Source organism: Nicotiana tomentosiformis, chromosome 12 (genome assembly GCF_000390325.3).
Source record: "Nicotiana tomentosiformis chromosome 12, ASM39032v3, whole genome shotgun sequence".
In the NCBI taxonomy this organism is placed as follows: domain Eukaryota; kingdom Viridiplantae; phylum Streptophyta; class Magnoliopsida; order Solanales; family Solanaceae; genus Nicotiana; species Nicotiana tomentosiformis.
Genome location: NC_090823.1, coordinates 133494315 through 133561083, shown reverse-complemented (window position 1 = coordinate 133561083; position 66769 = coordinate 133494315). Strand labels below are relative to the sequence as shown.

General features: G+C 36.2%; 3 protein-coding genes across 5 annotated transcripts; 1 reads left to right on the top strand and 2 right to left on the bottom strand.

The window, feature by feature from the left end:
- Nucleotides 1-12783: 12783 nt before the first annotated feature.
- On the top strand, nucleotides 12784-19193 carry LOC104105945 (ubiquitin-like-specific protease ESD4). Of its 2 annotated transcripts, none has more exons than XM_009614382.4 (9): nucleotides 12784-13842; nucleotides 13927-14006; nucleotides 14106-14196; nucleotides 14334-14432; nucleotides 16371-16463; nucleotides 16544-16663; nucleotides 16902-17005; nucleotides 17192-17264; nucleotides 18777-19193. In XM_009614382.4, exons 1-9 carry the CDS (start codon nucleotides 13015-13017, stop codon nucleotides 18837-18839), a joined length of 1551 nt encoding a protein of 516 aa, XP_009612677.1. In that variant the 5' UTR covers nucleotides 12784-13014; the 3' UTR covers nucleotides 18840-19193. The 2 variants fall into 2 exon arrangements, with proteins under 2 accessions (XP_009612677.1, XP_009612674.1); XM_009614379.4 differs by having other exon boundaries at nucleotides 12785-13842; nucleotides 14103-14196.
- Nucleotides 19194-20857: 1664 nt separating this feature from the next.
- LOC104105944 (kinesin-like protein KIN-13A) lies at nucleotides 20858-29462 on the bottom strand. 2 transcript variants are annotated; one of them, XM_009614378.4, is made up of 14 exons: nucleotides 29422-29462; nucleotides 29015-29112; nucleotides 28648-28890; nucleotides 27568-27789; nucleotides 26437-26616; nucleotides 25491-25595; nucleotides 25236-25313; nucleotides 24989-25070; nucleotides 24370-24532; nucleotides 23604-23933; nucleotides 22825-23043; nucleotides 22160-22742; nucleotides 21980-22045; nucleotides 20858-21223 (listed from the first exon to the last, which is right to left on the bottom strand). In XM_009614378.4, the coding sequence occupies exons 3-14, from the start codon at nucleotides 28834-28836 to the stop codon at nucleotides 21041-21043; spliced, it is 2400 nt and encodes a 799-aa protein (XP_009612673.1). In that variant the 5' UTR covers nucleotides 28837-28890; nucleotides 29015-29112; nucleotides 29422-29462; the 3' UTR covers nucleotides 20858-21040. The 2 variants fall into 2 exon arrangements, with proteins under 2 accessions (XP_009612673.1, XP_009612672.1); XM_009614377.4 differs by lacking the exon at nucleotides 29422-29462 and adding an exon at nucleotides 29261-29398.
- A 2978-nt stretch (nucleotides 29463-32440) lies between these two features.
- LOC138903435 (uncharacterized) lies at nucleotides 32441-38611 on the bottom strand. Its single transcript, XM_070191406.1, has 2 exons — nucleotides 38199-38611; nucleotides 32441-32483 (listed from the first exon to the last, which is right to left on the bottom strand). Exons 1-2 carry the CDS (start codon nucleotides 38609-38611, stop codon nucleotides 32441-32443), a joined length of 456 nt encoding a protein of 151 aa, XP_070047507.1.
- Between the last annotated feature and the right edge of the window lie 28158 nt (nucleotides 38612-66769).

The window sequence follows — 66769 nt, the reverse complement described above, 5'->3', positions numbered from 1 at the left end:
TTGTAACTAATTTTCATTTTTACACTTAACTAAACCTTGTTTCCATTAGACACTTTAATTATATTCAAAGTGTGCCTAGTGAACAAGTTTTCACTAGCCAGTTAGGAAAATATAGCGTGTGAAGTTCACACGCGATGACGTGGAATATATGACAAATGAAAAATGCCATGTGGCTTTTTTAGTTAAAATTAATCAAAAGTCAACAAAAAGATTAGAAAAAGGAAAAAAAACTCATGGTATTCTTCCCAACTGCCTCGCCTTTTCCCCCAAATGCAGCAGCCCCATAGTCAATTATGATCACTATTCTTTTGTTCTCCGTCCAACACCAACCAGCCGTCTTTCTCCATTGACCCATTCTAAACACCACCACCTAAAATTCTTATCAAACATTTCCGTTCTCTTCAAGGTTCCATGTTCCTTTTTGAGCTTTAAGATTTGGGATTTCTGAAATCATTTCTTAAAGTTTCTTAATTCTGATTTTTGGGATTTATGAGGGTTCTTGTTGAAATGGATTACAGTTGAGATTGTGGTTGAGTTGTGATTTTCTGATTTGAGAAATCATTCTCAAGTTCTCGTTTCGTTTGATTTCCGATCGCCGTCGCCATCTCTGTTTATTACGACTCTGAAACAATTTTTTGTGATCGGCAATCTAGCGTAGCCTTTGATTTAAATCTTAAAGATGGTATGCATCTCTACTTAAAAATTCTTCTTCTGTTTGGTTTGCCGCCGGAGACGGCATGATATATATATATATATAGAACCCTTCTTCAGTTAGACAAGGTGGGGAGTTCTTGGAAGGAGGTAGCCGAGGGTCTATCGGAAATAACATTCTCTACCCAAACCTGGGATAAGGTCTGCGTACACACCATTCTCACCATATCCCACTAATGAAATTATATTGTGTTGTTGTTGTAACCCTTACTCTTTCTCTTGATGTGAAGAGTAACTATAAAAATAACTTGAGAAGAAAGACAAATATTTACATAGGAGAAGAAACTAATCTGTGAAGAAGAAGGACAATAGCCAGGTGGCTGCTGTATCATGCCGATCTTGGTGAGGAAACTGCAGGCAGGTGGATAGAAAAATTCAACATGGGAAAAAAAGAAAAAATATAATTTTTATCAACTCACGCGCCTAATGAAAGTGACCAACACTTATTTTACCTTGTCACTATGTTGTGTTTAGTACACACACTTTGAACGTAGTTGAAGTGCCTAATAGGAATAAAGCTAAAATTGATGACAACTTTAACAGGTTGCTTATGTATTTGGACTTTTTTTTTATTAAATAAAAACATGGCAACCTCCTAACAATGCCGTTGTTGACTAGATTTTAATGACAACAACGTTCTCTTTTTGAACGAACTTCAGACATTGATCTAGCTATAAGAACACAATACATACATCGCGCACACACGTCAGAACTAACTACAGTTTGTTTGGATTGTTGTTACATGTCGTTTAATAATGTATCGTATTGTATTGTATTGTATTATTTTATAAATACAATATTTGGATATGTTGTAACGTTTGTCGTCGTTTATCATGTCATGTACCAACAATATGAAAAATAAACTTGCTACATTACTAAGAAAAGATAGGATACAGAGTAGAATTATTATATAAAAAAGTAGGGTAAAAGATAAAATATGATTATTTAATAATAAGCAAGGACATATGTAAGAAAAAAGCAAGGTATAACGGCGCTGTCACACCATACGTCGTTCCATAAAGTGACATTTTTCGTCATTACGTTACGATGGACGATACAATAAAATTTAAGTAACAGTCAAAATAAATATTGTATTTAAAGTAACAATACGATACCATACAATATGTAATAACCATGTAAACAAGTTGTTAGAACCATACCGTAGACAAAAGCCTAGTATTTAAGTAAAGAAAAGTTGAGATACCAAACAGTCAAACACCGTTGACACTCCAAAATTTAGCTATTCTAAAGAACAATGCCATGACCAGCAGGAGGATTGAGCAGCCCAATATAGAGGATATGACTTCTTTGCTTCCTTAATAAATTGAAAAACAAGATTCTGAATTGGCATTTTGCTACCAATTAGTTCATGTTTTAACCCTAATCATTCAACCAATTTCAACAACTTATTTTCCTCTGATATCACTTCATACAACGTACGTAAATAGATCCCAAGTGATATAATTGTTGCCTTACCAACAATATCAAATGCAAAAGGAGAACTCCATCCTATTAAAGAAATAAATGCTCCAATATTAATGAAAATTATCAATACTTTCATCGATGCTGACAACATCTTCGTTGCTCTACTGAATTCCTCAAGCGTTATATTATAAAGCTCTTTGGGTAATATATAGATCGAGAAGCATTCTATGAAATAATGTGAATTTATCGCACGTATTCGTCTCAGATTTAAACTGGCGAAATACATAAAACGCCTCTTTAAGTTGTCCCCGCCGATCGTTTGAACACCTCAACTGAGGCCTTTTTCATTTAAACGTTTCACATGACTAAAAAGTGAACTCAATAAACACCCGACCTCACCAGCCCCCGTCGCGTGTATTACACCTCCAGATCTGCGCGTGTGTAAGTAATCCCAACGATAATGTAGCGGAATTTTTGTGAAATTCCAAAAAAAAAAACTTAATGAAGTCCCTAATTTAAATTCCCAAACCCAACCCTAAAAATTTATTTCACTTCTCTCACCTCTCCAGCCACATATATCTTCTTCCTCCCTAGCAAAGCAGCAAAATTTCTTTTCTTCTCTCTCTCTACTTCTTCTATTTCAATGGAATTTGTTGTTAATTGCAAATGTGGCCAAATTTCTCCTTTAAAACTTTCGTGGTCACCATTTAATCCGGGTAGAAGATTTTATGGCTCTAGATTTGGGAAAACTGCCGATGGTGGATGCGATTTTTTTCGTTGGTATGATGTTAAATTGTCCTAACACTATTCCAAAGTCATGTATGGATTATTAAAGAGGGTAAAAAATCATGAAGAAGAAAAGTCGAAGTTGATGAAGAAACAGGGGATTTTGGTGTGGTTGCTTGTAATTGTAATTGAGGGAATCTTCTATTATTTAAGTGTATAGTATATGTATATGGGCATGTAACCCTATTTATTTTACTGCAATGTTGTTTTTGATTTATGGCCAATATTTCCTATTCAATGTAGTTAAAATTTACAATGTGTATGATGAAGTTTTCAATGATCAAATGTGTTTTAGTTTCTGTAAGAAAACTAGACTACTGAAGCAAAGGTGGACTAATCCGATCTCATAATAGCAAAAAACTATACTGCCAATATCATAATAGCAAAGGTTGAATAATCTGAAAAATTGAACTAACAAAAGCAGGTTTATATACATCCCATGCAAAAGTAAGGTTCATACATATGACCAAATGACCAACATAAGTAGGTTCAAAATACTTCACAAAATATGGTTCATGCACATGACCGACAAAATACAAGAAACTTCTTCATAAATTTGATTTTGACAAGAGTCAACTGGTGTGGATGAAGTAGAGGTTTCGACTTTCATCTTTTTGTTGGAAACTACAACATCCCTTTGCTTTTGAAGTTGATTCCCTTTCTACTTGAGACCATTTGATCTAAATTCAAGATCTACATTAGTTTGTGCAGCCTTCATCAAGTTTGCACCGGTTGAAATAAGTCTTTCAACTTGGCCTACCAGGCTACAAAATACACTTAGTCAGTAATGAATCATGCAGAAGCATAATGATAGAAAATACAGTTAACTAATATTGAATAATACTTCTCACACTCACATTAAGGATACTAGTTCCTGTTTGTGTGTCTGTGTACAAACCAAAACCAGAATTTCTGGTTCTTTTCTTTCCAACAGAAGCAGCAAGTGTTTTGGCAGTAGCAGAAATAGATGCACCAGATGTAACAGAAGCACCAACTGATCTTCCACCTCTTCCCCTACCATATCCTCCACATCTTCCCCTACCACCACTTCCTACAGTTCCTCTATCTCTTACTGATGGTGTGTTCCTTCTTATCTTTGATGTTTCAGCACACATGGAAGATGGGGCCCTTGAAGTTTGGGTTGTGGTAGTTGATGTACCTGCAGCTTGGGTTGTATTACTTTGACTACCAACTTGTGTGCTTGATTGTGTTGTTCCATTTGACCTTCTCGATTGTGTGCTTGTTTGTCCCTAGTATATGATTGCTAAGTCATTAATCAAGTACTATGAAAACAATGAAAATAAATTGAATTGGAAGTGATAAAACTTACCCTTAAACTGCATACTAACTTGTTATGACCAACTTGATGGCAAATTGAACATGACATCTTAGCACCCTTCTTTGACAGTTTTTCCCACTTCTTTGGTTCATCCTTGTCCTTTCTTCTGTATTTTTTTGGCTTACCAGGCATTGGTTTAACTCCAGGAGGCTCAATTGATGGATTGGCAGACTCAGTCCACATTTGCATGCTTGGAATTGGCTGAATATAGTATTGGTAAGTAGCCAGGAAAGTGTCTTTCTTATACCAGTGCTCAACATAGTCTTCTGCTACCTTCCCAAGCTTATAAAAGGCACATATTGCATGTTGACATAGTATACCTCTTAACTGCCATAATCTGCAGCTGCATTCGCTTTTTTGTATATCAACAGTGTGTCTATACATGCCTTCATTCACTGCAAATCCAGTGTCAGCATTCCACTGTACTTTCAACTTCCTTCCTATTTTCTTGTTTTTCTCTAAAACTAGTCTTGTCATAGGTGATATATCAGAATCCCATGTTTCAACAAACTTGATCATATCAACTTGCCTACTCATCATCTTGTGCCTAATTTCTTCAAACATAGTGATGACAGATTTATGCCTAGGACTTAATATCCAAGAATTAAATATTTCACACATGTTATTTTCTACAATATCACATCTAACCTTCTTATTGAAATATGCCCTACACCAGTATTCTTTATCATAGGACAGTAAACTTTCACAAATACCAGTTCCTAATTCATCCAATTTTTTCATTTTTTCTCTTAACTTTACCTGAAAAGGAGCCTTAGCACATCTCCAAAACTGCTTCCTTCTCTCCTTCTCCCTTCCAAGATTTTTGCCAGTTTGCCTAAATGTGTCTTGCACACATTCTTCTTTCAGCAAGAGGTAGCAAATCAACAACAACAAATGACATTCCCTAATAACAACAACATCAACATGCAATATTAGTGAGATACAACATCAAGTGATCTGGCGATAATAATGATAAAAAACAAACAACATAATAAATGGATTGCAGTACCTTTTGCATGTCAGTCATGACTGTTAAATCTTCACCATTCCTCAACTCTAAGTCTATTTTGAGATAGTTGATGAACCAACTCCATGAATGTGTAGTCTCTTGATCTACCAAAGCCCAAGCAATGGAATACATCTGATTATTTTTATTTTTCCCAACATCCACTAATAATTCACCTATGCAAGCTCCCTTTAGGAAACAACCATCAAAATCTATGATTCTTCTACAACCTGCCATCCATCCCTTCTTCATAGCCTCAAAGCATACATAAAAATATTTAAACAGATGTTTCCCAGGAACTGTTTATGTATCAGTTCTCACCCAACATGAACTTCCAGGATTGGTGGACTTAATCATGTCAGCATAGTCCAACAACCTTGAAAATTTAAGGTACTAGTCACCCATAAACTGACTAATTACCTTCATCTTGGCTCTATATACAAGTGATCTTCCTACATTCAAACCCCATTTAACCCTTATAACCTTTTACAACTCATGCACTGTAATGTTTGGAGTTGGAATGATTCTATCTTGGAGCTTTCTTGCAATGTACTTGGTTGTGCAAAGTTTGTTCTTGTTCTTTGTTGGGCACTTATGGACAGGTATATAAGTTTTCACAGTGAAGTTCATTGAATCCTTATCCTTACTAGAAAATATTTGTCACTTTCACTTTTCATGCTTACACTTAACTCTTACTCTATCTTTCTCATTAGGTCTAAGCTTTAAAGACATTTTATATTGAATAGCATAGTTAGCAATAACTTTCCTAAAATCTTCTGCATTATCAAAGATCATGCCCAACTCAAACAGAGGAATTTTAGCATCCAAGTCATACTTGATCTTTTGACTTCTTCTTCTAGGAGGAAGATCAACACCAGGTTCAGCAAGTGGGTCTACACTCCCAACATCTGAGCCGTCCAAATACTCTTCATCCCCACCTAGCTTTCCAATATATTTATCCTTCTTTTTTATCCCTATATCTTCAAACCCCTTATCAATTCCAGCCTTACCAAGAATTACCTCTTCTATAAAAATAAGTTTTTTCCTCTGTTTCCTCTTACTTTGTGATCCAGCATCATTCACATACTTTTTCTGCACGTTTCCCTTTACTTCCCTAGCAGCATTCCTCACACATCTTAACTCATCATCTATCTCGCTGTCATCTTCTTCTGGAATATCTTCAAGGTCATCTTCACCAAAATTTTCATCTTCAGACAGATTTGTATCTGTTTTATTTGTGTTGTCATGCTCTGCAGCTGCACTCTCATCAACATTTATATCCTCATCTGAAAATGTAGCCCTAGTTTGTTCTGCATTTACAACACTACCCTCAGTAGTATTTACTTCTATATCCTCAACCACACTTATACCAATACCCTCATCAACATTTACTCCAATACCCTCATCAACATTTACATTAATACCATTATCAGTATTTACTTGAATACTCTTATCACCATTTACACCAATGCCCTCATCAGCATTTACACCAATGCCCTCACCAACATGTACACTAACCCCTGGACCACTACCCTCAGTAGTATTTACTTCTATATCCTCAACCACACTTATACCAATACCCTCATCAACATTTACTCCAATACCCTCATCAACATTTACATTAATACCATCATCAATATTTACTTGAATACTCTCATCACCATTTACACCAATGCCCTCATCAGCATTTACACCAATGCCCTCACCAATATGTACACTAACCCCTGGACCACTACCCTCAGTAGTATTTACTTCTATATCCTCCACCACACTTATACCAATACCCTCATCAACATTTACTCCAATACCCTCATCAACATTTACATTAATACCATCATCAATATTTACTTGAATACTCTCATCACCATTTACACCAATGCCCTCATCAGCATTTACACCAATGCCCTCACCAACATGTACACTAACCCATAACATCGAAACCACGAATCGCACCACGATTCAAGCCTAATGAACTTCCAACTTCCAACTTCCAAAACTCACACCGAATCACATCAAACCAACTCGGAATAATCTTAAATTTTGCATATAAGTCACAAATGACATAACAATCTTATTCCAACTCCTGGGACCAATATCCGAACCCGATATCAACAAAGTCAACTCTCGATCAGACCTATAAGCCTTCAAAACCTTCAGCTTTCCAACTTTCGCCAAAAATACCAACCCAACCTACGGACCTCTAAATCCAAATCCGGACACATGTCAAAGTCAAAAATCACAGTACCAAGCTATTGGAATCATCAAAATACCATTAATATAATAGTATAATGTTGAATGAAGAACACAAGATATTATTTTGATATATTGTAGAACTGTATACTTTATTGGTATAATTATATGTCATATTGATATCATATGGTAGTTGGAATATATTTTGGTTATTTTAGTTGCATTTTTAAGTGAATTCTATTCTGAAATAATTTATATGACAATGTTTTGTTGTGTTGGATTTTCTTGTACATATGGATAATTTTTATGTATTATGTAATAGTTTTTATAGTTATATGCAGTTGTTGGAACGACCTCGTACAACTATATACCATATTAGTATAGTTATATACTATATTGGTATCATATGCTAGTTGATTCATTTTTTTGTTGTATTAGATGCATTTAATTGGTATACTATTTGATTTTCTTTTAATAATAATAATATAGTACAATATCTTGAAATATTCTATTATATTAATATGTGGTACACTATTTTTTTATTTTTCTCTTTATGCATGTGTGTTATGTAATAGTAGTATATTCATATAGTTGGCAGAAATTAACAAGTAACCACTGTATACCATGTTGGTATAGTTATATGCCATATTGGTATCATATGGTTGTTTGAATATTTTTTTGGTTGTTTTAGCTGCATTTTTAAGTAAATTCTATTCTGAAATTATTTATATGAACATGATTTGCAGTGCTAAAATTATTTTGTGCTGATGGACATAGATTATGTGTATTATGTAATACTTTTATAGTTACATGCAATTGTTGGAACGACCCCATATAACTATAGACCCTGTTAGTATACGAAATTGGCAAGTTGCTTTGCGAATATTTAGCTTGCAATGCGAGCATGCAATTTTCTCGTGCTTTTATTGCAACCTTTAATGTTTTGGTACAGTAGTATAGTTGCAGATAGTTGTAGCAATATTCTAGAGCAATCATATACTCTGTTGACATATATATACCATATTGGTATCATATGGTACTACAAGTCTTTTTTGCTACTTATACTTTATTGTATTTTCTAATATTTTATTATTATTTCTATTCTAATTAGTATATATAGAGATTTGGCGGCCGTAGATTATATTTTTTTGCTCCGAAACTAGATGTGTTACCGCTAATGGTAGAGTGTGTACTGATATTTGTAGGGAGGGAGATCAAGGTTTGCATGACAATCACGTGATGATTCTTAGAATCTGATTATGTAATTTTTGATTCTCAACAGCAGTCAGTGTGATATTCAGTGAATCAGATCAAGTGACAATTGATATTATTTTAGTTTAATAACTGAATTTAAAAAATGAGAAAAAAGACAAAATGTATATTATACTAGTTATATTTTTAAAAAAAGGTGAACAAATATTTATTATATCAGTTATTTTTTATTATTGTATAAAAATAAGAATAATAAAAAATAGTGAAAACAATAAATGAAATTAGATTATGAAGAGAAAAAGAATATAAAAAAAAAGAAGTTAAATGAAATTAGAAAAGGAAGAAGAAATAAAGAAAAAAGGAGTTAAATGGAATTAGAAAAGGAACAAGAAATAAAGAAAAAAAATAAAAATAAAAATAATAAAGAAGGAGTCAAAATTGAGTGTGAAATAAGTTATGGTAAAAATAATAATAATACGATTTGGGAAAAAATAAATGAATAAAAAAAGAGAAAAAAGAAAAAAATAAGAAGAAAACTAGAAAAAAGAAAAGGAGAAAAGAAAGGGAAAAAGGCAAAAAGAAAAGAAGCAAAGAAATTAAAAACAAAATTGGAGAAAAAAGAGAAAATTCCCCACAAACTACTATGGATAGAAAATGTAATTAGTTTGATGGGTAGGGAAAGGTAAATAGTTTTATTTTTATGGGTAACTGTGTCATTCTCCCGAAAAAAATATCATTTTCTATTATTGGCATTATTATTATTATCATTCCTTTGGCCAACAAATTAAATTCACGAGATTTGTTTTATACTATTAGTTTAAGTGAAAACAACAATTCCGTTTTTGACTACTATATATATTGGAAAAACAAGAAGATGCTGCCTAAAGCAGTTTTCTAAAGTTTTTACCAAATTTCAATTCGAAAATTTTAAAAAGAAATCTTGAGATAAAGTCATTTAAAGAGGTAGACCAATGAAGGGTGTGGTACGGTATAAATTCCTTCGACCTTAATTAGAGGTAGGTATCAGGTTTTGCTTAGCAGTACTATTTTGAATCTTGATGTTTTATATTGTATACAAGAAACACTTGTATATTTTTCCTGATTTTTATATTGTTTGATACTATATATTAATCAATGATGCATCAATATCAAATTACTTGGTATTATTGGGAGGGGGCAGCAGGTAATGGAAAATATTCTCGCACCCGAGCATACAATACAACAAGTACAACAATAACAATAAAAACAACAATAACATACTCAATGTAATTTAAGTGGGGAATGGGGAGAATAGTGCGTACCCATACCTTATTCCTATCTTATGAAGGTAGAAAAGTTATTTTCAATAGACTTTCGGCTCAATGAAAGCTACAAAAAGAGAAACAACAACATATAATGGATATGTCAAATTCTTCTGTCCAAGTAATTGAATTGAAACTTTGATCATAAAGTGCCTATAGTTTTCTCACCATTTGGTACAAGAAATACATCACTAAATGACTAAATTGGGGTTTCACAATTTTCGTGAGAGACTCAAAGTGATGAAAAATGTCTTGTAAATACGAAGCAATAAGGTTCTATTTCTAATTATTAATCTGCTATTGGGGCACTTATATTTTGAATTTGGAGAAAAAGTAGTGAGTTATTCCAATAAAACATGAAAAGAAAAGGCATTGTTACATGTCGTTTTATATTGTATTGTATTGTATTGTATTGTACTGTACTGTATTGTCTGATGAATACAACGTTTGGATAGATGTATCGTTTGTCGTCGTATGATATCACACACTAACAATGAAGAATAAACTTGCAATATTAGATGAAGTAGAGTTATTATATAAAAGAGTGGGGTAAAGTGTAAAATATGATTATTTAATAATAAGGAAGGGCAAAATGAGGGGAAAAAGCAAGTTAACGACGCCACCACACCAAATCCGTCGTTCTCGCACCCGAGCATACAATACAACAAGTACAACAACAACAATAAAAATAGCAATAACATACTCAGTGTAATTTAAGTGGGAACTGGAGAGAGTAGTGTGTACCAAAACCTTATTACTACCTTACGAAGGTAGAAAAATTATTTTCGATATACCTTCGACTCAACGAAAGTTATGAAAAGAGAAACAATAACATCATATAATCGATATGTCAAATTCTTTTATTCAAGTGATTGAATTGAAACTCTGAGCATAAAGTGCCTATTGTTTTCTCACCGTTTGGTACAAGAAAGACATCACTAAATGACTAAATTGGGGTTGCACAATTTTCGTGAGAGACTCAAAGTGATGAAAAATGACTTGTAACTATGAAGCAATAAGGTTCTATTTCTGATTATTAATCCTCTATTGGGACACTTGTATTTTAAATTTGGAGAAAGAGTATTGAGTTATTCCAATAAAACATGAAAAGAAAAGGCATTGTTACGTTCAGCTTGTTTGGATGGTTGTTACGTATCGTTTCATAATGTATCGTATTGTATTATACTATATTGTTTGATAAATACAATGTTTGGATAGATGTATCGTTTGTCATCATTTCATGATATCATGTACACACTAACAATATGAAGAATAAATTTGCAATTAGACGAAGTAGAATTATTATATAAAAGAGTGGGGTAAAGTGTAAAATATGATTATTTAATAATAAGGAAGGGCAAGATAAGAGAAAAAAGCAATGTAACGACGCCACCAAATTTGCCGTTCTATATAATGGCACTTATCATCGTTACGTAATGACGGATTTAACGATACGGTAAAATAAAATTTAAATAAAATTTAAAATAAATATTGTATTTAAAATAATAATATGATACGATAGTAGATAGATGTTGAAATTTAAGACCCGTAAAGAAGACCATTTTATGAGCCATACTGATATATACAGCTCATTTGAACCTTCTTTTGCATTTCTGCATATACTGTAATACTTGCGGCTATTTAATGTAAATTCCGTTTTTTGAGACTGATTCAGGGACTCTAAAGATGTCATTGCACTATGTCCTCTCCTAGTGTATGTGATAGGTTCGGTCGAACCCAGTAATTTTGACCCAATAGTCTTAAGAAATTCGTAAAATATGTACGAATAATTAATTCAAAACTCATTTAAGCTTAAAAAGATCAGATTTCGGAACCAGTAAACTTTAAATCCTGACTTCGCTTATGCATTCTCAAAACTGTAGATCCATTAGATTTTGAAGGTCCGTGAATAATGTGCTTTCTCTTGGGAGACTTTAATGGCTCCCTTGACTCAGTTCCGCCGGTGTTGGATCCAACAATGCGTTCGCAATTTCGACAAAATGCAGTGTAATAGGGTTAAATCCTATATATTTTTAAAAGTTGTAAATATATTTCTAGATATAAATATATTTGGTACTGCCTGAAATTCCGCAATCTAAGAAACTTACACGTACCTTGGTACAATTTGAGTATACAAACAAAACCCCACATTAGAAATTTTATTTGAAAAAAAGTTATGCATAAGGCTGAGGTTTTTTTTGGAAAAAATAGTACAAAATTAATCTAAAGCCAATAATATCAGACAGTGGCGAAACCAAAAAAATTTTCAAGGATATTTAGATTTGAAAGAAGTAAAAAAGATTCCGACAAATGGTGTTCAATATATGTTATGCACATCTAAAATCTAATATTTACTCATATATACAGTGTAATTTTTCGTAATATTTCGACGAAGGGTGGTCAATTAAAAGGTGGTTTCGCCCTTGATATCAAACCATGTTAAGAGTTTTTATTGACTGAGTTAACATAATAAATTAATTTACTGCCAAGCTGATGGTTCGATTTGATAAGAGTTGCAAGCGTCTAAGAGTAATCCTCGACGAAAATTAAACCTTCTAAAAATAAATTTCAACAAGTTATTTTAGATCACACGGATACATCTTGACCTAGTCTCTCCTTCACTCATTTAAATTATAGGCGATAATATAAAAATTCTTTCCCTATTCAATACTAATAACTTAAAATCCAAATTTAAAACGTGTATGTAATTTTGTTTTTTTTTTTTTTTTTTGCATGCATTTACGTAGTCCTTAATTTGTTTGTTGGACCCCACTCTTAAAAAGACAAATCAAAACCGCAAAAAACCAATAACCTTCCCCCCAAAGTCTGGTATTTTACTGATCTTTTCATCTCTGTTCAAACTCTGGCAATTATTTACTGATTTTCTATTCAATTTTCTGAGCAAAATCTGGTACTTCTACTGATTTTATTTTCAATTTCCGTTCAAGGTTAGTCAAATTGAACCCAGATTTTTTCACTCAAATGCACAAACTAATCTTATCTGATGATTTCTGAGCATTCTTTACAAATTTCTACTTCCTTCAATGGGGGCGTTAACGTTCAATAGGAAGCGAGGTAACGATTTTTTCTCTTCAAATTACAAAACCCAATTTTCAAATCCTTCCAATTTCGACCACATTTCAAAAAAACCCAAACTTTCTATATATCAAACCCTAAATCCACCAAAATCAACTGTGCAACGGTTTTTGAAGTACCCGGATCCAATTAACCCGATCCGAAGACAAGTTCATGCTCCATGTAGGAAATCAAGATTTGGGTCTAAGTGTATTTCAGCAAATTCAGCTCCTGAAATGGGTAATTTTGTATCAAGAGTGTACGATGAAGCTAAGAAAAGTGCTTTTTATAGTTTAAGATGTTTGAAAAAAGTTAAGGAAGTGATATTTATTGATGATGATGATGCTAAAAAGGGTGATTTAGAAGCTGGGGTTTATGAAAAGAGTGGTTTTTATGGTAATTTAGAAGCTGGGGTTTGTGAAAAAAATAATTTTTTTGGTAATTTGGAAGGTGGGGTTGGTGAAAAAAGTGTAATTTTGAGCCAAGAGGGGAAGGAGACTAATGGGGCTGTAGAAATTTTGGATGGTGTTGATGGTAAGGATTCGTCGGTGGTAACTGCGGGTTTGGATGATGGAAATTTGAAGGAAGAGAGTGTAGGGAAGATGTTAGACACACTAGCGTTGAACCCCACGTCTGATTCTGCTTTCTATGTCCCTTTGTATAAGAAATTGCTTGGTTCAGTGGGGAAAATGAATGATAAGTTGAAAAGACTGCAGTTTCAGATTGGATATAATGAGAAGTGTCTCGAAACGTATAGTTTGTTGCGGCCTCAGAAGAAAGGAGAACATGTTAAACAGGTACTATGATAGAATCCGCTTTATGATTTGGTTTTTAGTGTGCTTGTAGTTTAATTTCCTTATATTGATGCTTTTAACTTGCAGGATGTGATTTCAGAACCATTTGTGCCTCTCACTGAGGAGGACGAGGCTGAGGTATTGCGTGCTCTATCTAAATCCAATCGGTATGGTTTATACACATCTCATTTTGTATGAGGCTCAATTCTCTATTTTCTATTTGCATTCTCGTTATATGTTTGTATTTGTCTTATTATGTGCAGAAGACGGGTTTTGGTGACCCATCAAAACTCCAATATTGATATTACTGGAGAAATATTGCAATGTTTAAGACCTAGGGAATGGTTGAATGATGAGGTGATATTTTATGCTCAGTTCCCTACCCTGGGTTTTTTTTCTGTGGGGGGGGGGGGGGTATTTAATGGCGGTGAATATGGAAAAGAAGAAAAAGAATATAATTAGTTTTAATGTCATGGATGACTTGTCCTTTGCAGGTTATCAATGTGTATCTTGAACTGTTAAAAGAGAGAGAGAAAAGGGAGCCCCAAAAGTTCTTGAAATGTCATTTCTTTAACACATTCTTTTACAAGAAGGTCAGTTCTATGATTTTGAGCTCAAAATTTCAGTTCTACAACTACTGTGTTGATATATGGGTTTGGTTTATAATCTATGTTGCTCGGACTCTCCAAACATATCGCCGGGTGCGTGTCGGATTCTCCAAAAGCAGTGTATTTTTGGAGAATCCGACACGGGTGCGGCAGTATTTTGGAGAGTCCGCACAACGTAGTCTATAATAGTTATCTGAAAGTAAAAGTGCGGCCTTGCTGATCATTTCTGTTGGCTGCTTTATGGATGTCCAAGAACAAGATTGTAAAATAAGTATTTTGAAGTCATTAATATAAATAGAAGAGTTTTTGTCGAAATTGTGGAACTATAAGATGGATTTAATTACTCATGTTTATATATGTGTGTATACATAGAAGTTACTATTCATGTTTGTATGCCTCTAACATTGTGCTCGTAGAGAAGATTTTTTTTTGATAAGGTAAATTGTATTAATCAAAAGGGAGAAAACTCCCGTATACAAGAAGTATACCAAAAAGTAGAGAATTTACATCATAACATGATTCTCTACAAATGACGCCCAATCTTCTATACAAGTAGGGGCTATATGAGTGCACCAAAAAACTATCAAAGATAAGAGACTATTCTTAAGATGTGAAAAAGGAGACTCAATCTCCTCAAAAGCTCTCCTATTTCTCTCCCCCCAAACTATCCACATGAGAGATAACGGGGCGAACTTCCACGCCTTTAGCTTTCTTCTTCTACGGAAACCCACCCAGCTATATAACATTTCCTTTACAGTGCTTGGCATCACCCATTGAACACCAAAAAGATTCAGGATTGCCCTCCACAAACCCGAGAACACAGCGCAATGCAACAAAAGATGATCAACTTCTTCCCCTGAGCTTTTACATATGTAGCACCAACTAACAAGTGTAATTCCTCTCTTTCGCAAATTTTCAGCAGTCAAGATCACTCCCCTCACCGCTAGCCATGCAAAAAGCACACCTTCGTGGGCGCCTTAGGAATCCAGATCGAGGAGTATGGAAAAGTGGCCTCCTCTCTCACTAACATACTCTGGTAAAAGGACTTTACGGTGAACAAACCATCGCCATGCAACCCCCATCTCCAAGAATCACAAGATGGTTGGGGCCTGCCTTGCCCATATGGCAGTGCCAACAAATCTTGGAGCTCCGCAATCTCCCAATCTTGCATGTTCCTTCTAAATGAGAGGTCCCATACTACCTCCTTCATGCTCCTTGCGAATTTGTTGAACCATCAATTCCTTCCGTTTTGAAACTCTGAAGACGTGGGGGAAAGAGACCCTCAGAGTATCCTCTCCACACCACCTATGATTCCAAAAGCTGATTCTCCTTCCATCTCCCATCCTTGCTCGTAGAGAAGATACGTGGCAGTTTTTTGTCTTTCTTTATAACAGACTCGTCTCATCAAACCTATGGTTGGCAATGGTTTACAATATGCTGTTAGTACTTTTCCTGGTTTCTGCAGTTGATTTAGATGATGTATGGAATGTACTGACCAGTGCTTGCTCCAGTATGCACTCTGTTAGCATAAGCTTAGGCCAAGAGTAGAGTATGAAGTTTTTGTATTCTCTATCACACACTCCTTACCTGATCCATAACTACCATCGTCGGTAGTTCTCTCATTACCATTTTTTTTCCTAGACCTAATATATTCATGAAATATTTTGTTCATATACTGATCTGATTCTGCCTCTTAGTTCATGCTCTACAATGAATGATCTATTGTTATTGACACCATTTAGTTTCTCTTTCTAAAGTGGTCAACTTGTTATTAGGTTTAACAAAAAAATTATATGATCTAGTTTGCTCACTTTACAAGGTTGCAACGTCAATCACTGATTATTATCACCTTACTGGAAACTATGTGTTGAGATTTTGAATGAAAATCTGCTCATTTTCGTGTAAATACTTCTACATTTTCAGTTGATAAGTGGCAGGGGAGGCTATAACTATCAATCTGTGAGAAGATGGACATCCCAAAGAAAGCTGGGATACTGCCTACTCGAATGCGATAAAGTAAAATGTTCTATCATTTGTTTTCCTTTTCTTAATATGTTTTGCTATATTCTATGTACTAATTTGATTCTCCTAATTAGATATTTGTCCCTATCCACAAAGAAATACATTGGTGTTTAGCTGTTATCAATAAGAAGGATGAAAAGTTCCAATATCTTGATTCACTCAGAGGAAGGGATACTCAAGTGTTGAAAGTGCTGGTAAGTTTGGTATCTTTACAAAGGAAAACTTGTCGAGACATGCTACCTTTTTTATTCTTAAAATTAATATCTTTTGAAATTTTCCTATTCTTTTCTTTCTTGACTGTAATATGCAACAAAGAAGAATCTAGGTAATTTGTGACTGAGAAAATGGCGTTGAGGAAAGAGCAGATCTCATGTTTCTTGAGGTTTTGCTCTAGCTTGAGTGATGTTACAGTCTGTTGATATCTTTGTGCAGGCTAGGTACTTTGTTGATGAGGTGAAGGACAAAAGTGGGAAAGACATTGATGTTAGTTCATGGAAGCAAGAGTTTGTGGAGGACCTTCCGGAGCAAAAGAATGGGTGTGTAACACTTTGGTCTAATGATTCTTAAGATTTGTGAACTTATGTTTTATACTCATTTTTTCCCAATTCTTGAGGCAGTTGCTAGATTTTCTTTTTATGCTAGCAATTTGAGTCACTTCAGATTTTCTATCACTTTTTGTGTGTTATCATTTGATTAAACTGGTGAACTTTCATTGTGAACAGATTTGACTGCGGTGTGTTCATGATAAAAAATGCTGATTTCTACAGCAGAGATATAGGCCTCTGTTTTAATCAGGTAAACCGTGTGCTGCATTGTTATCTGATGCTTTCTTACCCTTGACACGTTACACATACCAACTCTGAGTGAGAAGACAAAGAAAAGCTTGCTTTTGAGTAGGGATGGGAATTTAAGAGTCATAGTTGGAATTAATTTGTACCACTGACACATTGATTTCGTATGCCGAAATATTTTTAATCTTTTATTGCAATCTGCTCACAAAAATAAAACCTTTTCTGCAAACTATGTTTTATCGCCATTCTAAATTGTGCGGCTACGTTAACTCTTCACAAAAGTTTGAGAAAAGCTTGTGCAGATAGTATGTTTGCACTTGGTAAAGATAAGTCAGTATATGTAGTTGTAAGATATGAAATGGGTATGAAGGCAGTACATCGACACCGAAATAATACAAACTCACTCTGTTTCAATTTAGATGACATATTTTCCTTATTAGTCCGTTCCAAAAAGAATGACACATTTCTACAATTGAAAATAATTCAACTTTAAACTTTTCATTTTACCCATTTTACCCATTTTACCCTTAATGAGAAACTTTTATAACCACACAAATATCATGGCCCCACAAAACCCCTTAAGCTTTTAAGACCACAAGTTTCAACTGTCCTTTTTTTTCCCTTTAACTCCGTGCCGAGTCAAACTACCTCATCTAAATTGAAACGAAGGGAGTAGTATTTATACTAACATACTCATTGACTTTTTAAAGGTGGTAGAATTTTCCATATGGAAAGGAGGTCATTATCTCTGGAGTAGGCTAAATAAGAAAGTTGTTCAAACAGGATGAGACCAAGAGTATTGTAAAATGACATTTTTCCTTTCTATCAACATGTTTCTTTCTTCTCTCCTTGAAGACCATTTTGGTTTATCATTTCACGAATATTGACTTGAGTCTCTCGTCCTTGATAATTTACATGGTTTCTTATCCATCTCTTTCTTCCTCATGGATTAGTATTTCACATCTGTTACTACCTATTGAAGGCTTTGATCATCGTCATGGCATTAGATAGAGGTGGCTGAATTTCTTTACTCTAGCAATTTGTTTGCAACAACTGGACTACTCCCCCGCCTCCCCCAAAAGAGAATAAAAATACTCCATTTGTTCAATTTTATGTGATATATTTTCCTTTTTAGTCTGTTCCAAAAAGAATGATGCCGTTCTATTTCTTGAAACAATTTATCTGTGAGCTTCCCATTTCACCCTTAATGACGTGATGCTATGTTGAAGACTACAAGTTTCAAAAGTCCTTAAATTTTGTACCAAGTCAAACACCTTCATATATGAAATGAAAGGGAAGGAGTAGTTTGCTTGCACCATCCAGCAAGTTGTATACTTTGGAAACTCTCAGCTTGGATTAAATTGAAGACTTTTCTTCCCTTTCCTTTTCTTGTACTTTAATTTCTTTATTGTCTGCTTTTGGGGGTTGTGGTTGGGAGAGGGGCGGGATTGAGTGTTTTCTGCAAAAAAAAAAAATGCTAATCAAAAGTTTAAACGTTTTTTCTTCTTCCTTGTAGGAAGACATGCCGTATTTTAGGTTGAGGACTGCGAAGGAGATCTTGAGGTTGAAAGCAGATTAAACAATCCTGAGCATGCTCCTTTTTTGTCATGTAGTATATCCTGTTTCAACAAAGGAATGATTATGTAGCTCAAATGTTGTGTGATTGATGCGAGGCTAACTATTCCTTGAAGACCTTTAGTGTGATTAGTCAAAAGTGTTATTTCAATCTTTAGCTGGTTAGTATCCAAGAAAGGCTTGATTTTGTAAGTTGAGTTTGAAAGTGCTTCTTTAGGTTAATTTTTTAATTCAGTCTTTTTGGTCCCCAGAGAGCATTCAAATTTCACTTTAGATGAAATTCAGAGTTGTATTTGTTTTGTATAACTAATATTCATGTATGGCACATGCAGAGGTATCGCGTGTTTGGATTGTGTTATCTTATTTTTCCCCCATAGCCAAAATCTTATCATCAAAGATCAGTAAAGTTTATTCTGTAGCTAGTTAGTTACTCCATCTCTTTTGTATAGAAGTTGGGTGGTGGGAAGTGATTTTTTGAACTCCTGCTGTTACAAGAAAGGCTTGATTTTATAAGTTTGGCATGGTTTAATTCAAGAGATAACAGGATCAAGAATCTTGATAATCAGATAAAATATGATGGTGTGATCGAGTTTAGTCTATACATTGAAAATCTTGTTTCCCCAAATTCTCTAGAGGAAGTTTGAAGTAAGCTACAAATCACTGGAGTGAAAGGAATGAAATTTGTGCTATGGTTGTTGAGTTGCTTGTGCATAATGATGATCTAACAAAAATGGTATGGGTAAATGATTCCCAAGGTTTAGCAAAAAGGAGCACAAAATTGTGGCATGAAGATCTTGCTTTGGTCGCACAACCTCCCCCACCCCCCCCCCCCCCAAACACTTCCACACCCCACCCCACCCAAACAACAACAAACAACAACAAAGTATAATTCCACTAGTGGGGTCTGAGAAGGGTAATGTGTATGCAGACCTTACCCCTACCCTGAGGTACAGAGGCTGTTTCCGATAGACTCTCGGTTCCCTCCCTCCAAGAACTCCCCTCCTTGCTCTTGGGGTGACTCGAACTCACAACCTCTTGGTTGGAAGTGAAGGGTGCTCACCACTAGAGCAACCCCAAACAAAAATGAAAAGTGATTTATAGGAAAGAATACTACGATGAATAGTTTTACTGCACGTTTCAACAATCTTTTTCATAAAAACAGCATTAAAACATATGCATTACTTATTTTTAGATCATGGAGTTGAAGTAAAATGATGAAGTCGCCAGAAAATGTCCTTAGGGGACTCAAGTGAGAGCATAGTGTTAAACAAGTAAAGCTATGATTCAAGATCAAACAGTTCTGAGCATATTGGTTTTGGACTGTTAACATATTGGTTTTGGTTTTATTTAGGTCAACATAACATTCAGAATGAGCTTCCAATGGTCAGAATACTTTGCACTAGTTGCAAATATATAAATGAAATACTAGCTGTAAGCATAAATTAAAAACATTCATGATTGAATTACTTCATAATAAACACATGCAAATAATGCATTCGAGCAAAACTGTACACATGCTTTCACTAAACAGGCTATTATTAGCTCTAGATAAAACCACAGCTTCTTTATTCACAATGGAGGTATCAAATCAGTTTCGTTGCTGCAAAACAACAAACAACAACATACTTAGTGTAATCCCACAAGTGGGGTCTGGAAAGGGTAGAGTGTACGCAGACATTATCCCGACCTTGTGAGGGTAGAGATGCGGTTTCCAATAGACCCTCGGCTCAAGAAAAGATAAAAAAAAGCAATAGCAATAGCTGCAAGCAGTAAACAACACAACGATAATATAATCTTAGAAGTTTTTTCAGATGTAATCAAACATCTAATACGTAGGAAATACATCCCTGATCCCTATAAATTGGACCGATCAATCTTCAGAAGTCCGTATAATTATGATCATAGTGAATTTACAAGTTCTGCGATGCCTTTCTTGCTTCTTCTGAGTACTCATATCTAGAGGAGCACGGAGAATACGAGAGTAAACATTAACATCTGGTAGTTTCAGCAGGTTCAAGCTCATGAGAGGACAACACTGTTTTCTTTCTTCTATTTAGTAAAAAATCTGCACAGTGATTCTTCACCTGATTTATCATTTGTTTACAACAATTTTATGGAAGAGAGAATTAACCTATCTTGCAGGGATTACAAAGGGGAGAGTAAATACAAGTAAATTGATGCCACATATGTTGTAAAGATTCATGCCTAACGCGGTACCCTCTTTCTACTCAGTATTTCCTGCTCTTTCAGTCGATGCTGGAACCTTGCAAGGCGAGCCTGAAGGCTGACCAGACTTGCTGCTTTGCGAGATAGCACAAAGCTTAGCTGTGTCACATAATTGTCAATGCGACTTCCAGGTTGATCAACTTCTGCCAACAGTTTCATTTCCTGATAGCGAAAGAATTAATTAATTATCACGAGTATATGGCTAATGCAATCTCATTTTTGTTTGGCCTAAACTTGTCCTTCTCATTGCTCTGTTAATAGGAACTCAGAGGATATAATAACAAATTCACAACATGCAGCTATCATCACCAAAAGAAAATGGACAAAATATTGGAACTAAGACGTGTTCTTTTAAATAAATAAACTCTGTGTGTGTGTGCGAGAGAGAGAGAGAGAGAGAGAGAGAGAGAGAGAGAGAGAGAGAGAGAGAGAGAGAGAGAGGTGACAAGTAATGAAATGGTAATCGCAGCAATACTAACATATTAGAATTATCCTACTATCCACCACCTCTTTAAATCCCTATTTAAAAAGCCAAAACACATACAGGTAGTGAAATTGTAGATAACTAAGACAATGGGAGGCAACAGACAAAACAAAAAGAAAAAGAAAACAATGGTGAATTCCATTACAAGCAAGCATGAACTCCATAGCCACAAATGATCAGTCAAAGAGTCGTGTAGGTTCTCAGACAAAAGCATCCAACTGTTAGGTGAGGAAGCAGTACATCCAAGGAAAACATTAAAGAAAATTCAAAAATTAAGAAACACTCAAGAGAAAACAAGCTGCATTTTGGCAACGGCAATGCATAACACAGAAATGCAGAACCCTCCCTGGGAACACACTTATAATATTTCTGCATTTTGCAGGGAGGTAAAATATTAATTAACAGACTACAAATTAACATAGGATTAAACTTACTTCACTAACAATCTCCATTGTATCTACAATTTCTTTCCTATGGGCAGCTATTAGGGCCTCTTCTTCCTGTGCATAGAAAGAGGAAAATTACACCGATATCATTGGAGAAGTTTATAACAGTTATTAAAGAAAAAATAATTCACAAAATGAAAAGCAAAAGGCAAATAAAAGACTAACAACCTCTAGTATTTCATTGATATTTTCATCACGAGGGGGTGAAGAAGCTTCATTTTGTCTTGATCCATTACTTTTTGTGGGGATACTCGTAGGTTGTTGTCTATAACTTGTAGAAGATGAATCAGCGCTTAAGAAATCTTTTCTTGACCAATTTCCTGGCCGTTCTAGCTTTTCAGGTTTCTCATCCCTATATACTTTCCTCCCAGGTGGCGACACTTTCGGCACCTTTTCTTCTACATCAGAACTTTGCAAGTTGGTTGTAGAATACAGTTTTTGACCAGCTGAAATACCATAGGCATTCTTCACCTCAAACCTGTCCCTGTCCCTGTCCATACCACCAGAATTTGCCCCACTTTCCTCCCAACCAGTGACGGTAAGATTTGAACCAACACTAGAGGGTTGTTTATCAAAACCTGTCCTTCTGCTTACTTCTGATAGTATAGACTCTTGAGGTTGCTCATAAGCATCTCTTGCTCCAGCAGAAACAGCCGAAGTTGGCACTGAGTACATTTCCTTGAATGTAGGGGGTATTAAAATTGCACTCTGATCTTTCTTTGCGTTACCACTTTTGGATAGACTTTTGACCCTGTTAGTCTCATGTTAGTATAATCCCATGCTTAATAAAACGAAAAAATAAAATCAACCGACGCTTAAAGAATTTTTTTTACCTGTCAGCATATCTCAATGTATTGAGTGTATGTTCACATGATCCTGCATTAGGAGAAATGCAGGAAATCATAACAGTTCTTGAGTTTCCGACAAAGGAGTCACGAAGCACCTCAGTAAGTTTGCTGCCACGGAATGGAATATGAATCTGGTCATTGTCGAGAGCACGGATACACTCTTTAAGAGCCAACAAACTCTTGTTAATTTCTGCTCCTTCAATCCTGAAAAGAAACCAATATGTAGATTTCAAATATGCTACTCGAACAAATTGGCAGCAATGCAGTGTGCTTGGAAGAGAAGGGGGTGGGGGAGGAGAGAAAGAAAAGCAGGCACGATCTGGAGCCTTTAAGTAAAATTTTAAGAAGCAAAACAGCTTCTAAGTGCTGAATACTCATGTGAAATTACTCAAACTGGCAAAAGTGGAAACTCAAAGATTTGTTACAGTAGAAAGTAAGGTACTTGACACAGCCAAGTTCTTTGTTTCCAGTGTTTGGAAGATTATCCCTTGAGCATAAAATTCAGAATAATAACACCAAACTTTCTTCATGACCTCGTACTTTTAATCCTTACTAGAATAAGATCATGAAACAGCATAGACGTCCCAGCTAGAACTTCCCTAGACCTTATGTTAAGGTGGTTCAACGAAATGACTATTAAAACAGATACACAACATCCGAGGAAAAACATGCCAAAGGGAAAAAAGCAAAATAAAACACCATATCAGAAGAAATTCCAGAGAAGCATAACAAGATGCAGCAACAAGTGTGCCATGAGAACTTACCTTGTTTGTCGGTCATTATCAGTTGTGTCTGCACCTCTCTCACTACCAGCAAGATCAATAAAAGAAATCTTGCCGACAACTTTCCCACCCTTGGACTCATTTCCTTCATTATTTCTTCTAGATTCCTTGACCTCATTATGTTTCTTGACAACAAGCTGCAATATCGCATGTGATCTTGACGATTCCTCATTTGCACCAGTTGATCCAGTACTTCTTGCAGCATTTCCCCTCTCAATATACTCTTTTACAATCTGCACATCTGAAACTTCAAATTCCTGGAGTCCAACAATGCAAACCTGTTGCCGCCCATCTTCCCTCATACAAAGTTTCCTACATAATAATTATGAACTAGCTGGTAAGAAATGGCGAAGAATAAATGATTCAGAAATGAAGCATTATAATCATGAACGGAAGTATAAGCAGTTTTTACAATGATTTAATCATCTATTAGTTGGACAACCAAGACAACATGCTCCCAACCACGGCATTGGCATAGCCACATGGCCACAAACCATTTAGGACACTACATGTCTTCAGATTTCTTACTTTCAGTTTTTACTTTCCTGTATTTTGAGAAATTATTGGAAGAGGTACCACTACTCTCCTGACACCATAGAGTAAATTATGGGGACCCAGTGCCCGGTTCTAGGTTATGCAAGTTTTTGATTTGTATCACGTATGACATTACCTAGTTGTCATTTGAGCATGTAGAATATCCCTTAAAGAAGGTAAAACGAAATTTTCGAAGCATTATAAGGATACCAACCTCCGATCACCAAGAAGATCGAACAGTTTTCCACCATATATTTCAAAAAAGCTGAGCCACAGCTTGAACTTCTGATTACGATAAATTGGCTGATGCAACAATCTAACAAGATCCTCTGCAGCTCTAAGAGGCAATGGTTGCATCGTGTATGTCTTACCGCTCCCTAAATCATCAAAGAGAAAAAAGGAAAAGGAAAAGAAAAAACAATGAAAAGATAACCAATTACAAAAGCAGTTGAAGCAAGTTTAACATTGCTAAAAACAGCATTGACAAATTGACTAGCTTTTAAATCCATCGCCAAATTACTGCTCCTCTATTTGGGAAGCACAACTATGAACTCTCTGTGCCAAAAGAGTATATGAATCTTCAGTTATACCAAAAGAGTATACTTGCTAAAACTTAAAGGGGGAATGATCAAAGATGGAACCAGAAGATTTGAAATTACAGAACATGCAGAGAGCAACATCTTTTTTCTTTTTTGGATAAGGTAAGATATTAATAAAGCAGTACCAAGAGGGTACTAGCACATGTCGAAGCAGAAATCAGCTAAGTGCCAGAAGATAACAGTAAGCAGCCTCTGGAACAAAATGAATCAAGCATGTGAAGAAATGCAGCAGACCTGTCTGGCCATAAGCGAAGCATGTAGCTTTTGTGCGCTGAAAGATGGTTGGGATAATTGGTTCCACGGTGGCTCGATAAACCTGCAAAGCAGTGGATATGCAAAAAGTGGGTGGTAAATAACCTACTATTGAAAAGAAAAAAAAGATGAAGGTAGTCCAAATCAGTTATGAAAAAATTCTGCACATCCTTTATGTAAAGCAGCAGTCTTTGTAACTAAATCTTCTATGTAGGTGATGAAAAGATACCTGATCATTTGTAACATACTCATCTAGAACAGCGTCAAAACAGAACTCATGCTTCTCAACATAAGCAGTCAAGTCCACCTTCCATAATACAACCAAACATCAGTTCCTCCCAAATATTTTAAGGGTTAAATGAGATTTATCCACCAAAAAAAGAGATTGATAAAGGTTTTGCAAAGTAAGTCACTATAAAAGCAAACATCAGCCCCTGAATCATGTGATGCAAATCAAACTCTACATGAAAACGACATTTTAAACCTTAAGTTTGGGTTCATGGACTGTGAGGAAAGCATTGTCAGATACAGTGACAACGTCATCCTCTTTCCGAGCAACTTCCTTCCTGTTTAAAGGTCTCTTACGCACCTGCCAAACGCTAACGTCAGCTTTAGAAATTGAAAAGAGAAAGAATAAACAAATCATCTGAACAACCATGAAACGCATGAAGAAGGGGGGTTAAAGCACAAAAAAATAGCAAAAGCAGTAAGAAAAAAGTCTTATCAAACTAGAAGGCATATTTTAATCACTGGAAAGAAACATATAAGGACAATAAAAATATGACTTAAAATTCATTTTCCAGTACTCCCAAGTTTTCTGTAAAAGCGGCATTCATTGAGAAAGTGGCTAAAGAATGAATGTAACATCTAGCAAACGTCTAGACAATAGTCATGCAGTTGATTACCAAATACTAAAGCAATATTATTTCAAGCTGCATATCAATTTCAAGTTAGTGGAGGCTGCGATAACCTCAGAATTTTTTGCAGGACGTGGATCCTCAAATAACATCTTTTCACTAATGCGAAGCATGTGAACACTTAATTTGGTTCTATAGGCAGCTCAAACATGATCTTTAAGTAAAGGCGCATTTTGTTGGCATAATAGAGCAAATTACCATCTTAGAAATGAATAAAAACAATGGTAATTAAATGGTAGGAGTTAGAATTAGGATCCAATAGGAAAATATGCCCCAAAATCCAATTTTCTTGCCGAAATAAACACAACAAAGATATCACCATCTCATTTCCTATCTACCAAAGAAAAAAAAATATTCGTATTACTAATAGGGTCACAGATGCATTTGAACCCTCCCATTCCCAGATACAGGCCAATCAAAGAGACCTTTCCTCAATGGTGTCTCACAATTATGACATAACTTGCATCCTCTATAGAACAATAAGTCGATAATACGCATGCACAATTGACATACCACTACTTTAATCTTCGCCACATTGTTTTCTCTTGCATTATTTTCTTTTTCAATTGTGGATAATCCAGCTGCAGCATCCGTCTCTGGTTGTGCTTTTTGCTGTTGATCGTTGTCACTATCAAATGCTTTATTTACCCCCGACATGAAAGGTGACACCTCGAAGGGTTCTGAAATTACATGCTAAAATGACAACAAGGCCAGAATTAGTAAGCAGAAATTCCTTTCTTTATGACAATAGAGTCAGAAACATTACAAGACACATGGCCTGGTATTTACAAATGAGAAAGATTTGGATCACCATTAAGCCAACATTTACCAGTCTAACCATTAAGAAAGGATCTTGATTCTTAATAAGACTGATGATTATGAAAGAAAGAACATGGCCTACAACCTATTTAAATTCAAGCACAATGGAGCAATATCCACTAATAAGGATATTCACAATATATGACTAGTTATCCCATCAGACTTGTAAAAGAAAGAGACTAATTATCCCGCAGAAGGCAACGCATATTTCAATGGATATAAACGACAAAATCATTCATTTGGTTCCCTCAAAATGCAGAAAACCATGACATGTGAGTTATTCCACGATTAGTGCAAGGAAAGCCAAGCTTTTAAATTCCCCCTCTATCTCGGAAAAGGGTTCCAATTCCAGACATAAATTTGGTATTTCTTGCCTCATAGTCTCCACAATCTAAAAACCAAAACACTTTACTATTAAATATAATAAGATAATTACAGCTCTCAGTCTAGCTTAACATGTTAACCCAGTGACATCTGTTTGTACAATTGGTAACAAAGAGAATGCTAAGTAGTTACTGTTAAACACCTTTCTAACTGGACAAAACTGTCAGTTTCTTCAATGAACCCATATTCAGTAACCCTACACATTCCTTTCTGTTTTCACTTCCTTCTTGGGAGGGTGTAGGGCAGGAGGGCCAGACTGAGACTAGTATGGCAGAATGTGTTATCAAATTATAAATATATTATTAATTTATAAATCAGCTACAAAATGCGGCGAAAACGGAGGTTCCCGGCAAAACAATGTACATTCTTGCACAAGAACTGGCAAAGTAGAGAAGGAAACTAGGTACTAGATAGGTCCAGACTTTTAAAAATGATCCTTACCTCAGTTAAAAGCTCCGTGTCATCCATGGAATGAAGATCCAACAGCCCAGCTCCGAAGTCTCCTCTGAACTCAGGAGAATAAAAGCCATCCGATGCTCCAAACCCTCCTGGACTTTGGGCTGTTGGAGTATATGGATCAGAAGCAAATTCGCCATTTAGGTTGAGGTTTCTCATCAATTTGAAAAGCCTCTGTTTTTCTTCCATAGACTGTGCTCCATATCCCTTCAAACAATATCCAGGCTTCAAAATCATTAACGAACTCAAAATGGCAACATCCAAACAAACAAAGATTGACATACTAAACCCCCATGGTAAAGAACCAAAAGAAAGAGAATACAGCGAGTTCGAAAGAAGAGGATCAATATCACTCTGCAGATAAAACTCCATGATCTAGATACTCAGCTGCCGGAATTGCGTTTAAGGCTAACAGAGTTCCGTAGGAGTCAGTGGTCTAAAATGAAGAATACAAAACGATGTGACATGCTTGTGTATGAGTGCATTCTATATAACCACATTTGCGGAGGGGTAAACCAAATAACAATAAAAAGGCCCCTAGGTACTATAGCAGCAGGACATACAAAGACTTCAATTTAACTAATACAACAACGTAAGATTTAAAGACAATGAGGGTACATCTGAATATATAATATACAATATCTTTAAGGTTTTACTTCAAATCTTCTATATACATATATACTGTCCCAGTCTGAGCAAGGGCAATTATAGAGTTACAGATACGGGTTTATCTAAACTCAGTAGCTTTGGCTCGAATCATATATATGTGTTAAAAATATTCACTAAATAAGTGCAAATAAAATGATTTTTGAGCCTAGTAAATCAAATGAGTTGTGGTACAATTCGAAATTGAACCCATAAAATTCAAATCATGAATCCGCCTCTAAGTCAGTGGTGAACATACACCTCCTGCTAATATGCTAGATCTCTCTTTAGTGCAATGCATTGTGACAACTACTATTCTGTCAAGTTATTCAGACAGAAATGTAAACAATATTGATCTTGTACTTAAAAACTACTACTAGTAGATAAAGCACAAGTGAATTATAAAGTAAGGTATTATACCTGCATAAGTAGGTTCGGAAGCAGACGTTGATCGACACCGGTAGTGGCCAAATGCTGCAACCCGGCAGACTGAAGCCATCGCGCCATGACAGCATCTCCCGCATCACCAGTGGGGCTCGCATTGCCCGGAGGATGATCGTATAGAGCAGTACCCGCTGCCGCATTGCTCTGCTGCATTTGGCCGCCCATATGGCGCTGTGATCGGCGTTGCGGAGCCAATTTTTCAAAATCTATTACTCAATTCTTCAACAATAACAACAAAAATTCAAAATATCAATAATTTGCAATTACATACATCATAAACGCGCACACACCCCAAATGAAAACAAAGCGAAAAAAAGTTGTAAATTATGATCCAGATGCTTACTGAGAGGGAAAACGTCGAAATCAAAGCGGCAAAATCACGTGCATATCACGTGTAAATCCAGCAAAGTTGAAAGGAACCGTAAACCAATCAATTTCAACCTTTAATTCAAACAACAACAAAAAAAAAACGATTAGAAAGTACAACACCGTATGCCTACAGTACAACAATTCACAACATAAGAAATGAACAAATCCACGCGAAGAAGAAAAAAATCAAACGCATTGAATCATAAACATTTCGCAGTACCTAAAAAATTGAATAGAAATTTCTAGAAACAGATCTGAGAGAAATGTAGTTTTGAAAAAATGAAAAAACAAAATTCATGAATTTGCTTTGAAGCAATTGATAAAAGAAGCGAAAGCGTTAGCGTAAGACTTATGATCATACAAAAAAAAATCAATTTCCACCTTTTTTGATTTAGAAATTATATCTGACTGTATTTTATATAAATGTGTGTCTGTAAATGTGTCCTTTTATATAATGTTGACAGGTATGATGTTTTGAATAAAAAGGATTAAACGGCTAAATTTTGACAATTTGTAATGTTGGATAGACTAATATACCCTTTAAATGATGACAAATTCCTGATATATCTCTTTTGTAGTTTGGTACGTAGCTTATTACGCAATTAATTAAAAAACATTTAGTGTGAAATATAAGAATGTGATCCAAATGTTTTTTCTTCCTCTCTTTTGTTTTCAATGATGAGATTCATGTATTTTGAGTCGTGATCTCTTCCAAATTATCTTCTTATGAATTTTGAGGATTAAGTAAAATTTTTTGTGTTAAAATTGCTAACTACAGATTAAGAAATGCATTCATGCTAATGAGAAATTCTATATGTATCGAATTCTGGTTCTTGAACTTTTATTTAGTGAATTTAGTGATTAATTTTTTAATAATTAAAAATACGAAAAATAATTATATACGGGAACATTGGATAATTCGGCTATGAGAGCAGAGAGAGATCTTTTTGCCTATGAGTATTTTACAAGAATATATCGTACAAAAGGTTGAAAAAACTTGTATCTTATTTCAAGTTGATTAGTGTGTATCTGTCCCTTTTTAAAGTGGTTCTCTTGTTGAAATGTAATACATCAATATTTATTACATATGTTGTATATTTAGGAAAAGAGAAAGTCGAAATTGTGAGAACTATCACGATTACATTGCACCATTTGTTAATGTATTATTTTTAAAATTTCATTTATCCTCGTATAATTATCCTGTTTATGTAAAACATTCTTTCAAAATCTATATAATTCAGCATGTCTTTGTAATGTCCTTCAAATTATGAGTAATAGAGTTTAGTATATCAATTTGTATTACATAAATTGTAAAATACATATCCACTGTTTATGTTGTCTTACTAGTTTCTGAATCTTTTAACATACTACTCGTTTGTAAAAATTACTCAAACACAGGGCTACTATCAATGGAATATTGTGGTAAAATAGGGATATTTTATTTATTTGTAAGTAGTTGGAGCAATAATTATTCAGTTTTTATTTATTTTTTATTTATTTTGCCCCTACAGACTTGGTAGAACTAAGAAGGCATTTCTGCACAAAATCTTGTTCTAACAGATTTATAGATTTTCTTTCAATTGGCATCTAATGTTCAATTATTATTTTGTTGTTGTTGTTATTATTATTATTATTATTATTATTATTATTATTATTATTATTATTATTATTATTATTATTATTATTATTATTATTATTATTGTACAAGTTGCATCTACATAAAAATAACACAAAATACTCTGTGTATCAAATTTAACATGAATACTATTTGAAAACCAATTAGTATGTTTAAATTTAAAGTATATCTTAATACTTTAATTATAAATTGATTAAATAGTACTATACTAGTTTTTATGTAATTCCTAAACATATAAAAAAAAAATTCTGACAGAAAATCAAAGAGTCGATTTCTTTTTGGACAAAAAGAGAATTTTATTTTTTTCGCTTTGGGAAAATTGTCAAAAATATCAATCTACCATATAAAATATCTTTATTTTACCTTGTCTAAAGTATGCTGAGGGATAATTTTAAACTATATCATAAAATAAATGAGAGGTCAATTTAGATTATTTTTTATGTAATTTGACATATGAAACCCATTTGACGTAGAGTTTTGCTAAAATCAAAGCGCAATCAAATAATTTGCTAACGATAAAGATACTTCGTTTAATATATAGGGTAGATTTAGACATTTACTCTTTCTTCTTCTTAAAACGACATGAGCTCATGAATTAAGGGAGAATCAAAAGTAGAAGTTAGATGACAGAATTTGACTCTTACACCTAATCAATAATCAATGTAAATAAAATTATAGTAATAATTAAATAGTAATCCATTCACAGTTGAAACCTATTTTTATATTATTTGAGAAAGAATTTTTTGTTAAAGAAACTGAACAGACCAAAACTGAAGTTTAATTAGTTTATGGGGGCACAAAGCACCATGAATTCTGTGTTCTGTACGGCTAGTCAGTGGCCTAAATTTACTCCAAAATTGTACGAGAGTCAGTAATAAATTATCCAACAAAAGAAATAAATAGAGGGGACAGTAAATAAATAAAAGAAGTGAACTGAGTTTTCTGATCCCATTGAAGCACAAATTTAATAATTTCCTCCACGTACCACTCCAATTTGTCCCCGCTTTAATAATTTTTATTTTACAATAAAATGTTCGGTTATATAAAAAATAATTCGTTTTTATAAACAGAATCTGTTTCAAAATTCAATTTTTTCCGAGCCCTGAGTATTACTAGGGAGCGTTTTAACTCAGGGATTTTCTAATACGAATCTGAAAATAGTCTGATTCAATTGTGGTACTGAATATTGAGTGGGAAAAAAATACAAAGTTTTAGAAAAAATAAAACAATTCCAAGGTGTTGTACTAATCAAAGCATAAAGAAAGTGCGAAGTCAATTAAATTAGTTGGTGGCTATAATCTAATGATTAGTTTTACAAGCAATTGTTTAGGTTTCTATTCATTTGATTATGAGTTTGATACCTCAACATGAAATCAAATCATGTAAAATGACAAACATCCTAAAATCAAAAGGATACCAACAACTTATTTATTTATTTATTTTTGAAAAGAAAAGGAGAAGAGAAAATATTGTGTAATTCACATGTATTGTCAATTAAGGTTTTTCTTTATATAACACACTGATAAAACTAATCTAAATTTGTATCGCGAAAAATTTATTTAAGAGAAAATATTTCCTATATTAATGATTTATTTAATGACATGTTTATTATTTTATCATTTTGACCTATGTCTAGGTTTTTGGAACTGTTAACGATTAATATAATCTGTAACACGTGAACTGGTCGCTTTAGCTGACCTCAACAAACATAAGAATAGTTAGCAAATCCTTAATTTAATTGTTCTAAAATATATAAAACCAGATTTAAAGACAAAGGTTTGGTTTTGACATTTGACGAGATGAATACCTGTTAAATGTTAATTGAAAACATGAGTTAAGACGGCTAAATTTCACAAAATGGTTATATAACTATCATTTTTTTCATCAAAATCATATAACTTTATTTTCTCACACAAAAATCATATAACTATGACTTTTTTTCATCAAAGTCACATAACTATGTTTTCTCACACGAAAATTATAAAACTTTTACTAGCTCACACAAAAATCATAGTGATCGAAAAATATAATTTTTAGTAATATTTTCTTATTTTGTAATTTTTTATTTTTTATTTTCAGTCTAATATATAATAATCCAATAAAAATAGGAATGATTCAACCCGACCTGGCCCACCCGACCCAATATTCATACATACAAATTAAAATAATACTAAACGTGAATAGTAAATTCTTCAAAAGATGATACTTTTATCTTTTATTTTTCTTTTCAATATTTTTATTCAAATTGATAGCATTTTTATTTCAAGTGCTCTCTAATTATATCTTTTATTTCTTTATTTTTTTGTCGGAATCTCATGCATTCCGAACTAATTTTTTTATGGGGGAGAAATTCACTTTTAGTATTATTTTAACTTACATATATGGGTATTGGGTCAGGTTGGGTTGGGTCATTCCTATTTTAAGGAAAAAATATAAAATTAACCATCCGGCCGAAACTAATTGTATTTGCTAGCCAATATATATATATATATATATATATATATATATATATATATATATATATATATATATATATGTATGTGTGTGTGTGTGTGTGTGTGTGTGTGTGTGTGTGTGTGTGTGTATTTCAAAGCAATGTATTATAATATATATATATATATATATATATATATATATATATATATATATATATATATATATATATATATATATATATATATATCGGCTATTATTTTTAGGAGCGATTCAAAATATACACATATTTCTTCTATTTTTATTGGTTAATTATTTATTAGACTGCAAATAGAAAATTAAAAAAACATAAAATTAAAAAAATACTATCAGAAAATTTATTTTCCGATCACTATGATTCTTTTGTAAATTAGTGAAAGTTTTATGATTTTTGTGTGAGAAAATAAAGTTATATGACTTTGGTGAAAACAAATCATATATTTTTGTGTGAGAAAACAAAGTTATATAACTTTGGTGAAAAAAGTCATAGTTATATGACCATTTGTGAAATTTTACCCCCGGAGTTAGACACGATGAATATAGACACGTTGCTTTGCCTTCTGACATGCAAGGGGCGAAGCTACATAGCTAATCCTAAGGGGTCGTTTGGTTGGAAAGAAGTTATCTCAGGACTAATTATACCGGAATTAGTTATTCTGAAATTAGTTATTCCACCCTCTCATGGGGATAAAAAAATACTACAATTCCGGGATAACTAATCCCGTAATTAATTATACTACACTTTTCTACCAACCAAACATGGGATAAACTCTTCTTAAATTTAATCCCGAGATTAATTATTCCTTATCCCTCATACTAAACGAGCCCTAAAGGATGGTCAACTGATCACTTTTTCTCGAAGAATGACACTGCGTATTGATGAATATAAAATATTTACTTATTATATACTTTTAATATCCTACTTTAAATAATATACTTAAATTATATTTCGAATACATTGTGCAATTTTCTTAGAAAAAATATTTTTACTAGAATTGGTACACCACGAGTCATAATTAGTGACCAAGGCACCCATTTCAAGAATAGACAATTTTCTGCTTTGCTATCAAAATATGACGTGTGTCACAACCCAATTTCTCCTATGGGCCGTGATGACGCTCAATATTATCGCTAGGCAAGACGACAGTGAACTAACTCTGTGATCCTTTCTTTTAAAGATTTTAAATACTTGATTATTTTTTGTTTTGTGCATAATTAAAAAGTAAGCATTTAATAAAAATGAGATATCAAGATTTTTAAATAGTGAGATAAATAAGATAACCCTAAAATCATCATGTGTCTACTAGCTTAAACTACCAAGACCTCGTGTCACAAGTGTACGAGCAACTAGTAGAATATACAAAAGAGTTCTACGCTACTGTCTGAAATGAAGTAGACAGAAAATACAAGCAAAAGAAAAGACTTCGGCTGTTGCGGAACGGCTCAGAAGGCATCTCACTGGGTAGTCTCGTAGAAGCGATCAAGTATGCGCGCCGGACTGATATTCAGATGCACCTGCCTCAGGTCCTGCACATTAAGTGCAGAAGTGTAGCGTGAGTACATAAATAACATGTACCCAGTAAGTATCCAGTTTAACCTCGAAGAAGTAGTGACGAGGGGTCGACTTTGACACTTACTATGAGCTAACAATAAAAGGTTAAGACAATAACTAAGCATGGATTACATAAATATATATATTTAAAACTCAATAACAGGAATAGTAAACATTCCCTTCGCTAATCGTATATCCCAAGTTCAATTTCCATCGTTTAATAATTTATATCTCAAGTCAACAAAACAATATCAATTATAATTGATTCCAAAGATTTATCATGCGCAATTTATGCCGAAGTCGTACGGCCGAATCCAACATAAGAATATTTAAATTGTGCACTGCCGAGAGTCGAACGACATGAACCATAGATGCATCTATCTGCTACCGAGGAGTTCGACCCGCTCTACGAAAAGAGAAAATACTTTATAATAGCCAATTCAAGATTTATTTAGGAGGCATTTATTTTAAGAAACACTAATTATCAATAACAGTCAAGGGGCCCGTTCAAGAATTTAAGTAAGTTAAATTTAGCCTTCTACCATTCCCCTATCAAGTTCCAACATGATTTAAGCAATGAAGTTAACAAGTAGGGTGCAAACATCGTAAATATAGCATGGTATGGATCCTAGACTACCCGGACAATAGCAAAATCAGTAACTACGTATGGACTCTCGTTACCTTGTGCGTACGTAGTCCCCACAAATAGGAGCACATATTAATCAATTCACCTATGGGGTTAATTCCCTCTTACAAGGTTAGAAAAGAGACTTACCTCGTCTCAAAGCCTACTTTCCGGTCCAAGATTGTGCTCAGACCTTCAATTCGGTGCCAAACGACTCGAAACTAGTCAAATGTTATTTAAAATGATCAATACATGTTCAAAAGTTCATATTCTAACTATTAAAGTGATTACCCCAACCCCAAATGTAGGATTCCTAAAATTCAGCCCGGGCACACGTGCCTGGATTCCGAAAATCTTTGAAGAAAGTTGTTACCCATAACCTCATGAACTCAAATATATGATTTTCACTAAATTCCATAACAAATTTCGTGGTTAAATCTCATTTTTATCAAAAACCTAGGTTTTCACCTAAACCAATCATTTTTACTAATTTACATATTATAATCTACCTATAAACTCTGTATTTAACTCACGTTGTATAGAAATTACTTACCTCAAAGTGCTAGGTGAAATCCCCTCTCTAAGAGCTCAAAGAATAGCCCAAACAAATGAAATAAGTGAGCTAAAATGTCTAAGTCCCGCATTAAATTGGGGTTTGTCTCCAGCGATTATCGCACCTGCGGTGCCTTGGCCGCATTTACGGTGCGTGGTCCGCTTCTACGGAGGTCTTCAAGCCCAGCGAGGGCCTCTTCTGCGAACGGGATCCCGCTTCTGCGGCAAGCGTGCCGCTTCTGCGGTTGGGTCCGCTTATGCGCCCTTCCTCATCGCACATGCACGTTCGCGGGTGCGCACGATAATCCGCATCTGCGGTCCATGGCCAAATGCTCCAGAACCGCTTCTGCGGTGCAACCCTCGCACCTGCGACCCAAATCTCGCAGGTGCGGGCACACCAGAACTGGTGCACCAGCAACCCTCTTGAGTTTCAAACTCAATTCGTGCATCGTCCGAATGGCATTCGGGGTCCCCGAGGCCCCGTCCAAACATACCAACAAGTTTATAAATATAATACGGACTTTCTCGATCTCTCAAAATGCGTAAAATAATAATAAAAACCAAGAATCACACTCCAAAACCAAATTGAATCAAAATATGAACTTCAAGTTCTTCAATTTACTCCCAACACGCCGAAACATACTTAAACTACTCAGAATGATACCAAATTTTGTGTGCAAGTCTTAAATCACCATACGGAACTATTCCCGGTCTCAGAATCCCATTTGGACCTCGATAACACCAAAACCTACTCCAAATCAAATTTAAAGAACTTCAAAACCTTCAAAGAACCAACTTTTACTATTAGGCGCCGAAACACTCCAGGTTCATCCAAAACCCGATCCGAACATACGTCCAAATCCAAAATTATCATACAAACCTATTGGAACCATCAAATCCGGATTCCTATGTCGTTTACTCAAAACGTTGACCGAAGTCAAACTTAGCATTTTTTACCACTTTAAGGAACTAAATGTTCTGATTTCAACCTGAACCCTTCTAAATCCCGGACTAACCATCCCTGCAAGTCATAAAATAGTAAAAGCACGTACGGGGAGTCTTATTTAGGGGAACGAGGTTCTAAAAAGTAAAATGACAGGTCGGGTCATTACATTCTCCACCTCTTAAACAAACGTTCGTCCTCGAACGAGTCTAGAATCATACTTGGAGTACTGAATAAGTGTGGATATCTGCCCCGCATGTCCTCCTCGGACTCCCAAGTCGCCTCCTCGACTGGTTGGCTGCCCTCCACTGAACCTTTACCGCGGAAATCCTCTTGGACCTTAACTGGCAAACCTGCCTATCAATAATGGAAACTGGCTCCTTCCTCATAACCCATGCTCTCATCTAATTGGATCGTGCTGAAGTCTAACTCATGTGACAGGTTGGCATGATACATCCGGAGCATAGACACGTGGAAAATCGAATGAACTCTCGATAGACTGGGAGGCAAAGCAAGCTCATAAGCAACCTCTCCAACTCGTCTCAATACCTCAAATGGGCCTATAAACCTTGGGCTCAACTTTCCCTTCTTCTCGAACCTCATAATCCCCTTTATCGGCGAGAATTTCAAGAGAACCTTCTCGCCCACCATAAATGATACATCACGCGCCTTCTGATCCGCGTAGCTCTTCTGTCTGGACTGTACTGTGCGGAGTCGCTCCTGAATTAACTTTACCTTTTCCAAGGCATCCTTCACCAAATCAGTACCATATAATTTAGCCTCGCCGGGCTCAAACCACCCGATGGGAGAACGATATCGCCGACCATATAAAGCCTTAAATAGAGCCATCTCGATGCTAGACTGATAACTATTATTGTAAGAAAACTCGGCCAAAGTCAAGAATCGATCCCACTGCCCTCCAAATTCAATTACACATGCTCTGAGCATGTCCTCCAAGATCTGAACTGTCCGCTCCGACTGCCCGTCGGTCTGTGGATAGAATGTCGTACTGAGCTTTACACGGGTCCCCAACTCACTTTATACTGCTCTCCAGAAATGCAAATTAAACTGAGGTCCTCTGTCTGATATGATGGAAGCAGGCACACCATGTAACCTAACTATCTCCTGAATATAAATCTGGGCCAACCTCTCTGAAGTATACGTAGTCACCACCGGAATGAAGTGTGCCGACTTGGTCAACCTGTCGACAATGACCTAAACTGCATCAAACTTCCGCAAGGTTCGCGGCAACCCAACTACGAAGTCCATAGTAATGCGCTCCCATTTCTACTCCGATATAGTCATCTGCTGGAGTAGGCCACCTGGCCTCTGGTGCTCACACTTAACCTGCTGGCAATTTAGGCATCTAGCTACATACTCGACTATGTCTTTCTTCATCCGCTGCCACCAATAGTGCTGCCTCAAGTCACGATACATCTTCGTAGCACCTGTATGAATGGAATACTGAGAACTTTGTGCCTCCTCTAGAATCCTCTCCCTCAATCCATCTACATTAGGAACACATAGACGACCCTGGAGTCGCAGAACACCATCCTTGCCGATATTAACCTCCTTGGCACCACCCTGTAGTACCATCTCTCTGAGGACTAACAAGTGCGGATCATCAAACTGTCGAGCCTTGATTTGCTCCAACAGTGAAGACTGGGCAACGACGCATGGAAGAATTCGACTGGGCTCTGAAATATCCAACCTCACAAGTTTGTTAGCCAAGGACTGAATGTCTAAGGCTAGTGGCCGCTCCTCTGCTGAAATGAATGCCAAGCTACCCATACTCTCTGCCTTTTGGCTCAAGGCATCCGCGACTACATTCTCCTTGCCCGGATGATAAATAATGGTGATGTCATAATGCTTCAGTAACTCAAGCCATCTACGCTGCCTCAAATTGAGATCCCTTTGCTTGAACAAATGCTGCAAGCTGCGATGATCAGTGTAAACCTCACAGGACACCCCATAAAGGTAATGCCTCCAGATCTTAAGAGCATGAACAATCGTGGCCAACTCCAAATCATGTACATGATAATTTCTCTCATGGGGCTTCGGCTGACGTGAAGCATATGCAATGACTCACCTTTCTGCATCAATACACAACCCAAACCAACATGTGAAGCATCGTAATACATAGTATACATCCCCGAACCGGAAGGTAACACTAGAACTGGTGCTGCGGTCAAAGCTGTCTTGAGCTGCTGGAAGCTCGCTTCGCAATTATCGGCCAACGAATGGAGCACCCTTCTGGTTCAATCTAGTCAAAGGCGCTGCAACGGATGAGAAGCCCTCCACAAACTGGCGATAATAACCTGCTAACCCCAAGAAGCTCCTGATCTCAGTCGCCGTAGTAGGACGAGGCCAACTCTGAACTGCCTCAATCTTCTTGGGATCTACCTTAATACCCTCGCTTGATATAACATGCCCTAAGAATGCTACAAAATCTAACCAAAACTCACACTTGGAGAACTTAGCATATAGCTTTTGTTCCAGCAAGGTCTGAAGCACCAACCTCAAATGTTGCTCGTGCTCCTCTATGCTGCGCGAGTAGATCAAAATGTCATCAATAAAGACAATGAAGAATGAATCAATATATGGCCGGAATACCCTGTTCATCAAATCCATAAACGCCGTTGGGGCATTAGTCAAACCGAAGGACATCACTAGAAACTCATAATGTCCATATCTAGTATGAAAAGCAGTCTTCGGAACATCAGAGTCCCGAATCTTCAATTGATGGTACCCCGATCTCAAGTCGATCTTAGAGAATACCCTAGCACCCTGCAACTGGTCAAGGAAATCATCAATACGCGGCAACGAGTACTTGTTCTTAATGGTAACTTTGTTCAAGTGGCAGTAATCAATGCACATCCGCATAATCCCATCTTTCTTCTTCACAAACAACACTAGGGCACCCCAAGGTGATACACTCGGCCTGAGAAACCCCTTTGCTAGTAACTCCTCAAGATGCTCCTTCAACTCTTTCGGAGCCATACGGTACTGTGGGATAGATATATGTTGGGTACCTAGAGCCAAATCAATATAGAAATCGATATCACGATCGGGTGGCATGCCTGGAAGATCACAAAGAAACACATCGGAGAACTCCCGGACTACTAGTACTGAATCAATTGCTAGAGACTCTGCGGTAGTATCCCGAACATAAGCTAAATAATCCAAATAACCCTTCTCGACCATGTGTCGAGCCTTCATAGAAGAGATGATCCGACTAGGTGTGCTGACAGACGAACCCTTCCACTCCAATCTAGGCAACTCGGGCATCACCAAGGTAACAGTCTTGGCATGGAAATCAAGGATTGAGTGATATGGGGATAGCCAGTCCATGCCCAGGATAACTTCGAAGTAGGTCATATCGAGCAATAGGAGATCCGCTCTAGTCTCATAACCATAGAATGTGACCACACAGGACCGATAGATTTGATCCACAATAACAGAATTGCCCATAAGAGTGGACACATGAGTGCCCAAAGACTCACGAGGAATATCCAGGAAATGAGCAAACTCAGATGACATATATGAATAGGTAGACCCTGGATCAAATAATACCAAAACATCCTTACCGTAGACAGAAATAGTACCTGTGATCACGGTATCTGAGGCCACTGCATATGGTTTGGCCGGGAAAGCATAGAATCTAGATGGAGCGTAGACTGGCTGACCTCCGCCTGAGTGAATAATAGATGGCTGACCTCCCCCTACCTGGACTCCACCTCTTGGACGGCCCCTACCCGTCTACCCTTCACCTCTGGGCGGTCGGACGGCTGGTGCTGTAATCATAGATTGAGAACCCTGCTGCACTGCCTTGCCCCGAAGCTTGGGGCAGAACCTTCGCACGTGGCTGAAATCCCCGTACACGAAACAACCTCTCGGTACGAAGGGCTGCTGACCTAAAGTCTGACCCTGATGGCCTGAATACCCACTAGAAGGACCCTGAATAGCTAGTGGGCGGTAAGAACTCTCTGGCATGACACTGAAATAGGGTCGCACTGGAGCACCCTGAGGAGGCGACGATGCTGGATATGTGGGCCTGCAGGGCTGACCCCTCATGAACTGACCTCTTCCCCTATCTCGACCTCTCGGGCCATAGTGGCCTGAATACCTGAGTGCAGCCCCATAACAAATCTCCGCACTCTCTCCGCATAAGTGGGAAGTATCATAAGGGCATGGCGAGACAACTCAGAGAACCTCACCTCATAATCTATCACGAACATCTGACCCTGCTGGAGCTGCTCAAACTGAAACCGCAACTCTTCCATCTGGGAGTCTGGAATATACCTATCCAAGAAAAGGCGTGTAAACTGATCCCAAGACATGGGAGGAGAACCTGCTGGTTTGCCGAGAAGATGAGACTGCCACCACCTACGAGCCCTGCACTCCCACTGGAAAGTAGTGAAATCCACCCCGTGGGACTTTAATATACTCATGTTGTGCAGTCTGTCCCTGCACCTATCAATGAAGTCCTGGGGGTCCTCATGCCGATCACCTCCAAAGACAGGAGGGTGAAGCCTGGTCCATCTATCCAATAACTTCTGCAGCTCGCCGACCACAGGTGGTCTTGGCTCAAGTACAGCTGCTGTAGCTGGCTGAGCTCCGGCCACGGTAGTGTACCCAGGGTATGATATACGACAGCTGCATGTCCCAGAGCATGAGAAGTAGCGGTCTGTGCTCCCCCTCCCGCCTGAGATGTGGCTGGGTCTGCTGGTAATAAACCAGCCTGGGTCATAGTATTCATGAACCGCAGCATATGGCCCATAACCTCCTGAAAGCTCGGTGTAGACATGAAATCTACCGGGGATGGCTTTGCTGCAGGCACCTCACCCTACTCCTCAATAGGGGGATCCTCTACTGGATCCGCTGGTGGTATAGCTGGGGCAACTCTGGGACGTCCTCGTCCCCTACCTCAGGCTAGAGCCCTTCCCCTGCCTCTGCCTCGACCTCTGGCAACAGGGGGAGCAGCTCCTCCCGGGTCTGGAACATCCACCGTGCGCATTCTCACCATCTGTGAGAGAATAAGAGAAAGACATTTAGAATAACATCAATTGCACGATAGGAGATGAAGAAAGAGTAGATTCCTAACACTATATAGCCTCTCGAAGTTAAGTAAGAACATCTCCGCACTGATCCGCAAGACTCTATTAGGCCTACTCATAACTTGTAAAACCTACGTGAACCTAGAGCCCTGATACCATGTTATCACGACCCAATTTCTCCTATGGGCCGTGATGGTGCCCAACGTTATCGCTAGGCAAGCCGACAGTGAACTAACTCTATGATCCTTTCATTTAAAGATTTGAAATAGTTGATTTTTTTTAGTTTTGTGCATAAGTAAGAAGTAAGCATTTAATAAAAATGAGATATCAAGTTTTTTAAAGCAGTGAGATAAATAAGATAACCCAAAAATCATCATGTGTCTACTAGCTTAAACCACCAAGACCTGGTGCCACAAGTGTACGAGCAACTAGTAGAATATACAAAAGAGTTCTAAGCTACTGTATGAAATGAAGTAGATAGAAAATACAAGCAAAAGAAAAGTCTTCGGCTACTGCGGAACGGCTCGGAAGGCAGCTCACCGTGTAGTCTCGTAGAAGCGATCAAGTGTGCGTGCCAGACTGATATTCAGATGCACCTGCCTCAGGTCCTACACATTAAGTGCAGAAGTGTAGCGTGAGTAGATAAACAACATGTACCCAGTAAGTATCCAGTCTAACCTCGTAGAAGTATTGACGAGGGGTCGACTTTGACACTTACTATAGGCTAACAATAAAAGGTCAAGACAATAACTAAGTATGGATTACGGAAATATATATATATTTAAAATTCAATAACAGGAATAGTAAACAATCCTTTCGCTAATAGTATGTCCCAAGTTCAATTTCCGTCATTTAACAATTTACATCTCAAGTCAACAAAACAATATCAATTATAATTGATTCCAAAGATTTATCATGCGCAATTTATGCCGAGGTCGTATGACCCGATCCAACATAAGAATATTTAAACTGTGCACTACCGAGGGTCAAACGACACGAACCATAGATGCATCTATCTACTAACGATGCGTTTGGCCCACTCCACGAAAAGAGAAAATATTTATAACAGCCAATTCAAGATTTATTTAGGAGGAATTTATTTTAAGAAACACAAATTATTAATAACAGTCAAGTGGCCCATTCAAGAATTTAAGTAAGTAAAATTTAGCCTCCTACCATTCCCCTATCAAGTTCCAACATGATTTAAGCAATTAAGTTAACAAGTAGGGTGCAAACATCGTAAATATAGCATGATATGAGTCCTAGATTACCCGGACAATATCAAAATCAATAACTACGTACAGACTCTTGTCACCTCGTGCGTACGTAGTCCCCACAAATAGGAGCACATATTAATCAATTCACCTATGGGGTTAATTCCCTCTTACAAGGTTAGAAAAGAGACTTACCTTGTCTCAAAACTTACTTTCCGGTCCAAGATTTTGCTCTAACCTTCAATCCGGTGCCAAACGGCTCGAAACTAGTCAAATGTTATTTAAAATGATCAATACATGTTTAAAAGTTCATATTCTAACTATTAAAGTGATTACCCCAACCCAAATGTAGGATTCCTAAAATTCACCCCGGGCCCATATGCCTGGTTTCCGAAAAGTTTTGAAAAAAGTTGTTACCCATAAACTCATGAACTCAAATATATGATTTTCACTAAATTCCATAACAAATTTCATGGTTAAATCTCATTTTTATCAAAAATCTAGGTTTTCACCTAAACCCATAATTTTCTATGTACGGACTCTCGTCACCTCGTGCGTACGTAGTCCCCACAATTAGGAGCACATATTAATCAATTCACCTATGGGGTTAATTCCCTCTTACAAGGTTAGAAAAGAGACTTACCTTGTCTCAAAGCCTACTTTCCGGTCCAAGATTGTGCTCAAACCTTCAATTCGGTGCCAAACGACTCGAAACTAGTCAAATGTTATTTAAAATGATCAATACATGTTCAAAAGTTTATATTCTAACTATTAATGTGATTACCCCAACCCCAAATGTAGGATTCCTAAAATTCACCCCCGGGCGCACGTGCCTGGATTCCGAAAATTTTTGAAGAAAGTTGTTACCCATAAACTCATGAACTCAAATATATGATTTTCACTAAATTCCATAACAAATTTCGTGGTTAAATCTCATTTTTATCAAAAACTTAGGTTTTTACCTAAACCCATAATTTTCACTAATTACATGTTATAATCTACCCATAAACTATGTATTTAACTCACGTTGTGTAGAAATTACTTACTTCAAAGTGTTAGGAGAAATCCCCTCTCTAAGAGCTCCAAGAATCGCCCAAACAAATAAAATAAGTGAGCTAAAATGTCTAAGTCCCGCATTAAATTGGGGTCTGCCTCTAGCGAATATCGCACTTGTGATGCCTTGGCTGCATTTGCGGTACCGCACCTGTGGATACGTGGTACGCTTCTGCGGAGGTCTTCAATCCCAGCGAGGGCCGCTTCTGCGGACGGGATCCCACTTCTGCGGCAAGCGTGCCGCTTCTGCGGTTGGGTCTGCTTCTGTGCCCTTCCTCATCGCACCTGAGCGTTCGTGGGTACGCACGAAAATTCGCATCTGCGGTCCATGGCCACATGCTCCAGAACCGCTTCTGTGGTGCAACCCTCGCACTTGCGGCCCAAAGCTCGCAGGTGCGGGCATACCAGAACCGATGCACCAGCAGCTCACAATTTACTCCCAATGCGCCGAAACATATTTAAACTACTCGGAATGACACCAAATTTTGCGTCCAAGTCTTAAATCACTATACATAACTATTCCCGATCTAGGAATCCCATTTGGACCTCGATAATACCAAAACCTACTCCATACCAAATTTAAAGAACTTCAAAACCTTTAAAGAACCAACTTTCACTATTATGCGTCGAAACGCTCCCGGGTCATCCAAAATCCGATTCGAACATACACCCAAGTTTAAAATTATCATACGAACCTATTGGAACCGTCAAATCCCAATTCCGAGGTCGTTTACTCAAAACGTTGATCGAAGTCAAACTTGACATTTTTAACCAACCTTTAGGAACCAAATATTCCGATTTTAACCCGAACCCTTCCACATCCCGAACTAACCATCCGCGCAAGTTATAAAATAGTAAAAGTATGTACGGAGAGTCTTATTTAGGGGAATGGGATTCTAGAAATCAAAAGGACCGGTCAGATCGTTATAGCGTGACTCATAAAACAGGAACATCATATCATGCTAAAACTCAAGGATAAATTGAGGTATCCAACCACGAGCTAAAAAGAATTCCTGAAAAATAGTTGGAATCTCAAGAAACGACTGGGCTTTAAAATTAGATGATGCATTATGGGCATACCGAACAGTATTCAAAACACTAATTGGAACATCCCCATATAGATTAGTCTTTGGAAAAGAGTTACACCCCATGTTTTCATACGTAAAAGTACGCCATAAGTAAATTGATGAAAGCTCGGAAATGGGATATTACATTCTGCATTTTCGTATGTTAAAGTTTCGTCGTAAGTTAATCGACGTAAGTTCGAGAATAAGATTATTTTGAGATTATAAGCATTATGCTACTTCGAACAAGTGATGATTAAATTCATGAAGGTGAGAGGGTAAGAAAATCGAAAAAAATAAATTTCGTCGAAATTTGACATTTTGAGATAAAATACGGTCTAAGCTACAATACCCGGTATTTATGGACTAGTTCCATACAAGGTACCATATGACCATGATAGTAAGGTGTATAAAGTGTGTTTAAAATGAGTAGTATTTTAAAGTAATTTGAGATAATTCTTAATTATGTGAGTAATTGGTTAATTATTGAGTAATTGGAGATTACCTAGTTAATTAAGGAGTTGTTGGGTGATTAATTAAAGAATTGGGATAAGACTTAACCCCTCCCAACGTGGCAGCACCCCCCTTTTCCCCATTTATGACTCTTAAAAGAGATTGAAAGGTGGCACACTTGAAAAAGGTTATGTGATACCAAGCCTTGAAATGTGGGGCCCACACCCATTAAAGCATAAGGCCTCTCTAATTCAAAGATAGGTGCTTATATTAAAAATGGTAGGCAATTTAGTATCGTGACATTCTTCTTCAACAAGAATTCAAGCTAAAATTCAAGAATTCAAGCAAAAATTCCTTAAGTATCTTGGCAACGTAATTCACTTCAAGAAAAGTCATGAAAGATTTTGACCAAATTCATTTAATAAAGATATCATACGGATCTTCTATGGAAAATTGCTTCAACAAAATTCATACGAGATTACGTAATGTAATAACAATGGGATTTGCAATTCTAGAGAAAACGGTATAATTTTTCTCTTGAACATCATACAGTTTTTTCCCTACTTCGATCCGGCATTACGTGTTTTCGCAAAAGACATGTGTTAGAGGGAGCATCAAGAGGATCGGTCGAGGTATGTTAAGGCTATCCCTTCTTTCTTTTTGGGAATGATCCAAATAAAATGAGCAAAATACGCAACTTTCATAAATGACTCTATTCATAGAAGTACTAGGGGTGTCTATATTCTTGATTCCCCATGTGTCTTATTATTCTATCATCTGTTCATGGGTCTCAGAAAATATGTAAGTTGATAAAGTTTATTTCATGACATTAATCAAAGGCATAATGGTTTTATGATATTCTGAAAGATTTTATTGACGTACTTCTCATGCATTGCATTCATTTATACATGTACATTGACCCATGACCAGATGGCGTTATATACGCGTGTATATATATATATATATATATATATATATATATATATATATATGTATATGGGATATGGGAAAAGGTTACGGCATTATATACGCACCACCATCTGATCAGCTGGTACATGTTGATGATTTGCCCACAGTGGCCGAGATGATATGATGGGATGCCCTCAGAGGCTTGATGATATTATGTACGTATATACTTATGCATGGTATGACATTTATACGCATATGAATAACATTGTAAATATTATTGATTCACAGAGTTATTCAGGATTATATGTTGAGTCTTTTACTCCATGTTTCTCATGCCAATTATTTACTGATTTTTATTCCTTACATACTCGATATATTATTTGTACTGATGTCCCTTTTGCCTAGGGACACTGCGTTTCATGCCCGCAAGTCCCGATAGACAGGTCGAGAGTCCTCCAAGTAGGCTATCAGTTTAGCAGAAGATGTTGGTGCACTTTATTTGCTCCGGAGTTGCCTATTTGGTCAGTATGTATTGGACACATATGGATTGGTATGTCGGGGCCATATCCCAGCCTTATGACATTTATTTACTCTTAGAGGCTTGTAGACATATGTCATATACGTGAAAGATTGTATGGCCTTGTCGGCCTATGTTCAGTATACATGTGATCATTTTGGCCTTATACTATATGTCATATGTATAAGTGTTTATTACATGTTGGGTCGTCCTACGACGAGTGTTCCCTCATGTTTCATTCTAGATATTTCATGACAATGTTTTGACCCATTTACCAATGATAGTACGATAAGAAAGATATGTTACGTTGGTACTCGGTTGAGTAAGGTGTCGGGGGCCCGTCGTGGCCCATCGGTTTGGGTCGTGACAAAAAATTTGCCATTTGCCCCTTGAATTAGAACACAAAGCTTAATGGGCATTAAAAGCACTGGATTTTGATCTGACCTCCGCTGGTAAAAGCAGATTTTTTCAAGTGAATGAATTGGAAGAACTGAGATTAGTAGCTTATGAAAAAGCAAGAATTTTTAAAGAAAAAAAAACTTGGCATGACAATTTGATTCGACAGAAAAGTTTTCAAGTTGGAGATCAGATACTTCTTTACAATAGCCGACTTAGGCTATTCCCAGAAAAGTTAAAATCGAGGTGGATATGTCCTTACAATGTTACATATGTAACTCCATATGGTACAATTGAAATTCATCAGAATAATGGAGGAGACAAGTTTAAGGTAAATGGTCACATACTAAAAATGTACTTTGGAGGACATTTCGAGCAAAATTCGTCGGTCACGCTTGATAGACTGATGAATCTCAAAATTAATAAGTCGAGCTGACGATGTTAAACTCAGAACTATGATACTCTACCCGTTTCCATTTAGGGGGTGAAGCAATGGAACCTCATAAGTCTGATATAGATTTAGGTAATCTCATGAAGGCCTTTACAAAAACAGCGTCACCTACACAAGAGTAACTCCATGGTGATCGGTATGCCTAAGTAACTGGGTGGTTAGCCATTTAATAATTCAAATCGAATGTTGACACAGGTAAATTTTCTGGTTATATTCATGACAACACTTTATGACTGTTAAAGTGTTAAATTAATTCAGTCTATTACACATAGAATATGTGTGGTCACAGTTTCTTTCAAGCTTTCTTCAGTGATTGTAAATTTGAAAGTTAAAAAGATTTTATTTTATTTATATGTATACATTCTTAATTTCAGCCTAAAAAAATATAAAAAAAGAGTTTTTAATATATTTATATATGCACAACTAATTTTCTTTAGTTTATAAGCATCCTTTATTTGTAATTACTGCTCTTGTACGATTTTAAAGTGTTAAGATAAACTTTTACATACCTTCGAACATAATATTTTTTATTTATGCCATCTAACTTTCAAGTTTGTGGTTTTTGTTTTTATGAAGACAAAGGATGAGTATCTCCAAATATGAGAAATTGTTGAAATTGAGAAGTATTATGATCACAAACAAGTAGAATCAATATAATTTAGCTAGAATTTGCCCCAAATATCTATCGAGGTGAAATTTCAGACAACTCTGACTTTTAAAAATTAGGCTTTCTTTATTTCACTTTTTAGCCTCTTTATTCCGTAAAGAAAAAAAAGTGTACACATATATCCTTTTAGCACCCAAATTTGAGCCTTCAATTTCATTGATTCACCATCAACAAAAAAAAAAGTAAGAAAGAACATAAAAGTAATATTATTTTTTGGTAAATAAAGAAATTTTATTACCAAGTTGTAAAACTGTACAACACAAAACTAAACTGGCTATCTGGAAGATTGGACAAAACACCAATTCCCAGTAAGCTACTCAACTACTAACAACCAAATTCAGCTAATACAAAGAATACCAGTTCAACGCTCTTAGCCTATTCTCAAATTTGCATTTTCTACTTCCTCTACAAAAAATATCCTGCACCAGGAGTCTAATTATGACATCCACAGTTCTCCTCTTGTTCTGAAAGATTCTAAAATTTCTTTCTTGCCAAATATAATATACGCACCCAGCAAATGTCATTCCAAACACTTTAGCAGTAGGGTTGTTGCTTCTCATCTCAGTGTTTGTCCATTCTATTTCCTCTTGCCACAACTTCAGTTGTCTATGAATGCCTTGCCACTTCAATATTCTACTCTAGATTTCCTTATAAAAATCGCATTCAAAGAACAGATGGTCAATACATTCTTGTTCTCTGCTACATAGCATGCAAGTCTGGTCAATTGTTATCCCCTATTTTGCTAGTCTTTCCTTTGTACTTATCCTGCCCTGTATAGCCAGGTTCAGGATAAATAACCATCTAGGCACAACAAAGTTGTTACACATTAGTTTCCTCCATGGTACTTTAGTAAATTCCCCTCTCATTGCCTGATAAGTTTTCTTTATAGAGAAAATCTTCATTTAAGTTACATCAACGATCCTTATTCCAGCCGAATCTAAGTACTTTTTAGCTTTAGGGATCTTATTCAGAATCCATGAGGCCTTCTTTGTCTCTACTTCCCATATTTGCCTTCCCTTTACATAATAAATGTGAACCCATCTCACTCACAGTTTGTCCATCTTAGTGCATAAGTTCCACAAGAGTTTACAGATTGCTGCCTTATTCCATGTTTCAATGTGGAAAACATTAAAGCCGCCAGCTGATATGGGCCAACATATTTTTTCCCCAGGATATAGGTGCTTTCTTTGTCAATTCCACCCCACCAGACCATAAGAACATTGTACATGTTGCCTCAATCAGATGTACAATCTTCTTTGGGAGAACAAAAACTTGTGACCAGAACACTTGAATTGAGAATAGGACATTTTTTATCAGCTGCAACCTCCCAACATAAGAGAGAAACTTTGAAGTCTAAGAGGTTATTTTTCCCAGCATCTTTTCTACTAACGGGTAGCATTGCACCACAAAGAGTCTTTTAGAGTTCAATGGCACCCTAAGGTAATAGGTAGTTCTCCTTTTGCGAACCCCAATATCTTAATAATCTCTTCTTGTACCATAGTATCAACCGCCCCCAAAAATATAGAGCTCTTTTCACTGTTTGCCTCCAGACCAGAGCAATTAGAAAAATTTAAGAAGCAATCAAATAATAGTTGTACTGATATTGCATCTCCTCTACTGAATAACAATAGGTCATCAGCAAAATCCAGCTGAATTATCTGCAATTTATAACACTTTGGGTGGTAGTTGAAATTAGGATTATGCCTCAAAGTTCTCAATTGTCTATTCAAGTACTCCATTACAAGCACAAAAATGAATGGAGATAAAGGATCTCCTTGTCTCAAGCCTTTCTTTGCCGGAAAAGGAGGATTGGGCTTCCCATTTATCAATATAGAATAAGAAACACTGCTCACACAAGTCATTATCCAATTAACAAATTTGACCGAGAAGTTTAGGCTGACTAGAATTTGATTTAAGAAAGAAAGTTCCACATAATCATAGGCTTTCTGCATGTCAACTTTAAGCATAAAAGTAATATTCTTACTCTTTCTAGCTATCTATAATTGAGTGGAAATGGTTATAAAAAAAGGATGAAGAATTATGAAAAAAATATATGAAAAAATGGACGTTCTGAAGAAATGTGCTTCATGTATATATGAATGTCTCATACAAAAAAAGGTGAACAATAATTTGTATATTATTGTTGTCACGACCCGAAATTCCCACCTTCAGAATCGTGATGGCGCCTAACATTTCACTTGCTAGGCAAGCCAACGTTAGAATAATTTTAATAATTTTTAACAATTCATCTTAATTAAATAGTAATAAAATCAATAACTGGAATAATATCTAAATTTAGGTGAACAAATCAAAATAAATACGATGTTTAAATATCATCCCAGAACTGGAATCACAAGTGCACGAGCTTCTAGAATAATACAAACAAGGGTCTGAATAAAAATAAAGTTGTCTGAAAGAAAGCACACATCTAAGATAAAGTAGAAGAGAACTTCAGAGCTGCGAAGGTTGTGCAGCTATACCTGAAGTCTCCTATGATAGTTGAATCCAAGAAAATCTACAGTATGCCATTGGAACCAACTCCGATATCTGCACAAGAAGTGTAGAGTGTAGTAGAGTACAACCGACCCCATGTACTCTGTAAGTGCAAAGCCTAACCCCGACGACGTAGTGACGAGGCTAAGGAAGGTCGCTTATATTAACCTTTACGCAATAATAATAATAATAACAGGATCCATTTTTACTCAATTAATTTCCGTTGCGGCGTGCAACCCGCTCCAACAATATAAATTTAGAATAAAATATGTTGCGGCATGCAACCCGATCCAATAATATAATCTTTCAATTAAACTCCGTTGCGGCGTGTAACCCGCTCTAATAATATAATTTAATAACTCTTAAATATAAAAATACTCCAGTAAATACCACATTCAATAAGAATTTATTAGACAACAAGGCATACAATGATTATGATTTATTTAGGAAATAAGTAATGACAACTAGCAATTTATTGTGGAAATCAGGGAGAAAATAGGCAATTTAATATTTAATATGCTAAATGTCAAGTAGCAATTAAGACACATAAGTCAAATAAGCATGTAGCAATTATAACATGAATTCAAGACATAATATTGGACAAGGAATATGAGAGAAATAATTAATATAATAAGTAATTCATGATTTAAAATAATTTATGATTTTTAGATAAATATGCAAACAGTCACTTTGACAACGTATAGGCACTCGTCACCTCGCCTATACGTCGTTACACATGAAATTCACGTAACAAATAATACAATGATTCTATTCACTCAAGTCAAGGTTAACCACGTCACTTACCTTGTTTTGAAATTTCAAGTGATCACTCGACCACATTTTTTTTCTTTTGAATTAATCTCCAAACCAATCAAACCTATCAAATTATTGGTCAACAATTTAATTGGAGCTTTAGAAATTATTCACAATTCAAAAGAGATAATTTAAGTCATTTTCGGAAAAAGCAACCAAAAGTCAATGTGGGCCCACTTTTCGGAATCCGACAAAAAATTATGAAATCCGGATACCTGTTCCAATACGAGTTCAACCATATCAAAATTACCGGATTCCGACATCGGATTGTCTTTCAAATCCTAAATTTTTATTTTTGGAAAGTTTTACAAAAATTCCAATTTCTTCCATCTAAATCCAAAATAAACGATGAATATAAACATGGATTTATGAAATATAATAACTTTCAGGTATAGAACACTTACCCAAGTCGAAATCATGAAAAACCCTTTGGAATCGCCCAAATCTGAGACTCAAAACTCAAAATTGAGTAAAAATGGCTAACACCTGATTTTTAAACATTCTGTCCAGCATTTTCGCATCTACGGACATTATTTTCGCATTTGCGAGAAAAATATCTCATTTGCAAAATGGGTTGCTAGGCAAAATTCCGCATCTGCGGACTTCAATGTCGCACTTGCAACATCGCAGAAGCGTTTCAGCCTTCGCAGAAGCGGTCGCGCATATGCGCCTCATTTCTCCGTAGAAACGAAGGAGCTCCCCAAGGCCTAAGTCGAAGAAGCGACACTGCCTCCACAGAAGCGATCACGCACTTGCGGCCTAAGTTGCGCAGGTGCGACACACCAGAACCAGACCTGCAAATTCTTACCAAAATGGTCCGAAACACGTATGAAACTTATCCGAGCCACTCGAGACCTCGTCCAATTATGCGAACCAGTCCCGTAATATAACGCAGACTTACTAGAGGTCTCAAATCACGTCAAATAACATTAAAATTATAATTCACACCTCGATTCGGACTTATGAGTTTATGGAATTTTCACTTTACAAAACTCGTGCCGAAACGTATTAAATGAATTCGAATAATTTTAAATTTGGCACACAAGTCATAAATGATATAACGGAACTATTTCAACTTTCGAAATCAAAATCCTAGCTCGATATCAATAAAAGTCAAGAAGTAGAAGATCTATGCTAGTGTCAAGACTCCCAATAGTAACCTGACGAGTCCAATGCGTATAAGATTTTGGTACTCGTACTCTGTCAAATTCTAGTATAGTTTATGATATCGTCCCATAGAGATTGGAGAATCTAGCTACAAACTTATAATATTATTACTACTATTTGAGAGAATCAAATTGATGAAGTTTTGTTTGTTGAAAATTTAAATTGCGTAAGTTGAAACAAAATAACTTTCGGAAGATTTATATTTAAAAAGAATTGGGAATCATTGAATTCACTCGATAACATGATAATAATAAAATCTTAGCTTCTACATGTATTTCTCTTAGGAATGGTTGCTTATTTCTAAAATAATTATATTTTGCTCACTAAGAAATAATCAATTAATAACACTCCGCGAGGTTATGTAAATTATTTTATATATGACTCGTGACGACTAAACTGAAATAATTTTCTTGCCTGAATTGTGCTAATAGATAGCAAAAATCTCTTGCGATTACTTTGTACTAAAAATCAATAATCTTGCGAACTATAACTCCTCAGTGAGAATTAGAATGGAAGTAAGCAAGATTACAGACTTGGAATGACAGCTTAATAAGAATTACTCACTCTATTATTTTACCCAATAGTTATCATGTATTAATTTTTCTTAGTAAGAATTACAAAATTGACAACTTTGGAGAATAAATAGATAGAAGTGATAATAATTAATTAAAGCTAATATTCCAGCACAATATAGAAATATAAGTAGAAAATTTCAGGTCAAGCATGTAGTAAAATTGAGATTAATATTATAACGATATCGAACTTTATCAATTATCCCAACAAAAGAGATTACTCCATTATAGAGTATTTAAATCTCACAAAGAAAGAAATTCTTAAAATACTATCAACATTCTTAGAAAATTCAAAAACTACAAGAGGAAAGTGAAATAGATAAAGAAAGAAGCAAAGACCAAAGCTAGAGAAAAAGTTGCTAATTAGGCACATATGATCTCTCTCCTTCAAAACAAATATGATATACTATTTATAGAAATCAAATCCCATAAGATGCCATGTTGCCTCACGCTTCTTTTGCCATGATGCCTCGTGCTTCTTTTGCCATGATGCCTCGTGATCTCTTTTTTATTTTCTTTATTTACTTTATCATGATATTTTTATTTCCTGCAAAATACTATTAGAAAATACAGAGAATTGACAACTTTTATATATATATATATATATATATATATATATATATATATATATATATATATATATATATATATATATTTATTTATTTTTAAGTATATACAACAACAACGACCCAGTGAGATCCCACTAGTGGGGTCTGGGGAGGGTAGTATGTACGCAGACCTTACCCCTACCCCGAGGGAGTAGAGAGACTGTTTTTGAAAGATTCTCGGCTCAAGAAGACGAAAAGAGACAATATCAGTATCACCAATAGAAACCATAGGAAAAATAACATCATGAAAATGAGAAAGTAGATGCAAAACAAACGCGATAGACAATACATAGACCCGACACTATGAAAAACAAAAGCGTAGTAAGACATAACCTTGCCACTAGTTGACATCGACAAAAACCCTACCAGACTAGCCTCACAAAGGAATGAAGTGAGGGAGACTCAACTATGTACCTCCTAACCTACAACTCTAATACTCGACCTCCACAACTTCCTATTTTTAAGTATATAATATATGAATATTTTATAATCATCAAACTCTCCCGCACTTGAATCCTTGCTCATCCTCGAGGCAGTAATTGTATTAATAATTGTTATTTCTTGTAGAGTAGAAAAGTAAAAAAAATAAAATTTCACACAAAATTCAAAACTTATAAGTTTTTCAACTCTCCAAATCTATACCTTGTTTCTGCTTCTGCTTTTGTTTTCCAAAAACTTTCAACTCCTCTTTTGATGAACCTTTTGAGATTGATAACATTATGATCACAATTTCGAGTTTCTCAAATTTTTGTCCATAAACTTATCCTTCATGTCAGTCTCCACTAATGTAGAATCAATACTAATTTCTAAAATTATTTTAGGACTTTTTCAGGCTTGTAATGATAGGCTTAATGCTGGTAAGGTAAAAGGATATATTTGTAGTGACTTTGTTCCATCCAGCTTTATTATGAGGGCCGATTATTTTACTAAAGTAACTATGTACAACTCAACACAAAGAAATTAACTCTAGATATTGGGCTAAAGGTCCTGGTCTCCAATTCCATAATTAATAACACTTAAGTCACCATTTCTCTCAATAGATTCCTTAAATTCAAGCTTCTTGAACCAAGGATTTATTCTACAGATATATACACCTTGTTTTCCTCTTTCTCTTTTTTTAGGAGTGAAATAGAACATTTACTCCGCAAATATTCCTTCATCGCTTGCTTTAATGATTATTTTTGCTCAACTATAGCCGGAAGGAGTAGTATCGATCTTTTTGTAGGATAAACCAATATGGTGTATCAATAAAAATTGATTTATCCCCCCTCCCCCCCCCCCCCCCACGTTTGGCTCAAAGTTGGGTGCTAAAAGGGAAAATATAAATATTTGTAGTTAAAAATAGATATGCTAATAAGTGTATCAAATGAAGCCTAATTTTATTCTAAAAATAGTATTGTCTAGAATTTCGCCTTGATAGACATTTGGGGCAAGTTCTAGCAGAAATTTATTGATTCTACCTGTTGAGATCATAATGATTCTCAATTCCAACAATTTCTCAAATTTGGAGATACTCATTCTTGCCTTCACAAAAATAAAATCACAAACTTGGAAGTTATATGGCATAAATGAAAAAAATTATGTTTGAAAATATGCAAACATTTACTTTAAAACTTTAATATTGTACAAGAACAACAATTAAGAATAAAATAAAAGATGGATATATATATATAAAGAGAGAGAAGAAAAAACTTGAAAGAGTGTGTGACTACACATGTTTTCATATGTAATAGACCGACTAATTTAAGACCATATCAGTCATTTGGTCCTGGTTTAAATATAAACCAACATTTGAATTGATTCATTAAATGGTTAATCAACCAGTTACTTAGGCATACCGATCACCATGGAGTTACTCCTATACATGTGACTCTGTTTTGGTAGAGGCCTTCATGAAATATTCTGGTTGTACAGTAACCTGGATATTGACCAGATTAATTAATTAAGCATTTAATTACCCAAATCTATGTCGGGATTATGAGTCTCCATTGCTTCTCCCTCAATGGCTACGGGTCTTGTATCTTAGTTCTGAGTTTAACGTCGTCAGCTCGACTTATTAATTGCATAATTCATCAGTCTATCAAAGTAACCGATGGATGTTGTTCAAAGTGTCCTCCAAAATACAATTGTAGCCTGTGACCATTTACCTTAAACTTGTCTCCTCTATTTTTCTGAATTTCAATTGTCCCGTATGGAGTAACACTTATAACATTATAAGGACCTATCCACCTGGATTTTAATTTTCCTGGGAATAACCTGAGTCGGCAAGTGTAAAGAAGTACCTGATCTCCAATTTTGAAACTCTTTGGTCGGATCAACTTGTCATGCCATATTTTTGTTTTTTCTTTGAAAATTTTAGCATTTTCATAGGCTCCCAATCTCAGTTCTTCCAATTCATTAACTTGAATAAATCGCATTTTACCAGCGGAGGTTAAATCAAAGTTCAGTGCTTTCAATGCCCAAAAAGCTCTGTGTTCTAATTCTACGGGCAAATGACAAGCTTTTTTAAAGACTAATCTATATGGAGATGTTTCAATTGGCGTTTTGAAAGCCTTCGGTACGCCCATAATGTATCATCTAATTTTAAAGCCCAGTCTTTTCTTGAGATTCCAACCGTTTTTTCAAGAATTCTTTTTAACTCGCGGTTGGAAACCTCAACTTGTTCTTGAGTTTGAGCATGATATGGTGCTCCTATTTCGTGAGTCACATTATATTTTGACAGTAAAGCAGAAAATTGCCTATTGATGAAATGAGTTCCTTGGTCACTAATAATGACTCGCGGTATGCCAAATCTGGTAAAAATATTTTTTCTAAGAAAATTGCACACTGTACGAGCATCATTATTTCTTGTGGGGATGGCTTCAACCCATCTTGACACGTAATACACAGCCACAAGGATATATTCAAAAGAGTGAGAAGAAGGAAAAGGACCCATAAAATCTATTCCTCAAACATCAAATATTTCACACACATGTACTGATTGTAATGGTATCTCATCTCTCTTGGTGATATTACATGTTCTCTGACACCTGTCACATTGTGCTACATATGATCGGGCATCTTTAAAGAGTGTGGGCCAGAAGAATCCGGTTTCTAAAACTTTAAAAGCCATTCGATTTGCTGCATAATATCCTCCAATTGCTCCATCATGACAGTGATATAGAATTTTATTCATCTCTTCTTCAGGTACACACCTTCTAATGATATTATCTGCACAATATTTAAATAAGTAAGGTTCATCCCACAGATAATACTTTGCATCAAATATAAGCTTTTTTATTTGCTGGTAAGAGAAATCTTGCGGTATCCACTTTCCAACCAAGTAGTTTGCGATATCTACAAACCAGGGTGGTTGAGTCACAATTGTGTCAACTGAAAAAATATGTTCATCATGAAATTCTTCTTTTATCTCATTAAACTCAATGGGAGGGTTTTCTAATCTAGACAAATGGTCAGCTACTTGGTTCTCTGTCCCTTTTTTGTCCTTTATCTCAAGGTCAAATTCTTGCAGAAGTAAAATCCATCTTAATAATCTAGGCCGGGCATATTTCTTAGCTAAGAGGTATTTTAAAGCTGCATGATCAGTAAAACCAGTAACCTTGGTTCCTATCAAATAGGAGCGAAACTTATCAAAAGCAAACACTACTGCTAGTAACTCTTTTTCTGTCGTGGCATAATTCACTTGAGTCTCACTCAATGTCCTACTAGCATAGTACATGGGGTGGAAAACCTTATCCTTTCTTTGGCCTAAAATAGCTCCAACTGATGTATCACTAGCATCACACATGACCTCAAAAGGTTGGTTCCAATTAGGGGACACAACTACAGGTGCAGTTGATAACTTTTTCTTAAGGGCTTCAAACTCCTTCACACAGTCACCTGAAAAATCAACTTAACGTCTTTAATCAAGAGGTTAGTCAGCGGTTTTGAAATCTTTGAGAAATCTTTTATGAATCGTCTATAAAAACCCGCATGACCTAGAAAGGTTCTAATGCCTTTCATAGTTGTGTGAGGGGGTAATCCTGCTATAAGATTAATTTTAGCCTTATTAACTTCTATCTCTTTAGCAACGATTTTATATCCTAAAAGAATTCCTTCTGTAAAAATAAAATGACAATTTTCCCAATTAAGAACTAAGTTTGTTTCTTCACATATTTTAAGAACTAAGGTCAAGTGGTTAAGACAATCCTTATATGTTTTTCCAAAGAGTGTAAAATCATCCATAAAAATTTTAAGAAATTTGTCAGTCATGTCAGCAAAAATTGCCGACATGCAATGCTGAAATGTAGCAGGGGCATTGCACAGACCAAATGGCATTCTCCTATAGGCATATGTTCCATGAGAAGGTAGTCTTATCTTGATCTTCTGGTGCAATTAGTATCTGATTATTATAATAACCCGGCCGGTCGTTTTGAGAATAATAGCCCCGATCCCCTGTTTACTGCTTTCCCCGTATCTTTTTCTGCTTATGTGACTTGTCGGGAGGTTGTTGTTGTGGGTTCGGATGGGACATTTAGTCCATAAAACGGAAGCTTAAGTCTTAAGATTTTGATCGAAGTTGGAACTGTGTAAATGCGACTCTGGAATGGAGTTTCGTCGGTTCTGTTAGCTCCGTTGGGTGATTTTGGACTTAGGAGCGTGTCCGGAATGTGAAATAGAGGTCTGTAGCTAAATTAGGCTTAAAATGGCGAAAGTTGAATTTTTGGAAAGTTTAACCGGTAGTAGACTTTTTGAAATCAGGGTCGGATTCCAATTCCGGAAGTTGGAATAGGTTCGTAATGTCGAATATGACTTCTGTGCAAAATTTGAGGTCAATCAGACGTGATTTGATAGGTTTCGGCATCAGTTGTAGAAATATAAAGTTTCAAGTTCATTAAGTTTGAATCGGAGGGTGATTCGTATTTTTAGCGTTGTTTGATGTGATTTGAGGGCCCGACTAAGTTCGTATGGTATTTTAGGACTTGTTGGTATATTTGGTTGAGGTTCCTGGGGCCTCGAGTGAGTTTCGTATGCTTAATGGATCGAAATTTGGACTTGTGTAATTACTGAAGCTTTCAAGCTTCTGGTGTAATCGCACCTGCGGTGGGGTGGCCGCAGGTGCGGACATGCACGTGTGAGAGGCCAAGCGCAGAAGTGGGATTGAGGAGATGGCCGGGGGTCGTAGGTGTGAGGGAATTTCCATATCTGCGAGCCCGCAAATGCGCTTGAAGTTTCGCAGATGCGGAGAGTGAGTTGGAAGGGGAGACAGCAGAAGCGGACCACTGTCCGCATGTGCAACCACCTGATCACAGAAGCAATCCCAGTCACTTTGAGCCATTTCAGCACCTGCAATGGAAATTCCGCAGGTGCGGTATCGCAGGTGCGGCTGGTGGTCCGCAGGTGCAAGATCGTTGGGCAGAAAAGAGGAAATTTCGAGGGTTTGGTCTCATTTCCAATTTTGGGACTTTGAAATCTCGGATTGGGCGATTATTTGAGGGATTTTCAGAAAAAGCTTTTGGGTAACGATTCTTAAATCCTTTATAGTTATATTCCACTAATCTCTGGTTGATTTCATCATTTAATTTCGGATTTGGGTTGAAATTTTGGGAAAAATGGGAAGAAGTTCTTCAACGGAATATCAAATGAAAGTATTGGTTGAGGCTTATTATACCCACTAACTTGAGAGTGTGGAAAGAATTCAAGAAAAGTCCAACTTCGAGGAAGAAAGTGAGCTTTATTTCAAGGAATTAAGAATTGAACATCTTCTAACGGACTCCATGATCGCTGGTGATGCCATGAAAAAATTGGAATTAGAGTCAACCGGTTTAGTTGAAAAGATGGTTGAAAATAACTCTAGTTCAGGAGAAAAGGAGGATGTCAAAATCCGGAAAAAGTTGCATGTGGGGAGGCAATTATCTCATTCCAAGCACTTTTCAACTTTGGACTTGTATGGTGATATGGGAATCGAACCATGTGAATCCATGTGGGAGTGCAAAGAAGAAATACAAGAGTCATACATCTTGCAATTTGAAAATTCAAGAACGCACAATGAGATGCCTCAAAAGAAAGCCAAGAAATGCAAAACGAGAAAATTAAAGTTTGGCTTGATTATCTACTTACCACCCCTACCGCTCGTGGTCATAAGCTTGATTCCAAGTTAGGTGCCCAATTTATATCTTCCAAGTGGAGAGAAAAGTGGTAAAGTTAATTCACGTCGTGCCGCGACGTTAAATCGGGTGCTCGTTGAGAGGTAACCCAATTTGTAGTTTATTTTAGCTTAACTAGAATTTTCTCTTTGTTTTTAGTCACCAACAAGTTTTAGTTAAGTCTTGGTGTTTGAACAGGTAATGGAGTACGTTGGGAAGTCATTGTGCTTGGAGTCGGGAACAACAAGGAATAAAAATCACATGAGTACGCTACAAACATCGTTGCGTACCTCGTATTGCCCAACCCAATGCACAACGGACATGGAAGTATAGTTCGCGTTGCCAATCCTCCACCTCAAACCAGACCTCGCGTCGCCAGCCTTCCAACGCGATGTATACCTCGGGTCACGAGGGATGTAATGAGGCCCACCTCGTGGCAAACCTCGCGTCACCTACTCTCACTCTCGATGTATTACTCACGGCGCCAGGTAAGCTTTACGTTTAATTTCTTTTCCTTTGTTTACTTTTAACTTCTTTCTATTAAAACACCACACAAACACACACACACCTTAGTTAAAACATAACACTGCCATCCTATTTTCCGCTCTCTCTCACACACAAGCACCATTGAAGACATTCATTCATCCACTCATTCTCTCAATAGCAACATTAATTGAAGAGCAAATCCCCCTCCTAAGCATCTAAGGTATGTTTCTAACTCTTTTCTTTGTCAAAAATTCGAATTGAGTTAAGTAATGCAATTTCACAACTTTTGGGTATATCTTCATAGCAACAATGTGCTTGCTTGCCCTAATCCCATAAACCCCGTAGGATCGGTATTGTTATTATGTACAAGGGTGATAACATGAAATCCTCATGCCGATTTTGGGAGAATGAGGCAACCCCTCATAACTACAAGCACTTCCATGGCATTAGTACTCACTATGTGTTTGTCAAAATGCCTCAAAAGCATTCTTTGTCCTCAATGGAGTTCTAGCCTCCAGGATTGTAATACTAGTGCTATGTTGCCTATCACCACTCCAAATTGCAAGTTTAGGTGGGCTCACTGGTATTCTCATCATTTTGAGTTAGTACTTGTTTCAAGTCCTCGAGTTCCAAGTTGTGCTTCTCCTCATTTTCAAGAATGGCCTCCAACATGAGCATCATCCTCTCATTGCATTTGAGAGTTCTTCTTGGTTTTGATCAAGTGCCGGAGAAGGATTTTCGACTTTAACCTCTAAGGAAGGTTCTTGGCTATCATCCACTTTCGAGGCTTTTTGGACCTCTAACACTTCAAGCATTTCTCCCATTTGTAAGTTCAAACTTTCAAGCGCCAAATCATTTTGGAAACTATTTTCCAAAATCTCTTCCAAGGCCTTTTGCTCTTTGTTTCCTCCTTCAAGTAGGCATTCCATCATGAGCTTGAACTCTCCATTTTGACCATGCTCAATTTCTTCTACTTTCATATCCCTATAATTATCATAAAAAAAAAAGAAGAATCATCATAGCGGGGGTTCGGAGAAGGGAAGGACATATAAGCACAATTAGTCCAATGACCATTTTGACCACCACACTTATCACATATGCTCCACTCATGGGTTTGAGATTGTGCGCATAATCCGCCCCGGGGAGAATTCAAACAATTTTGCCACGAGTGTGGTCCTCCGCAATAAGGACAAGGGTCATCAAAGTATGAACAACTACCATCAGACTAATTTTCATTATGCAATTCCATTTTTTTAAACTAAGAACATAAATAAGAAAACAATTAAGAAGATAAACAAAGATAAGAAAATAATTACACAAATATTCACAAGTTTGACCAAACTAAGAATTCTAGCAATCTTTCTAACTGTAATTAATAATATCGTTAGTTCCCCGGCAACGGCGCCAAAATTTAATCATGCCCAACTATGCGTCCTAAGAGGTCTAGCGGTCGTTGCAAATATAATTTGGTTTTCAAGTCCGGAGTCGAATCCCACAGGGAAATAATATGCTAATTACAACTAATAGTTTTGTAAGAATTCAAGTAATCAACCTTCATAAATATTATAAAATAATTTGAGAGTTTACTAACAAAGATCAAAGTAATTAAAAATGCAGTAATTTATAATGAACAAAGCAAATATTGTAGACAAGATTTTGAAGAGTCTAAGGTTATGATTTTCCTATTGTCGGAATCTTTTCCACTATATTTTTTTATGAATTTACCTAAATATTCTCTACCAATCGTGAGTACTTTGATTGTTGTAGCTCTCTCTCAAGCAACTACCATAATATACTAGACATATTCTCTCGAACTAAGCTAGCTGGCACTAATTTACCGCTCACTACGATCGCACCAAGGCTTTGTTATCTCTAATCCCGCCTTTAAATCCTCCGTATTGATCTCTCAACTACGTTAGGAGTGATGTTATTGAACAACTACCTAAATGTGTACTCTATATCGAGCAATATACACACTAAATAGGCAAAGTTAATTAGAGAGCTATTCAATTAACAACAATGAAAATGTAGTTGAACAAGTATAGACAAATCATAGGCAAATCTATATTAAATGTAGTAGAAAATCATCCTCCAATAGGTTCCATCAAACCTTAGATAAGAGAGTTTATCTACTCATAAATACAACAACAGTTAATATAATGTTCAAAGACGTTAAACTACAAAGTAAAACTAGAAAGGAAGGGAAAACTTGTTTGATTCTTGCTCCACAGTGCTTGGCAGCCTTTTTCTTCTCCAAAATCATGCCCCACCCTAGAATAACTCCTTTGGGGAGTATTTATGTCAACTCTGATCTCGTCCAATTTCACTCCTCTATTTGAGGATATGGAAACAGTCGATGCAATAGTAATACCCAACAAGGAATCGGGGTTGATTTTTCACAGGGAGCTATGAATGGGTCTTAGGGATATATATTATAGTGTATAAGCTTGAATTATCTCAAATTGAACTTCCATAAACTTTGGTTGTTTCCAGGTATAATTTTAAACTAAGATTAAAAATTAAGAATTTAAACTAGGAAATTGTTTTTGTTGTTTTTCAAATGATATAAATGGCCTAGGGCTATGGCCTTTACCTAGGCGTTCACTTAATGGGTTTTAAGCCTTAAATCTTATTTTATTGGTCGGGGTGTATTATAGCCATCAACACTTAAATACCCACTAAATACCTCTCGGTCAGCGAGTGATTTTGCCCAATTTGACTTTCTCAAGTCCAAATGGGTATTGAACAAAGCAGTTGATAATAAGCTCAAGTCGGGTTTTACTATCTCTAGATTCGACCCTTTAATTAGGTTTATCAATCTCTCGATTGACCCAATTCTTTGCTAATCAAGTTTTCCTAGACTAAGTCTCTCTTTCTCAAGTAGAGACCCAGTCAATTAGGCATGAAATAATATTTGCAACCATTAAATCTTCAATTAAAAGCAAGAACAAGGCTAGATAATCAACACCCAACCATAGATAAGCAATAAATCAAACATCCATCAAGTTCACACACTAGGGTTGGGTCACAACCCTAGTGAAAATCTAGCTACTTATGCTTAAATTAGAAGATAAAGAAGAAGAAGTAATAATTAAAACCATATTAATGACTAAAATGATAAAACTAATATTCAAAAAGCTCAAAATAGCTAAAACTTCTAAAGGAAGCAAAGTAAACGGCTGCTGATGTCAAAAGTTACAAAAGTTTCCCTAAACAAGTGAAACTATTCTATTTATACAGTGATGGAATTTTCGAACAAAATTGCCCTTTCAGAGGTTCTGCGGTCGCACAATTCCATATGCGATCCGCACTTTTCTTCAGCTTGGCAGGATTGGACTTTTCTTCAGCCGCAGATGATATTCTGCGCTCTGCACTTTGTGCTTTTGTGCCTGTTTTTTGTTCTTGAGTTCAGATCGCTTCTTCATGAGTTGGATTTCATCTTAGTGGCTCATTTTCCAATACTCCTGCAATTAAGCATATTTTATCAGTTTTCGTGAACACAATTAAACACTTTTGGGCTAAAACGAAAGCTAAAAGGCACTAATAAGTAGTCAAAATCCCCACTTATCAACTCCCCCAAACTTAAGCTTTTGCTTGTCCTTAAGTAAATAAGGTAATTCCCACCTCCACAAGTTAAGAGTTATTCCAGCTAATCTAAGATGCATCAATCACACATCAATTGGGACCAACAATTACCCACAACACTTATTAATTATCAACAAGACAGTGATTTGAAATTTTAAGCACAAATAGTTCTAGTGTGACACTTGAGCATCAAGAGTTGACTTTATTCATCAAGGAAGCTCGCTCTTTCATGTAGGTCATTGTGGATCCCAAACTCCTCCTCCTCTACTTTTCGTTAGCATATCTCACTTAAGAATATAGCACTCAATTCAAAGATTTGTGAAAAGTTCGTTCATCTCTCTCAAACGAATGTCACAAGTACGACTCTAAGTACCATATGCTTGACCTTCATATAGATCACCACTAATGTAAGTTCACTCGGCTAGAAATCATGTAGGGCTTTTTCGGAATGTAATGAAGGCTTTTGGACTAAGGTTGGATATGTTGGAATAGAACTAGTTCATCTTTCCTTAAGCACTCCATTTTCTCTTTTCGGCTCATGCTTTGCCTACTCTTTTAGGCATTTTCTTTTTTCCTTAGGGGAACTAAAGAGACTTAGCATCACTCTTTCTTGGTCATGATATTCATTTTCTCCTTCTTTACTTTCTCCATGCTTTGCATCATTACTATTTCTTTAAATCCCTTCAACTCTTCAACTTATTCACTTTCTTTTTGCATTTTTGTTCTTTTTTTTCTTGCCTTTCTTTTTCTTCATTTCTTTTCTCTTTTTGTACTTTGATACCTTTTTCAAACTCCTCGTCTCTCCCCCAAACTTACGTTTTAGCCAATTATTTCTCAAGAGTGTTAAGAAAAGCTCGGGTGCCAAAAGAGAGTTACTACAAAAACGGAGGCTTGTAATATGGTTATCAAATAAGAAATTTAGGCTCAAATGGGTTGACTAGGGATAACAAGATTGGTGGGTCATGGAAAACTTCAAAAGGGTCAAGGAGAGCCTATAACCACTTCTCAAGTCAAGCAAAACTTAAAACTTCGCCTAGAAACACATTCGGGGCAAGTTCTAGACCATTTGTGTGGGTACTTGGACTTGCAACAAAAATATCTCACCTCTCACGCAGCTGGATTGTTAAAGAAAAATAGAGTCGAGGACCCACAACGACCATATTCAAGATTGAAAATTACTATGGCTCGACTAAATCACTCGATGATTGCCTAATTCAACATAAGAGTCACAAGGTCACTAACTAGAGCTATTTCTTTTTCAAAAACCTTGTTTTTAACCATAAGCACATAGTTAAGTGTGTTGGTGCCAAGTGAAACATGTTTGACTCTTCGAGCTTAGCTCAATTAAGTCTTTTGATTCATTACTACTACTATTCTTACCTAAACACCAAAAACGGACTCAATTCCCTTAAGAAGGTTGTCACGTCATCCATCGTTGGGAAGAATCCCCCGGTTCACACAAAAACTAGCTTTGGAAATGTCACGACCCAAACTAACCCCTGTCGTGATGGCACCTATCGTGAAACTAGGCAAGACGACTTATTTACAAAACAAATCGATATTTTCATTTCAAATATAATTTCAATACTATTTAACATAAAAACCTTCGCAAAGGAGTTCAAATCAAAACAAAAGTGCAGAAAAGAAAAGCCCGACATCGGAGTGTCACTAGTCATGAGCATCTACTACCATTTATCTGACAATATCAAGAATAACGTAGTCTGGAAAATAGATAAATACAACTAAAGAAAGATAAGAGGGAGAAGAGCAGGGGCTGCGATTGCCAAGCAGCTACCTTGATATCCCCGAGAAAATATGCAACCAGAATAATCAACAACCGCTACCGTGCCTAGCTATACCTGGATCTACACACAAGGTGCAGGGAGTAACGTGAGTACGCCAACTCAGTAAGTAACAAAAATAAATAAAGACTGAGCAGTAGTGACGAGCAATAGAGCATATCAAGTTCATATCACAAAAATTCAGTAAAGTACAACATGCTTTAAAAATCAGTGTTTGAATCAAATCATCTCATTTAAACCCAGTTCCAGTGAAATCATTTAAAGATATTTTTTTAACAGTTTTCAAACAGAGGCTAAATGCAAAGGAGAGAAAAATGATGAAATCATAAACAGCCCCTCGGGCAAAACATCACTCATATACAGCCCCTCGGGCAAACCTGACAGTCACTCATGCCTCTTGGGCATACCTCACAGTCACTCATGCCACTCGGGCATACCTCAAAATCACTCATGCCTCCCAGTCACTCAGCACTCAGCATTCGGCACTACAACTCAGTAGGTACCTGCGCTCACTGGG

Coding starts and splice junctions, on each gene's coding strand:
- LOC104105944 (XM_009614378.4), bottom strand. CDS start 28,836: ATGGGCGGCCAAATGCAGCAGAGCAATGCGGCAGCGGGTACTGCTCTA. Junction 25,071..25,235: donor AGTATGTTACAAATGATCAG/GTATCTTTTCAT, acceptor ACTGCTTTGCAG/GTTTATCGAGCCACCGTGGA. Junction 24,533..24,988: donor CTTCGCTTATGGCCAGACAG/GTCTGCTGCATT, acceptor TTGATGATTTAG/GGAGCGGTAAGACATACACG.
- LOC138903435 (XM_070191406.1), bottom strand. CDS start 38,611: ATGGGTAGCTTGGCATTCATTTCAGCAGAGGAGCGGCCACTAGCCTTA. Junction 32,484..38,198: donor ATGAAGAAAGACATAGTCGA/GTATGTAGCTAG, acceptor AACATTTAACAG/GTATTCATCTCGTCAAATGT.
- LOC104105945 (XM_009614379.4), top strand. CDS start 13,015: ATGGGGGCGTTAACGTTCAATAGGAAGCGAGGTAACGATTTTTTCTCT. Junction 13,843..13,926: donor AAGGAGAACATGTTAAACAG/GTACTATGATAG, acceptor TTTAACTTGCAG/GATGTGATTTCAGAACCATT. Junction 16,664..16,901: donor CTCAAGTGTTGAAAGTGCTG/GTAAGTTTGGTA, acceptor ATCTTTGTGCAG/GCTAGGTACTTTGTTGATGA.